The sequence below is a fragment of the Diadema antillarum genome, unplaced genomic scaffold (assembly GCF_040938485.1).
Source record: "Diadema antillarum isolate AM-2024a unplaced genomic scaffold, OU_Dant_1.0 scf00000208, whole genome shotgun sequence".
NCBI classification, from domain to species: domain Eukaryota; kingdom Metazoa; phylum Echinodermata; class Echinoidea; order Diadematoida; family Diadematidae; genus Diadema; species Diadema antillarum.
The window spans coordinates 234,465-306,553 of NW_027271097.1; the positions used below are offsets into that span (position 1 = coordinate 234,465).

The 72,089-nt window shown below is 37.5% G+C and overlaps 4 protein-coding genes and 1 pseudogene across 4 annotated transcripts; 3 read left to right on the forward strand and 2 right to left on the reverse strand.

The window, feature by feature from the left end:
• The window catches only part of LOC139724215 (plancitoxin-1-like), a 9,252-nt pseudogene extending 5,322 nt beyond the window's left edge, over positions 1-3,930 (forward strand).
• A 13,726-nt stretch (positions 3,931-17,656) lies between these two features.
• On the forward strand, positions 17,657-24,136 carry LOC139724193 (plancitoxin-1-like). Its single transcript, XM_071635338.1, has 7 exons — positions 17,657-17,868; positions 18,154-18,337; positions 19,809-19,881; positions 20,330-20,491; positions 21,104-21,301; positions 22,503-22,732; positions 23,838-24,136. The coding sequence occupies exons 1-7, from the start codon at positions 17,786-17,788 to the stop codon at positions 23,955-23,957; spliced, it is 1,050 nt and encodes a 349-aa protein (XP_071491439.1). The 5' UTR covers positions 17,657-17,785; the 3' UTR covers positions 23,958-24,136.
• A 2,804-nt stretch (positions 24,137-26,940) lies between these two features.
• Positions 26,941-36,679, forward strand: LOC139724216 (plancitoxin-1-like). Its single transcript, XM_071635360.1, has 7 exons — positions 26,941-27,063; positions 29,616-29,799; positions 31,126-31,198; positions 32,222-32,383; positions 33,991-34,188; positions 35,956-36,185; positions 36,572-36,679. Exons 1-7 carry the CDS (start codon positions 26,948-26,950, stop codon positions 36,677-36,679), a joined length of 1,071 nt encoding a protein of 356 aa, XP_071491461.1. The 5' UTR covers positions 26,941-26,947.
• A 5,384-nt stretch (positions 36,680-42,063) lies between these two features.
• Positions 42,064-47,325, reverse strand: LOC139724217 (surfeit locus protein 2-like). The gene is made up of 6 exons (XM_071635361.1): positions 47,242-47,325; positions 45,478-45,635; positions 44,815-44,918; positions 44,020-44,187; positions 43,137-43,285; positions 42,064-42,186 (listed from the first exon to the last, which is right to left on the reverse strand). The coding sequence occupies exons 1-6, from the start codon at positions 47,323-47,325 to the stop codon at positions 42,064-42,066; spliced, it is 786 nt and encodes a 261-aa protein (XP_071491462.1).
• Positions 47,326-51,941: 4,616 nt separating this feature from the next.
• LOC139724194 (uncharacterized) lies at positions 51,942-54,965 on the reverse strand (the record flags this gene model as incomplete). Its single annotated transcript, XM_071635339.1, has 3 exons — positions 51,942-52,174; positions 53,282-53,378; positions 54,762-54,965. Coding segments are annotated over 3 exons (534 nt in total), but the record flags the coding sequence as incomplete, so codon positions are not given.
• Positions 54,966-72,089: the final 17,124 nt, after the last annotated feature.

A 72,089-nucleotide genomic window follows, 5' to 3' on the forward strand; every position in this document is an offset into this window, starting at 1 on the left:
AAAAGAAATAGGGTTCGCTTTTCCGAAGGCTGGTTTATCCGAAAGTAAAATAGGGTTCGTTATTTCAAAGGTTCGTTAATTCGAAAATGAAATAGGGTCCGTTATTCCGAAGGTTCGTTAATCCGAAATGAAATAGGGTCCGAAACAAACCTTGGCGGAATAACGAGCTTTGTGTCATTTTCGGATTAACGAACCTTCAGAATAATGAACCTTATTTCATTTTCGGATTAATGACCCTTCGGAATAACGAACCTTCGGAATAACGAACCTTATTTCATTTTCGGATTAATGACCCTTCGGAATAACAAACCTTATTACATTTTCGGATTCTCGAACCTTCGGAATAACGAATCTTCGGACCGAAGAACCTTCGGAATAACGAACTGTAACCGACCCTAACAGTGTCAACACTGAGGAGGCTACCATAGATAATGAAGACCATGGTAATCATCATTGTTAATATTCTTCTTATTGTTATTATTATTATTATTATTATCATTATTACTACTACTACTACTACTACTATACTATCATGATTATTACTATCATCGTCATCATCATTATCGAAATCAATATCAATTCTATCAGTATAATATATCATATCAATCTCCCCTTATTCTGTATATGTTTCTTTTTACTCCTTATCACAGCATGTCGTATATTTATTGTACAACGACGCGTCTCCTAATGGATCAGAGTCTTTACACAAGGGTCACACGAAAGGTAAAGATTAGTTATGTCTTTACGTTTAAAATTATTATCATGCACTAACGTACCAATTTCTCACTCCTAGATCAATGATTGCTTAAATATTCAATGTTTAGAATAACCAGACTGATTGAACAAACTGGTATTTCACTATCAGGTTATTATTGGATTTGTTCACGAGCTTTATATCACGCAATTAACTTGAGACGCGTTTAAGTGTCCTCCTCAAATTACCATAGCACCATGCCCCTTTCCTTACTAATTGGTATATTTGACAATATTATTGTCAACTTATGAGTTCTTCTTCTTTTTCTTCCTCTTCTTCTTGTTCATTATCATCACGCAATATATCTTACAGGTGATGTTGCTTTCGATCAGAAATCGGGATTCTGGTTGATTCACAGTGTCCCGAAATTCCCGAACCGCTCCTATCAGAGTTACGTGTGGCCATCTAACGCCGAGATATATGGCCAGTCCATGCTATGTATCTCAATGAAGACTTCAGAGTTCGTCAAAGTTGGTAATATAGAAAGGTCTTACATTCATTTGACCACTTATCCTTTTGGTGTTCCGGCTGCTAATTTGTTATATACATGTATAGTGTAAGATATGCTACACAGTGACAGTCACCAACACTACAACACATCCTCCTCCTCAATTTCTCTCACTGAACTGAAGTAATTTTGCTTCTACAGCTGCTTTAACTACCATTACTACTTCTATGCTATCATATCTGGTACTTAGAACCAGGATTGTATATTTTAAACTATTATTGTCTAACTATTGTCACTTTTCCGGTACTGGAATGATTCATTACTCCCCTTTAAAAATACAATAATTAATATGAAAACTTCAAATATCGAAGTGCTATGAAATCAAATTTTAAGATTTTTTGTTTTCAATTGAACATCGTCCAATGGGGAGTGTGTTATTAGTTCATAATTCAGTGAGAACAAAATTATAAAATACAAAACATTGAAGTCAACAACAAACTTAAGGCAGGAAAGTTTCCTCCACGTTCAGTGAGTGGACAATTGAAGAAAACAACTTAAGTAATTCTCTTAGCAAAATGGCCTGATCATTTTTAATGTGGACAGTACGAAAACAACAAGGAAGAGGGAGAATACCAACGTCGTGTTTGAACCTAAACTTCAGAATCACCCACAATTATTACGTACAAAGAACGGAAACGTCAAAGTGCAGACTAAGACGAAATGACGGATTTCTGTATGTGAAGAACTATGACTGCTAACATCATTAACTCAAGAGATATAGAGGACAGATCGAGTTACCGAAACTCGGCCAAGTTGACATTCGTGAGACAAGACGAGCTGTTGCGAAACTCTTCAAATTTATTGGCTTTTTTTATTTTGGGGAAAACTCGATCGTCGACCTTAAAAAAAAAACAACTTCCAGTCTGAATTTAGTCTACAGACTAATTAACACCATTTTCATTTAATTCCATGATTATTTTTTTTCACAGCTAAACAGCTTTTGTACAACAACCCACGGGTGTACGACGCAAACATTCCGCAATTCTTCCTCCCGAAGTTTCACGACCTTGTCTCTGTCACCAAGGGACACCACGTTGAAAGCGCTCCTTGGAACAACTCGGTTGCCTTGACTTCTACGAGTGGACAAGATTTCACCAGTTATGCTAAATTCGTCAATTTTGGTGAAGGTAAAACAATTTTGCAATCGTAAAGAGTGATTTCATGTGAAAGTGATATAATGGTGAAACTAATTATTACGATGATGATGACTACGGTGATAAAGATATTGGTGTTGCCAGGAACCTTCTGAAGTCATTGATGATGAAAATCATTATATAAAAACGATGACGATGAAATGTTCTACCCCAGTACAGGCATAACTATATAAGATATGATAATTGTTTCATGGCAATGGACAAAGCTGACCGTGGTCAGTGATGATGATGACATGGTCGTCAACGAAGCACGACTCTGAGTAAGAGAACTGCTATTGCAGTCTCCGCTAGATTTACAAATTTACCCATTTAAAGAATTAGTGACGGAGCATGCAGTGTAAAAGAAATTGGAATTTTTTCGAAAGTTGAAGTTAAAAAAAGGTGATGAATGTTACAATGATAAGAATTGAAATGAATAGAACAGATATTGTCTGCAGTGATGGGTTTTCCTATAGGAATTTAAGACTCGGATAGAAGAAGTGGTTATGACATCGATGATGATATCGATGATGATAGTGATGATGATAGTGATGATGATATCGATGATGATAGTGATGATGGTGATAAAAGCGATTGTGACATATCTGCATCACAAAATCGCTTTAAAGCTTAAGCCAAGAAAGTTGATAGATTTAACTGTAAGGGTTGTAATCGTAAGATTACAAGAATGGAAATGATAGAGGCAGATGAATCAAAAGAATATGTCAACAGAGGACTGTTACATTGCAAAAAGGGGTTGGCACGACGACCTGAATTTGCAAAACGCCTCAATAACCTGTAACCTGATTTGCTATATCACGGAAAGAGATAAATTACCAGTTAACAACTTTATGAACTCCTTACAGATCTGTACTCTTACTGGGTGGCACCTGCTTTAGGCGACGATATGTATGCTGAGACGTGGAGGAACGCGGAGACCAAGCTTCCGTCTTTCTGTACCGGAGTGTACAAGGTGGAAAATGTTGAGCATATCACTTTTGATGGCGTGCTAAGCTTCAAGTATACCAAGGACCATTCTAAATGGGCAATCAGCGAGCATAAGAAGTGGACGTGCGTAGGCGACATAAACAGGACTGTAAGTAGAAGGTGCGTTTATGTGTTCAAGTTGTGTATACTACCATATACGACACTAAATGACGAGCTATTCTATAATACAGGTTTTTCTTGACGGTTTTTAATAGCGGGAGTTTAAAAAAAAATGATAGAGGACAGAGATCGGTGAAAGTATGTTCAATAAGGTTGGGAAGAGTTGGAGTTTTTTGCAACCTGAGAGATAGAGAGATGCGTGGATGGGTAGATAGAAGTAGGGTTTGTCTTCCGCTTCTAACTCTAGGGATTACCAACATTCTTGTAACGTGTTTCGCTGCCTACTTTGTGTCTTTGCTTTTAAACAGGAAAGCCAGTTTAAAAGACAAGGTGGGACTGTTTGCTTCAATATTCCCGCTGTCTGGACCGCCTTCAACACACTGATTGCCGACTTCTCCCGCTGTCCCGCTTCTCTCAACCATTCCTGACATACTCTGAAGTACGCTAAATAGGCAGTGACGTCATGGTGACGATTTGCAGCTTTTGGAAGGAGTGATACATTGTAAAATTATAATGAATAGGTATTAATGAACAATACTGGGTTTTTGCATAGCACCATTTCTTTCTAAAACATGACTTCAAAAACAAACCACACCTTTCTAAAACGTTATTCGTCGGGAACATTTTATAATCTTGTCGATGGATACCAGCAATTCACTTTTTTTTTTTTTAACTGTTCATCTCATAGAGTAAGAGTATAGTCTCTATAGATAATGTAGATTGTGAATGACTGAATCAGTGGACATGGGATTAAAACATCCACGCTGTGAAATTCGACTTAATTGCCTATTGTCTAATGTCCTTTGTAAATTTCCCTTCCCCCCCCCCCCCACACACAAATCTTCATTACATGAAAACAAAATTACAAGTAGAGTAAGATGCGATTTGAGATGTTTCGATGATATACGCAAATTACTTTTCACTATGTAGGCTCTACATTGTATAGCTGACCGATTGTGATAGATATTTTTCCCCCTGCTCTTCAAATAAACATGAGTATAATTATTTCAGTATATGACACCACTCTTTCGATCATGATTGATGATTAACCATTGCTTTGACAGTGTGAAGTGATAGATGATAAGTTTATAGAATACACACACGGTAATAAAAGTTCATTCAATCGTTGAATTGGTGTCAGATGATAAAAGGTGCAGTTGCTAGTGTTATATTCATAACGTTTAAAAAGAAGAGAAAAGAATACAAGTCTATTGTGTCATTTCGAAGTTTCATTCTTCTGTTTTACAATAAGAAATTTCTGTACAAGTGCTTTAGTACATGTTGTTCACATGAAGTGAAAGAATGATGAATGGTCTCTTGTAATGGAAACTCGTCTGATGTACTCAACTCGTACCTTTCGATTACCAAAAGACTCTCCACACGTAACACTCGCCTGTACAGATCCTGATATAGGAGTACGAGGAGAATAAAAACACACAGATTATATTCTGTATCAGTCTATCATATAAGACTAGATTACCAAGTTGAACAGGAAGAAACACATAAAAAAAAAAATAGGGAACGGTTAGGCCCACATTGATTCATTGAAGTCACAACATTCAGTTACTCCATAGGGAAGGGAACGATCATTATTGAATCTAGTAGAGTTGTCTTTTTATGTATATAGTCTAGCTAATGTGCCCGATAAGGAAATAGATAATGCAATAGATTTGTGATTTGAATCATTTCAATATGTGTCCCCATATTAAAGTAATTTTGTGTCTCTTATAATACACAGAGCGACAACAGTCCTTGCACATTCCCAAAAAAAAAAAAAAACAGTCGAAGCAAATTCGAGGAAGAAAATCATTTACCATAATGATGTACAATTGATTCCATCCAATTATAATGTATATATTAGATTATTTATGATTTAACATCACTCGTTGCCATATTTACTAGTATATCCCGGCAGCTAGAGATGCTGAATGATAATTATCTGATATAACTCTGAGTTGCATTAAACTGACCTTGAGCATTATATGTATATATATATATATATATATATATATATATATAATACATATGTCGTCATTGACTGTGTAGATCCTGAAGAAGGGCATTTCGCCCGAAAGCTTGAATAAAGGGGTGCAACCCAACGTCAGCTACGTCTATGTGCAAGTTTTGCTGCCAATTATATACACATAATATATATATATATATATATTTATATATATATATATATATGTATATTTATTTATTTATTTATTCATTTATCTATTCTTGGTACTCTATCTTTAGCTGGTTATTACTTCAGAAAATGTTCTTTCGGCATGATACGGCGCAGATGCATGAGAAAAAAAATAGGAAAGAGCTATAGGGAATTCATAAGGGCGGGTAACAGAAAAATAGCCTATATATTTATGATCAATGGATTTCAGCAAAGAGCATCATGTTGTGATGTGTAAGATGGAAAGAAAACTAATGTAGGGAACAGCTGTAATTGAGATTTTCAGTTGACATACAAACTTATGTGAAAAACTTATCTGTTCATTGAATAGTCTGATGCGTGAGCAGCTGGTAATTGTTATGTCTGAACATTCTGAAGCTTCATGTGCCTTTCTTTTTCTCTTATTTTTTTAATCAATGCTGAGAGATATCTTAATGTGATAGGCGCTTTATAGACGTTGTTAATTGTTATCATTATTATTATAATCATTGTCAATTTTTCATTTCTGAGATTGAAAAGAATACCTTTAAATTTTTAATCTGTATTGTCTATGAAATCAAAGTGGGTTGTGCACAAATTATGTCTATGGCGATTTCAGACTTCTACAGTGAACGAGTTAATCACGAGTTAACCACACGATTACCATAGGGGACACTTCTCTCAATGATCAAATAATTAGACTGAAACCAAGACAATATTAAAGGTTCATGACAGAGTCTTGTTTTGCTTTATAGCATAGTGACAAGAGTTTTCTTTATTTCTAGTGCTAACGGAATGTGTAATCAACACAGGTCATTGTCACTTTTCAACCGTGCCTGGGCTTTACTCCAGAACCTAAGTGATTGAAAGAATACCATGGCCTGAGCATGGCTTGAACCAAAACAGACTGTGTCCTATTTTAGGACGGTCACATATTCACACAATGACACCATGCAGGAGGAAAGATTGGGACAAAGAAATGGAGGGAGAGAGCGGGAGAGAGAGAGGGGGGGGGGGGGGGGGGAGTCCGGTTTGGACATGAAGTCATACTGAGCGACTGCAATGCTGTATTATATTGTAGGCAACTATTTCCGTGTCTCCCAGTCACAGAGGGAAGTCGCTTCAGGTAATGTCACCTGCAAGAGAGATCTAAAGCAGTTTGGAGCGTTCTTTCCATGCTACTGGGCATTCATAGTACAATTCTACCTTCTGAAAGATAAGTCTCGATACGTAATGACGAGGATTGCTGCTTGCTGCTGGGTGATGTTGGTTGTATTGGCCGCAGGGCTGCCGGGACGAGACGGCAAGATTACGTGCTTGGATCCCAGTGGTAGCCCTGTAGACTGGTGAGTCATTGAATGCCATAAACATATATCATTTAGGCTCTATCACTGTTTGTTTTGTTTGTTTGTTTGTTTGTTTGTTTGTTTGTTTGTTTGTTCATTTCCCATCTTGTTCTTCACAATGCAGTCGATCTTAACTTCGTCCTATCCACCGTATACGCTGTATGTGAAGTATATCCGGAGATAATGCCATATAAAATTTCTTAATTGGGGTCAATATAATGCCGCTTTACGTATGAGCTCACTGATAATCCTTTTAGTGCAATGTGAAGACCAGTTTGAAGACCACACCCAAATCTCGTTTTATCACACACCAGCTGATTGATTACGTGTATTCAGTATGCTGGGAAGTCATGGACCACTTCCGTCTCTGGGGGTATTCCCCACGCGGTATGCACCTTCACTTTATTGCACGCCATCGCCTGTTATAATTTACGATGTGCATGTACCAAATCAGGGCTCCATACGAACTCTTTTCTCTGTTTCGAGCCATTAAGATATCTAAATTTGACATTTGGTAGGCCGAAAAAGAAATATTATAGTGGCCTGAAATAAAGAAGTGAGTTTTCTTTCTTTATTTTGTATATGGCCTATATCGAAACTAAATTGTAATATTACTAATGTAATCTATATCTGTTTTGTCTCTTGGTCTTTCATTTCGTATCACGATAATTATATTGAAGTGTCTGTCTGTAGCGAACTTCAACAAGTTCCTGTTGATCAGAATTCTTTGGCACAATATTACATTACCATACCACTTTCATGATTGTTTTGAGGATTAATGTATTGGTTGATATTCTCTTTTGATATCAAATATTTCATAAGACGTGTATCATAGAGGCGGGGAAGAAGAGAAGTAAAGTAAATGTAACCTCCTTAATTGTTATCAGCACTCAGCAGATAATTCATACTGCAACCGTGACTAAAATTCCAGAATGTTAACAAACTCCCTTACGCTACAATAGCAGTTCAACACATAGGAAACCTTGATCTGCACTTAGAGTCTAAATTCAGATTGTTTTCACCTCTAAATACGCTTGTAATTGCTGAGAGCATTATTCATGACAAGTTCGATGATTCGGTTAAAAGAAAAATCTTACCCAGTTTCGAAACTAACTTATAAATTTCTTTGCAACTTCCAACTTTAAAGCACCTGAACATGAAACCATTACTACTCCTAGCCCAGGGGCGATTCAGTGCCTCATTCGTGATTTCAACTACTTCAAACGTTTTCTCCATGTGTTAACTTCATGATGAAAAGTCGGAACAATAACGTGTGCCTTATACAATATTTCTCACATCCCTTTGTTTAAAGCTGTGCCATATTATAATCGATCTTTTATGGACATAATCATTTTTCAGTCTGATTGAAGTCTGTCTTAGCGTTTTTAGCAGAGATGAGAAATATGTTCACATTTTCCTTGTGATTAAAAAAAAAGAACTCATGGGGTATAGCGCTCTATCAATACGTTCCCGACAGTTGCCCGACTTTCGAATATTCGACAATGAGACTCGAATTAATATTATCGATAAGTTGCTTATTACTTTAGTAAAATGATTTTAAGGTCTCCAAAGGCATTGTTACCTGTGATTTGTTTATTGAAGTGTCTATTAGTTAATCGTAGGAATTTTTGTGACCCGACATCAAACTTTAGTGGCTCGGACCACAGGACCATCCTTACAACGTCGAGCTACACTCCGGAACTCGTTTTCTGTCAAACTTCAGGTTTATTGTCTACAAGCTACCTCGTGACTCAAAGAGCAGTGACCCGCTCATCAAAGAGGGCGTTGCTCACATATACATGGATGTGAACAGCCTGTTTTTCTCGCGGTCCACGGTCTCTCTCAACCAGGCTGAGGCCCGAACTCTGCAGCAAATTTACAAGAATCACAAAAGTCAGGTGTTCTTTCCCCTCTCCTTGTTTAAATTCAAGAATCATACATCACAGCCAAACGAAGGGTGAATTTCAGGGTAAGGCAGTGTAGATAATTCTATGTATACATATAAAGGCGGCTGTCCGAGGTTAAAACGAAGTTCTTGGAACTTGCAGTTACAAAGGTACAGCAAAGTAGGTAAAGATATAAAATATTTGGACTATAGACTATACGCCGTAGTATAAACGAGAATTTTGTTATATCTATGGGAGTGCACTTTATTTGTCTCTACTAAAGCCAAGACAGTTGACAAAATGAACTGCAAGGGTTGTAGAGGACACAATCATGTTGATGGAAATGAGCAGATCGTAAAATATAGCTGATTACAAGAATGGAAAATTATAGAGTCAGATGGATTAAAAGAATATGCCAACAACGGACTGTTACATTGCAAAAAGGGGGTGACACGACGACGTGACTTTGCAAAACTCCTCAGTAACCTGTAACCTGCTATCGCGAAAAGAGATAAATTACCAGTTAACAACTTTATGGACTCCTTATAGATCTGTACTCTTACTGGGTGGCACCTGCTTTAGGCGACGATATGTATGCTGAGACGTGGAGGGGGTCGACCAAGCTACCGTCTTTCTGTACCGGCGTGTACAAGGTGCATGGAAAATGTTGAGTATATCACTTGTGATTGCGTTCTCACCTTCAAGTCGACCAAGGACCATTCTAAATGGGCAATCAGCGAGCACAAGAAGTGGACGTGCATAGGCGTCATAAACAGGACTGTAAGTAGAAGCCAAGGTAATGTACGTTTATGTCTTCAAGTTGTGTATACGAACCATATACGACACTAAATGACGAGCTATATCTATAATACAGGCTTTTGCTGACTTTTTTTTTACAGCGGGAGTTAAAAAAAATGATAGAAGACAGAAACTACATTTACGATCGGTGAAAGTATGTTCTATACGAGGATGGGAAGAGTTGGAGTTTTGTGCATCCTGAGAGACAGACAGATGCATGGATGGGTAGATAGAAGTAGGGTTTGTCTTCCGCTTCTAACTCTAGCACGTCTTTGCTTTTAAACAGGAAAGCCAGTTTAAAAGAGGAGGTGGGACTGTATGCTTCAAAATTCCCGCTGTCTGGACCGCCTTCAACACACCGATTGGAAACTGTTCAAGCTGTCCCGCTTCTCTCAGCCATTCCTAACTTTTCCTTAAGTACGCTTAACAGGCAGTGACGTCATAATTACAATTTGCATTCTTGGAAAGATTTATACATTGTAGAAATAAATGACCCATGGTGGGTTTGCACATAAGACCTACAACTGAGATATCATACAATATTAAAACGTCAGTCTTCGGAAACATTTGTAATCTGGTCGTTGAACATCAGCAATTCCTTTTTGTTTTGTCTTTTTCTAACTGTAGATTCTATAAAGAAAGAGTATCTACAGGTTATGAATGGCTACGACATAGATCAACAGTTACACTGGGGAAAAGGGTCTCCATATGCCTATAGTATTCTTAATAAATCTTACCGAAGGTCGTCATTGTACGAAAACGAAATCACAAATTCAAACTTTAGTACGTATTGTTCCACAAATGTGAGGCAATTTGAGATGTCTCAATGTCATCCACACAAGTTTTCTGTTATTATGTATTTCACGGATTGTATAGATGCTGCTTTGTTTCCATGATCTAGAAACATAATTTGCGTTCATGATAATTATTATGTTGGCATTTGACACCACTTTCATATCCAATTAATGATTGAGAAATGCAATTACAGTGTGATGGGATATTTCTTATCGCTGTAGTAATGCGAAGTACGATGGTGTCTTGAGAAATTATACTAGCGCATAGTTGAACGCGGCGATTAGGTTATTTCATCGTTGCAGTACTGTGAAATGATAAATTGTGTATATAGGAAAATACAAGTTGGTGGGGGCGCTATGGCATAGTGGGTAAGACTCCCGATTCCCGATTGGAGGACCCACGAGTTCGAATCCCGCCCAGTGCTTAGGTCCTTGGACAAGATGTTTTTACCCACCATGTCCCTCTCGACCCAGGTGAATAAACGGGTACCTGGCAACGCTAGGGTAATATTAATGGCAGGGCCATCTGGTAGAGCAATGGCAACACTGAAGAGGCTACCCTGGGCAAATAAGATATCATTATTATTATCATTGAGTATAGTTGTGTACGGCGATAAGGTTATGGCATATTACAGTTGTAGTGTGGTATGTTGTTATGGTGCAATATCTACAATGTATTTGCTTACACAAAGAGAGAATTGATAAAACACATCGCACGTGTCTCGATGTCCGTCCTAAAGACAACCAAGAAATGAATGCGGCGATCATAATGCTGTGCTGTATTTCAAAGGTTCGATGTCAGGCAACAGTTAAATCCTTTTTGTTTGCATGAATTTTCCTACATTGGTTGTGGTGTAATCTCTGATTTATTTGCAAACACTTTGTAAATTTGAGTGATTGTAATGAAAGTGGGTAGGTCTACACAAAATCTGATCTCTTTAACATAATGTTTAGATATCTTTAAATAAAGTGAAAAGCATTATGACGTTCGAATGAAATGATAACGATCTAATGTCTTATCTTTTATCTTTTCCTCTCTGTATAACATACTGTATGGTATATGCTCATTCATTCATTTCATTCATTTATTTTATTTTGTCAAGGTACCGGGCTCAGCCGGAGGCTGTTTTTCAGCCAGTCCGTGAATTAAAAATACACGATACACAATGAATTGTACAATACAATAGTTACATAACTGAAAATGAGTAAAAACAAAACAAAACAAAACAAAACAAAACAAAACAACATAACAAAAGTACAAAACTTAAGACCTACAAATATGTACAGAATATAATTATCAGAAATTATACAAAATTTAAGATAATTGTCATAGTAAGGTACACAAATGAAATCAGCTAATTGTAGACTGATCCCCCGTCCCCCCCCCCCCCCCCCCACTTATCTATACTAATCTCCGGTGTTTACTAAACTCAAATATTTAACGTTATGAAATTATTCACCTGTCTCCTGAAGTCGTTCCAACCAAGCCCTTTTATCTCATTCGTTAAACTATTCCAAAGTCTTACCCCACTAAACGACAAACTTCTTTTTTTTTAAATTCAGTGAGTATGCGAACTTTTGGTAATTGAAAATTGTTCATTTGGTGTCTAAGATTATACTCATTATTCTTAAATGGAAAAAGTTTACAAATAACATAAGGTAACATTTCATGTGCGATCTTATACATTATATAAAGAGTTCGCTTTTTCCTCCGAATCTCAAGTTTATCAATTTTCAGTTCATGATATAGAGATTCAGAGGGAAATTCCCAGTTTACGCCCATAACTGTTCGAAGGGCACGAAGAAGAAGTCTGTTCTTTAGTCCTATCCACAATATCACAATAATCAAATTTAGACTGAATTACGGACTTATAAAACACCATTGCAAGCTTTTGATTTATGAAAGCCTTAATTCTCCTAAGTAAATAAATGTCCTTATTCACCTTTTTGATAACAGATTCTGTTTGACAGCTGTTTGAGCAGTCCAGTCCAGGTGTTCGTCTAACATGACCCCTAGGTATTTACATTTTCGTACTCGCTGAATTTGTTTTTGTCCAACATAAACGCTTGGAACGGAAGCTAGGTTGATTCGTTTCCTCGAACCTATCATCAGAAATTCACATTTCTTCGCATTCAGTACTAATTTGTTATCTTTAAGCCATACATCCACTACTTAAAGTTCCCTATTCAATGTATCGACAGCACTATTTGCATTCTTGCCTTGAGCATAAATCAACGTGTCGTCGGCGTACAAAGAGATGTTACAATCCTTCAAACAGGTTGACATATCGTTAACGTATATAACAAAGAGCAGTGGGCCAAGGTTGCTACCCTGTGGAATACCACACTCGATCGGTTGCATTGTAGACGATTACCATTAACTACAGTACATTGTGCCCAGTTCGTTAAGTAATTGTGGAACCATTTTAGTGATATTTCTCTAATCCCCAGACGTTTGAGTTTGGAAAGCAACATATCGTGATCAACAGTGTCGAATGCCTTTTGAAAATCGAGGGTAAGTATTCCAACTACGTCCCCTTTATCGAGACAATCAGCCCAATTTTGTGTTACATTTATAAGTTTCGTCTCCGTGCAGTGTTTTGTTCTAAGTCCAAATTGATTTTCACATAATAATGAGTGTTGTTTAAGGTATCCATATAATTGTCCGAAAACGATTTTTTTTTTCAAAATTTTTTGTAAACACGTTCAGAACTGATATTGGCCAATAGTTTCCCAGATCTAATTTGTCTCCTACCCTTAATGATTATGATATGTTGTATTTTGTATGTTTAATTATATTGTTTTGTTAAAATTATGTAAGTTGTAGTTTATGGTATTCTACTCAATTATGTAAAGCGCATAGAGATTCCAGGAATATTATGCGCTATATAAGCAGCTATTATCATTATTATTATAAAATATTGGAGTTACTCTAGATAACTTGCATGGCACATGTACCGTTCCTTGAGTGAGAGACAAATTAATGATATGAACTAATGGTTTAACAATATAAGATGCTGTCTGCTGCACTATTGATACAGGTATGTTATCTAGTCCACATGCTTTTTTTTACTTGTAAAGTTTTAATAATATCTGAAACTTCGCTTTCACAAATTTCACTGAAATGGAATAAGTTTGTATTTGCATTTGGAGTGGTTTGCTTATCATTACAATCTTTATCTGAATTGATTTTAATGTTACCTTGAATCTTTTTGCCAATACTTAGAAAATGTGAATTTAATAACTCAGCTATTTCTTTCTTATCACTCACATCGTTACCTTTATGTTTAATCTGAGTGATTGCACACAATTTATTTTTCTTGGGAAGTACGTATTGTAATGATTTCCACACGTCTCCTGATTGCCCCTTGCATGATTCTATTGAATTTGAAATGTAATGTCTCTTTGCAACTCGTATGCTGGTGTGTTTAACGTAGTCTTTTGTCATCTAATTTAACGTAGTCCTTTGTCATCTTATAAGATGAAAGTACAAGCTATGGTATAATGTAAAATGAACATAATTGGATTGGACGTGCTGAAAAGATATCTGACGAATATAAAGTATAAACGATGGCGGCGGGCAGTTAAGTATAGAGATCTTTTCAGAAACATATTAACAATAGTGGAAGAATTGCGTAATGGCGAGAAGAAATTAATAAACATATTTTATAGTCTTTTTGGTAGACGCGTGTGTTGCTTTGGTTATTTTGTGGATGTCTGTGTATGTACATGTATTATGTATATGTATAGTATATGTATACCTTATGTATATATGTATATATATGTATAAATGAGTCTGCACGCACAAATATGGAAATAAAGAAAAATGGACATAAGGGACAGGAGAAGAAACAAGGTGAGATGAAAACTAATAAAACTCTCCAACCCATTAACCAATGAAAGCATCGTACTGCTATGAGATAAACAAAACTAATCTTGTTTATTCAAGCCGACCCAGATCATCAAGTTTTACAGCATAACCCAAAATACCCCCCAAAGAACTCTAGCATAATCATGTATATGTATATGTATGTATGTATAATATATATACATATACATACATACATACATATATATACATATACATAATTATGGTTACCTGTCTTCATAATGTGTGTGGAGATTTGAAAGTGTATATGTGCGTACATATTTGTATCTATATGTGTGTGCGCAATACGTGTTTGTACGTGTTCATAATTATGTATGCTTGTTTGTGATCGTAGGTATATATATGTTATATCATATAAGATTGACGCATATATACACTCCTATTAGTTTTGTTATTTTCTGCTGTCTCTGCCTCTATCATTGTCGTTATCATTTTCACTATTGTCTTGATCATCATTATTTTTTGTATATATCATGTTCTGTATTTTGTTCGATTTCTTTAATCCTCAGTCTTGATAAAGGGCAGGGCCCGAAAGCCCGAGAAGTAAAATAATATTGTGAGGATTCAAAAGCTACGTCAACTGCCTCTTCCTTACTCTCACCTACACACTACTAAGATGCGACGGCCCAGGGGTTTAGCAACTGAAAACACACCTTTCACACACACACACACACACACACACACACACAGACACACACACACACTATATATATATATATATATATATATATATATATATATATATATATATAGTGTGTGATATTATATAATATATAATATAATATGATATTATATTATATCATATTATGTTACATTATATTATATTATATTAGATATTTGCACAAATATAGAAATAAAGGAAATGGAAAGGGGAGAGAAGAAGAGAAAGATGAGATGAAAACTGATAAAATTTTAACTTTCAGACTTGCAGAGTAAGCCTAACTCATTAACTAATGGGATCATTGCACGTGGGATAAACAAAACTCAGCTTGTTTATCCAGTCCTTCATTCAATCACGGAGACTTTTTAGAAGGGTCCTGAAGGGATATCATGTATAGCAGCCATTCGAACGAAGCAAAGGAAAAGAGAAATATTAACACACTGAAAATTTTGTCATATTCACGCAAACCCAGATTACCAAGTTTTACAACACAGAATGCAACACACTGAATGGTATCTGATACAATGACTTTGAATGAATTGAAATGACTTTGGAATTTTACCATAGATGTGTTTATCAGGGTGCGTGTGAGAAAGAACAAAATAATAATTATCAGGGGGAGGAGGGAAGAGAGAGAGAGAGAGGGGGGGGGGGGTCCAACGAATGAGCAAAACAAAAGAATCATGTTGTGAATGATACAAGAGGTAAAAGAATACGAGGGCAACTTAGTTTGTTATATAATAGGATCAGTCACAATAAGTTTTTTAAATCTTTGAATACTATATTGTATAAGTTCATTTGGAATGGGGGCAATGATAGGATTAAAAGGCAGTATTTATGTAATGATTACTCCCAGGGTGGTTTACGAATGATCGACCCCTCGATTTTTGCTCTTTCTCAGAAATTGAATTGGGTTAAAATGTTATATGATGAAAATTTTGACAGTTTCTGGAAACGTATGGAGCTTTCAGTTCTAGAGAATTTCTCCCCGGTAACGGATATTTTGTGGAAAACCAATGCTCCAGAATCTATATCAAAGAGATTGCCATTTGTTCAGTTAGCCGATTCTTTAAGGTCCTGGTATTCATTCAGAGAAAAATTGGTTAAAATTGAATTTGGATCTGCTTATTCTGAAATAGGTGCATGTCAGTCTTTATGGTTCAATAAGAATATTCGATCCAGATCAAAACAATTCTTTGTATATGACAATTGGTTACAGAAGGGTTTGATTTATATTAATGAATTATTGGATCCTGTTCACCCTGGGAGTAAATTATTTGAAGAGCTGGTGCTTGATTATGATATAGATAAATCAGATAGGAGGAAATATAATTTTTTAATGAAGAATATTCCACAAGAATGGCTCACACATTCAGAAATGAATCAAGATTTTATTTTTGAAACGACTATAGGTAAACTTATGCAAACTCGTAAGGATTCCAAGTATGTATATGATGTAATGTTGGAAAAGGTCATCCCAGTTAATCATTTTTCTTTTTGGAATGACTTATTTAACCTAAATTCTCCCATATGGGAAAAAATCCTTATGAGAAATTTGACAAGCACTATTGATACTCGATTACGATCCTTTTTTGTAAAACTGTTTTATAGGGCAATAGCCTTAAATGATTTTCTATTTAAAATCAAGAGAAAAGATTCACCATTATGTTTCTTTTGTAATAAATCGCCTGAAACTTTTTTACATTTGTCTATTTTATGCCCCCATATACTACCTTTATGGCAAAAGATAATAGACATTATAAATCACAAGGAAAAGAAAAAATTACATATTTTCTAATTTTGAGAAGATGTTCGGTCTCTATGGAGACTCTTATATATCATATATTTTTTTAATCTGTAAAGTTTTTCATATATGTCTGTAAATTCCAGAATAAAACCTCTACTTTGGAATCTTTCCAGGCTTACTTAAATAATAATAAAGAAATAGAATATAGAATTTCTAAAAAGAAAGGCAAACTTGGTAGTCATTTTCAAAAATGGAGGTTTGATATTTAATTTGAACTGTATACTTTTTCTTCAAGGTATTTTTGTCATATTTGATATGAGATATTTTTAAGTATCCACTTTGTTTTGCTGCACTTTTTTATTATGTGATTCTGTAATTCGATTGATTATTTTCCTTTTTATTCTTTGCGGTAAATGGCATTTGTTTTACCAATAAATACTGAATGAAAAAAAAAAAAAAGGATCAGTCACAATACCATGACGTCTATGGCACGGTTGAGCTTCGTGAACGTAGATTCATCCAAGATGCTATCCTTGTCATACCCTCCTTCTACACGACTGAAAACAGAACATAATAGTTACAGAGATGTCATCCCATAATTCTTACCTCATTAAGGTTGAATATATGGCTGTGACATTGGAAAACATCAAAAGCTTTATGGATTGAGATATTTCCTTTTGTTGTTTATAAGAGAGAAGGAGAAAGGAAAGTTTGGTCAAGAAGTATGCGCAGAAAATACTTAGCGATAACGAAACATGCTTTTAAAACTCGATACCTTATCACGTGAGTTGCAGTGCTTGAATATTGTTATAAACTTCCGCCATGTTCCCAGTCGTCTAAAGAGCTTTGACCGTGACCGTGTTGTCTGCAAGAGTGTCCTGATACAGTAGGTTGGGGGCACGTTTGTCCGAAGAGCTCAATTCCTTCATTCCCATTCCATGCTGGGGAACATTTGATGTGCTGGAAAGAAATCCCATATTCACATGATGATAGGGAAAACTTCGATTTGTGTGATGTTGGTTGTCTTGGCAACCGGGCTGCCGGGACGAGACGGCAAGATTACGTGCATGGATCCCAGTGGTAACCCTGTAGACTGGTGAGTTCAGATACTTTCGTTTTGTGTGACATTCTAGTATTTCATCTTAGATTTGCTGACAGTTTTATCTAAGCTTATCCTATGTACATTAAACACACAGCTTTGACAGCTGTTTATGTGACTTCGCCCATCCTCTTGACCATTGGATATCTAACAATGATATAGATTGATAGTAATTTACAAGGATTTTTGGTGTACTGAAAGAGAAAGATTGGGAAGGACATGGAGGAAGTACGAGATGGAGAGAACAGTCTATTCTCAAACTACTCCTCTTTGAAACTTCAGGTTTATTGTCTACAAGCTACCTCGAGATTCAAAGAGCAGTGACCCGCTCATCAAAGAGGGCGTTGCTCACATGTACATGGATGTGAACAACCAGTTTTTCTCGCGGTCCACGGTCTCCCTCAAAGACACCAACCAGGCTGTGGCCCGAACTCTGCAGCAAATTTACAAGAATCACCAAAGTCAGGTAAAACTTTTCTCTCATAAATACAGATTCTCCCTCGTCAAATTCAAGATATATTCAGCTCAAGCCAACAAAATTAATGTTACTTTGTTCATATGCAAATGTCATATTGTAGGCCTATACTTTCGTCGGATATGAAATAAAATAAAATAACTGAATGTATGTTGTATTCGGTAGCGTATGTGACAATTACGAATAACTAAGCAATTAAAAAACCTGAATTATAGACCTTTCAGAAATGTTCACTAATAAACAAACAAACAAACAAACAAACAAGTAGACAAGCACTCATAATTTTGTCTTGATCTTTAAACACGGACAACAATAATCCTAAGCGATGCTCTAGTGATGGTTAAAGCCCAAGTTTTGTGAAATGATCGAGAATTTGGAAATGCATACGCAATCTCCGTTTTCACTTTCGCAGGAGACTTCTTGTATCTCAATGGATTAGACCACAGATTACCAGTCACGAGGTCCATGGTTCGAAAATTATAGCAAGTCACTTTGTCCTCATTTGCCTATGTTTATAGTCCTTTGGAGGGAACTTAAAGGGGAAGGCTAGTAACTGATCAGTGGGAATCAGTGGAAATGCTGGGAGATGATTGTTCCAATCCTTATGGGATTCATTCAAGAGTTCATTGTATATCTATTGTTGTGTGAAAATGATTTGCTTCAGAACGGTCTCATATTCAAGTAATGTGCAGATTAATGCTCCGTCACTGACCAGGGACGCTAACCTGGAAGCATTAAACTGCACATTACTTGAATATGAGACCATTCTGAAGCAAATCATTTTCACACAACAATAGATATACAATGAACTCTTGAATGAATCCCATAAGAATTGGAACAATCATCTCCCAGCATTTCCACTGATTCCCACTGATCAGTTACTAGCCTTCCCCTTTAAAGCTGCAGGTCCTGTCCTGGTTACTTATAAGCATTAAATGATTCCTTAGCGGTCACATAAAACACAATCAATTCTAATCAATCAAAATAAGAAATCAATGTAAAGTCTAGGTAAAAATATTGTTTATGCTTTACTCTGAGGCATGTCATGTCTGTACTGCCATCATTATTTCAGATCTTGAATCGCATTCAAATGTAATTGAGAGGTGGGGCATGGCCAGGAATAACCAAACACATTTCCTTTTCCTGTCGACTCAATATGAAGAGGAAACTTTCTGAAATACATACGTGCTAATGTACTTTAAACAATCTCGATCCATCTCTGTCCTAAAAACGCAGTAATGGCCCATACTCATATCAATCTTGATATTTGATTCCGAAATGGACTTCGCCATATTTTAATCACTTTTTGTCACCTGAAACACATTAAAGTTCATAAAAACTACATTTAATATAACATAGCTTTTCCATGCCGTTTGATGTGCATAATCTTGGCAGCAGTGTCTGAAAGTGATCTACTTGTCTATTCCCGCTTTCCTTCATCCTATATGTTTCTATTTCACAGGATGTTGTGTATGTAATGTACAACGACGCGTTTCCAAATGGAAAGACCTACTCACGTGGGGGACAGACGAAAGGTAGGGACCAGTTTCATCTTGACATTTTCTTTCAATGTCATTCTCCGAATGAACCAGCATTTTGGAATCTCACCTTGGAATCAATACAGGCTGAAACATTCAATGCGTGAAATATTAGAATGATTATACAAAAACTGATACTTAAAGGTCATAATTGGATTTGTTCAAGTGCTTGTTGACCAGTAACAATACCTTATGAATAGAAAGAATCCAACAAAACTTTCATTACTAATTCAGTTAGTTTGCTATCTAAATGTCAACTCCAAGCATTGCACGTTATCAACTTAACAAGCTATCGGGTGTCCATCTTAAATTATATTTGGTATATGATACGACTTAGCGACCACGCCCCTCTGCTAGACTTATTTTGTAGATTTGGCAAGGATGTTGTCATCTTTTAAGGTGTGCTATTTTCTTTGATAGCTTCAGCAAGCAATTCTTCTTACAGGTGACCTTGCTTTCGATCAGAAATCGGGATTCTGGTTGATTCACAGCGTCCCGAAATTCCCGGATAACTCTGATCAGAGTTACGTGTGGCCATCTAACGCCGAGACATATGGCCAGTCCATGCTGTGTATCTCCATGAAGACTTCAGAGTTCGTCAAAGTTGGTAATGTGAAAGGCTTTACATACACTCACTTGACTACTTGTGCTGGTGCTGCTAATTTGGTATTTGTGAGGACTATGTACCACATATCCGCAGTTACCACTACTGTATCTCCTCCTCTTTTTTCCCTTACAATATGAACTTCACTTGTGGGAAATTGAATACAACAATGCATTGAAGTCATCCTGATAGCAAACTTCTATGGTCACTTTAATGTTGAGAATGAGAGGGACGTTACGTTATCTTGAACACTATAGTGGCAACTTATCAATGCTTAATGCATCGATTATTCTCAACCAATGTTTTGATGTGAGCAATTAGAAGATAGAGAAGAAGGAAAATACTGCTACCAATGTAGTATCTGAACGGTAACTTCACAGAGCAGACGAGGCATCGGAATGTTGGATATCTGCAAGTGAAGAAGACGACTTGATAAGATTAGAACTAAATTTGTTAAGGACAAGAAATCAAGAAGACGACTGCTGTTACAGAAATCTGCAAATCGATTTGTTTGAGTAAAAGTCACCTTTTGATATCAAAAAAAGTGTCTTCCCGTCAGTACTCTTCAGATTACTTAATATCATTCTTCTATCATTCGACAAACTTCTCCCACAGCTCACCAGCTTTTGTACAACAACCCATTGGTGTACGACGCAAACATCCCGCAGGCCTTCCGCCTGAAATTTCACGACCTCCTCTCGGTCACCGAGGGGCGCCACGTCGAAAGCGCTCCTTGGAACAGCTCGGTTGTCTTGACTTCTGCAGGTGGACAAGCCTTCATCAGTTATGCTAAGTTCGTCAAGTTCGATGAAGGTGAAACTATTTTGCGACCGTGAAGAATGATTACAATGAAAGTAACAAACATAATGACAACTGTGACGACAATGACAAAACTAATGATGATGATAACTGATGGATAAGAAATTGGTGAGTGGATTACCAGGTCAAAGAAGACATTTTTAGGTGGATAGATCTATCATGACTAGCGTCGTAACTAATTTAATGACGATTGATTAAGATTTATCCACACAAACAATCGATAGCCCAAAGGATAAAAATTCGTTGCAAATGATAATTGTTACCACGGAAGAGCAGACGAACAGAAGGAGTGGTAATGATATCAATGTTGATAGTGATGATGGTGATAATAGCGATTGTGACATGCATAAATCTTAAACCTCGTTACTAGCTTTACCAAGAAAGTCGACAAATTAAATCGCATCGGTTGTATATAAAGAATACAATCAGTTCAGTTCAGTTTATTTTGTTTTATTTTAGCACGAAACCTGCTTCAGCCATTGGCTGTTCTTATAGATACATCATCACACATTATACAATAACAAACATATCAAACAAGAAAAACAAAAATACAATACATTGATTAAAATAACCCCCCCAAAAATACACAAATACAAGAAAGTACAAACAAAAAACACCAAACGTTTACCATCTCCCTTCCCCCGTCCACTGATAACATAATACTAAATATCATCATCATATATATCTTTATCCATCAAATATGTTTCATAAATTAACTCCATTTCTGTCTTATACCTAAACGCTTAACTTAAATCCAGCAAATGACTTATCTTTTATATGTACAGGAAGTTGATTCCACCGTGTGATTCCCCTATTGATAAACTCCATTTCTTAAAATTTGTACGTGGTCTTTGTAATTTTAAATTCGTACATATATTTCTCAAATCATAATAAAATTCTTTGAATACAAAATATTTCATAAACTCACTAGGCAATGATTTTGAGGAAATGATCAGATCTAAAATAGTACTGATAACAATCATGGAAATGATGACAAAGGCATTGATGATTAAGTTGTCGAACCAGACGGATCAAACGAAGATGCTAATAGAAGGCTGTTACATTGCCGATGGCGTTGGTGCGACGATGCATAATTCCCAACCCTCCCCCCCCCTAAAAAAAAAAAAACATAACCTGATTTGTCATCACAAATGAGATAAATTACCAATAAACGATTATGATATGGTCGCCACAGATCTGTACTCGTACTGGGTGGCACCTGATTTGGGAGACGATATGTATGCCGAGACGTGGAGAAACGCGAGGAGCAAGCTGCCGTCTTTCTGCACCGGCGAGTACAAGGTGGAAAATGTCGACCACGTCACCTTTAATGGCATGCTGAGTTTCAATTCGACCAAGGACAGCTCTAAATGGGCAATCAGCGAGCACAAGCAGTGGACATGCATCGGCGACATTAACAGAACTGTAAGTAATCAAATTAAATGCGCGTATATTCAAGCTGTGTATACGAAAAATGATAAACAGTGATGAGTTGTTACTACAACTCATGCTTTTGTTAATATGCGGTCACAGCGGGAGTTAAAAAGACAGGGGACAAAAAAATGATGGTAGAAATTCTAAGGATTAGAGTTTTGTGCAAAGAGATAAACGAATAATACATGGATTGGTAGATACAAGTACAGTGTCTTCTGCTTCTGTTTTGTATTACTCAATTCAATTCAATACAGGTTTTTATTAAAATCATATCTAGCAGCCAAAGGCTGAATTGCACATGGTTACAAATCATCATTCATACAAGTAGATATTACAGTAATCTAAAACAATAATTTCAAGCTATGAAAAAAACCCAAATAAGTCTACCTTCTTGGCAAAGATAGAAGGTAAACTAAAAGGTACCTGTAAAAATGATATAAAGTAAATATGAGATAACATACAGTAAAGCAAATATAAGAATATGATATCTATCTAAAATTCATGGAAAATGTAAATATAAATGGGTTTTGTTAAGATTGCGTAGAGAAAAAAAAATAGATTGGCTGCAAAATGAAACAAAAATTGAGTTATACCATGAAACTTAATCTTACTTGGTTAAAAAAAAAAATCAATAAATGTGTTAACCCGTTGAAGTCTAGTCCCGAGTATGCTCAGGCAGGTGTCTTTGGGAAATGCCTGTTGTAGCAAAATCTGCCCGTTTAAAATAAATGATAGAGTGTATTCAAATATGAGTACATGTGTGATACATGTATATTCATAAATTTTTGTGACACCGAAACCCGTATTTTAAGCTTTATAAAGCGTAAATACTTACATATTCAAATATGAGTACATGTATCATACATACATATTAATAAATTTTATGACACCAAAACCCTTATTTTAAGCTTAAAAAAGTAAATACTTACATAGCACAAATAATGTCATTATAGAACAAATGCGACTCAAAAGAGGCTAACAATTGGAACTTCTTCAGTACAATAAAACATGAATTAGATATCAGTTAATACCAGCATTCCTGTCGCCTGTTTCGTTGCCTGCTTTGCAAGTAATTTGTGTCTTTGTGTTTAAACAGAAAAGCCAGTATGACAGGGGAGGTGGTACCGTATGCTTCAATATTCCCGCTGTCTGGTTCGCCTTCAACACACTGATTGCCGACTTCTCCCGCTGTCCCGCTTCTCTAAATCATTCCTGACCTGCTATGAAGAGTACGCTAAATAGGCAGTGACGTCATAATGACGATTTGCACCATTCGGAAGGAGTGATACATTGTAGAAATTATAAGGAATTAATGGCCCATGGTGAGTTTTCACATAGCACCTATACACCTGCGATCCCATTCTGAAACGTCATTTTTCGGGAACATTAATAATAATCTGGTCGTTGAACATCAGCAGTTCACTTTTTTTTAAACTGTTATCTATAAGCTCTATATAGATCATGTAGATTGTGAATGGCTACAACCAGTGGCCATGGGATTAAAACATCCACGCTGTGGAATGTGACTTCATGCTTAAAGTCCTTTGTAAATCTACCCTTTGTAAATCTGCCCCCCCCCCCCGCAAAAAAAAAGAAAATCTTCAAAATTATAAGTAAAAACTATATGTACGATGCACATTTTAAGATGCGATGGAGATGTTTCGATGTCACGCAATGAAATTACTTTTCACTCTGTAGGCTCTACATTGTATTTGACCGATTGTGATAGATAATGTTTTTTTTTTTTGCTCTTCAAATAAACATGAGTATAATTATTTCAGTATAATACTGACACCGCCCTATCCTGATTGATGATTAACCATTGCTTTGACAGTGTGAAGTGATATATGATAAGTGTATAGAATACACACGCGGTAATAAAAGTTTATTTCATCGTTGAATTGGAGTCAGATGATAATAGGTGCAGTTGTTAGTGTTGTATTTATCACGTTTATAAAGTAGAGAAAAGAATAGTGTCATTTCGGAGTTTCATACTTCTGTTGTGCAATATGAAATCTCTGTACAAATGCTTTATGTCGTTCTCATGAGTGTAATACAATGAAGGGAAAGAATGATGAATAGTGTCTTGTAATGGAAACTCGTCTGATGTACTCATGTCGTACCTTTCGACTACGGAAAGACTTTCCAAACGTAACATTCGCCTGTACAGATCCTGATATGGGAGTACGAGGAGAATAAAAACACTAACAAACACATATTCTGTATCAGTGTATGATCAAGACTATACAGGAAGAAATACAAATAGGGGACGCTTATAGGCTCACACTGATTTGTCGAAGTCACAAAATTCAATTACTCCAGGAAGCGAACAATAATTATTGAATCTAGTAGTGTTGCCCTTTTTATCTATTAGTCTAGCTAATGTGCCCCGATAAAGAAGTAGATAATGCAATAGATTTGTGATTATTTTGAATGATTTAAATAATTATGTTTTCCCATATTAAAGTCATTCTGTGTCTCTTATAGTACGCATGGCGATAACAGTTGCTCTTACACATTCAGTAAAAAAAAAAAAAAAACAGCCGAAGCAAATTCGAGGAAGAAATCTTGTACCGTAATGATGTACAACTGATTCTATCTTATTCTAATAGTGCATATTAGATTATCTATGATTTAACATCACTCGATGCCATATATCCCAGCAGCTAGGAATGATATCTGATATGACTTAAAATTGCATTGAACTGACCTTGAGCATTTTTTTTTCCATTCTTGGCACTCTATCTTTGGCTCGTTTAGCATGTTTTGGGTGCAGGTGAGAAAAAATAGAAAAGAGGGAATTCACAAGAGTGGGTAACAGACAGCAGATGATCAATGCAGATTACAGAAGAGATCGAGTCATGTTGTGAAGTATAATTGAAAAGAAAAGCAAACAAATGTGACGGGAACTGAGCTCTAGTTCAATTGTTCAGTTGACTTATTTTTTTTTATCATTTTTGAAGGTGAAAGCCATGCCTTTCCATGTTTGGTCTGTATTGTGGAATCAAGGTGGTTTGTGTGCAATTTGTGTCTATATAATATATATCGATTTCAGACTTTCGCAGTGAACGAGTTAACCACGAGCTAACCATACAATTACCATAGGGAAAACTTCTCTCTATGATTATGATCAAATAAGTAGACTGAAACCAAGACAACATTAAAGGTTCAGAGTCTCGTCTCGCTATAGAGCATAGTGACAAGAGTTTTCTGTATTTTCAACGCTCGTGTATAAATGTGCAGCAACACAGGTCGATCATTGTCATCGTCTTACACCATTTCATTGCTTATTATCTGAATTATCATAACGTTTTCTTGGTCAATACTTCAGCAGCATTAATGATCGTAGCAACCATGTAGAATACTACGTTAATGTACAAGATAATGTCATCCTTCTCGAATTCATGTCCAAACTGGACATTCGGTGAAGTCAGTATATATACGAGTGAAAGGTGGAGACTCGATCGTTAGGCCATGACATCGTCAACTCCATGATCTCCGGTCGAAATCCATTTTTTTTAAAATTATTATTATGCTAAAAATACTAACGTTCCCATGGTTCCCTTTAGCAATTCTACTCGGTCTAGTAAAGGTAATTTGAGCACTTTAAAACTGTCATCATCCTTGTCATGCGCTCTGGTGACAATGAAATAAAATCAGTGGCAATGTGCCATTATCCACATCCGGGTATTTTCATTGTGACTTTGATTTATCTCCCCGAGATCAGGCGCCCTCGAAAGTGATGTTTGAGTTTTACAGGAAGCTAGCTCTTCGCAAATGCGGAAGTGATCATCGCTCCTATAAAGATTAACCGTGCCTGGGCTGTAGTCCTCGAAAGAAGTGATCAAACGAATAACATGGCCTGACTGAGCATGGCTTGAACTAAAACGGACTGTGTCCTATTTTAGGACGGTCACATGTTCACACAATGACACCAGCAGGAATGATTGGGACAAAGAAATAAAGAGAGAGAGCGGGAGAGAGAGAGAGAGAGAGGGAGTCGGGTTTTTACATGAAGTCACACTGTGGGTGCAATGCTGTATTATAATTATAGGCAACTATTTCCGTGTCTCCCAGTCACAGAGGGAAGTCGCTTGAGGTAATGTCGTCTGCAAGAGAGATCTAAAACAGTGTTGGGCGTTCTTTTCATGCTACTGAGCATTCATAGTGTAATTATCTACCAACTGAAAGCTTAAGTCTCAATACATGATGACGAGGATTGCTGCTTGCTGCTGGGTGATGTTGGTTGTCTTGGCCGCAGGGCTGCCGGGACGAGACGGCAAGATTACGTGCTTGGATCCCAGTGGTAACCCGGTGGACTGGTGAGTCATTGGTTTTTTCATACACATACACATATATTATTTAGGCTTTATCACCAATTTGTTCATTGCATTATGATCCAGTCGTATCCACCGTATACATTAAATGTGAAGTATAACCGAAGATATATGCCATTATACAATTTCTGTAATTACGGTATTCCACTTTTCGTATGGAGCTCATTGTAATCAAGGAGTCTCACCTCCCTGCTGTTGATAATCCTGTCCGCAATGTAAAGACCAGTGGCAGTGCGCGGCCGCACCCAAATCTCGTAATCACACACAAGCTGATTGAGTACATGTATTCAGTATGCTGGGAAGTCATGGACCACTTCCACATCTAGGGGTGTGTAAGAGTTCTGTGGGTATTCCCCGCGCGCGATATGCACCGTCGCTTTATTGCACGCCATCGCCTGTTATATTTTACAATGTGAATGTACCATATCAGGGCTCCACACGAACTCTTTTCTCTGGTTCGGGCCACTAAAATCTTTAAATTCGACATATTGGTGGGCCGGAAAAAAAATATAGTGGCCCGAAATAAAGAAGGCATACAAAGAAAGTCATTTTTCTTTCTTTATTTTGTATATGGCCTATATTGCAACTAAATTGTATACAAGTGTACTAGTACACTCAGCAAAAAAAAAAGAAAAAAAGAAAAAGTAAACGCTTTTTCAAATTCATATTTCTCATAGAATATTTGGCTGAAAGCTAATGCATTATATACCATATTAAAGTTAATTTAATTGGCTATCAACCTGGTAGGTCAACAAAAAGTAAACTTTACGCATGAGTGAACACCTTTGTATTTCTCTTCCAGGGCACAAAAGTGAAAATTGCAAAACTGAACAAGTTGTCATTCATGCGTATGTGCTCTCCCATGGGAACAATAAGAACAAACAACAAATTTCACACAAAACGAAACATGAATTAAGTTGCAAAATTTAACCTTTGATCTCCATGATATCTTTAAAGGCCAAATGATCATTGAAGGCTACAAATAATGGAGGAAAATAAAGAATCTTATGTCAAATCTAAATTCAAATGAAATAAGAGAAGTGATGATTAACAAAAATGGTAGAAATGTGAGGGTTTTTTCCAAATTAGGAAATTGTAAATAATGTTTGGTTCTTGAATTTGTCTCATAGATTCTTAAACCACTAGATTAAGAGAAATAGATAAGGAGATTGTGCTCATTTAATCATCTGTGTGCTTATTATTCCCTATGTGATTTGAAGTTTGACTTGACAGAACATTCTTATTTTCCCCCTTTAGTATCCCACTCTGCATTTCTTAGAGGTTATAAAGAGACAAACAGAACGAAAACTTGTTTCTGCTATTTCATTCATGTCTCTCATTGTGTTAAACTGGTCTTTTGTTGTCAATTTTATCGTGAAGAGCATTTGCAAATGAAAGAGAACATGTCATTTTTTGCAATTTTTAATTTTGTGCCTTGGAGTACAAAAATGAATGTGCTCACTCATTTAAATTAACCTGTGAACTTAATAGCCAATTAAATTACCTTTGATGTGGTATGTAATACATTGAATTTCATCGAAATCTTCTATGAGAAATATGACCTCGGAAAAGTGTTTACTTTCTTCTTCTTTTTTATTTTTATTTTTTGCTGCATGAGTGTATTGGTAATGTAATCTAAATCTGTTTCGTCTCTTCGTCTTTCATTCCGTATCACAATTTTAAAGTGCCTGACTGTGACAAACTTCAACAAATTCCTGTAAATCTTTAGTATAATATCTTATTACCACATCACTTTCATGATTGTTTTGAGGATTAATGTATTGGTCGATATTTCACTTTGATATTGATTTTTTTTTAATAAGCAGCCCATCATACAGACAGGGGAGAAGAGAATAGAATAAAGCTATATAACCTCCATAATTGTTATCAGCAGATAATTCATCTTGCAACCGTGACTAAAATTCTAGAATGTTAACAAACTTCCCTTACGCTACAGTAGTGGTTCGACAAGTAGATCTGCACTTTAGTGTAAACTCCGATTGTATTCACCCCTAAATATGCTTGAAATTGCTGAAAGTATTATTCATGACAAATCGTTGATATGATTCAGTTAGAGAAAAAATAAATAAACCTTTTCATGACTAGTTGCAAAATCGGAGTAAGACGTAAATACGTACAGCTGAACATGAAACCATTACTGCGAATTTCCGGACTCCTGGTATAGCCCAGGGGCGATTCAGTGCTTCACTAGACCCCTGCGACCGTGATTTCAACTGCTTCAAGTTTTCTCCATGTGTTGACTTCATAACGAAAAGTCGGGACAAGAATACGTGTTTTATACAATATTTCTAACATCCTTTTCTCTAAATTTGTGCAACATAGTCGATTTTATTTCAGAATATATTTGTAGGTCTGGTTAAAGTCTATCATAGTTTCTCAGCAGGGATGAGAAATACGTTTACTTTTTTTATGTGATTATAAAAACTCATGGAGTAAAGCGCTCTGTCAATACGTTCCCGACACTTGCCCGACTTTTGAATATTTAACAGTGAGACTCGTTTTCTCTCAAACGTCAGGTTTATTGTCTACAAGCTACCTCGTGACTCAAAGAGCAAGGACACGCTCATCAAAGAGGGCGTTGCTCACATGTACATGGATGTGAACAGCCAGTCTTTCTCGCAGTCCACGGTCTCTCTTAATGACACCAACCACGCTGTGGCCCGAACGCTGCAGCAAATTTACAAGAATCACAAAAGTCAGGTAACACTTTTCATTCCAGACTCTCATCGTTTAAATTCAAGAATTAAATCACAGCAAATTTGGAACTTCGGGGTATACATAGAGCAGTGAATGTAATTCTGTGTATACCGAGTCCTTGGGACCGAAGTCCTTGGGACCGGCAGTTTTCTTTCGTTATATCGAAATGGCGTCAGAGCCGAAGACCAAAGTATGTAAAGAAATATAGATAATTATTTTCGGACCAGATTTTTTACTTCGCAACTATATAGCATAAACGAGAATTTCTTTAAGTCTTTAGTCTTTAGTTTGTCTTTAGTTTATTATATTATGCCATTTTACATGCTTGTAGGCCTACTTTTATAGTTAGTATGTGCTAATTTCGTATAATTTCGAAATAGGAAAATCATGAAAATTAAATGAAAAGAAACGCTAATTAATAACCACAAAAAAAATAATAATAACTTATGGTACACTATCCGGAAGCACAAATATTCAAGAGAAAGTTATAGAAAGAGAAGAAATAAATCATATTGAAGACTCTTTTTTATTTGTTAACCTCATAATCTAAAGTGCATGCAAGTGAAGCCTATTTTTGATTATTGACAATTAGCGTGGCAGGGTTTTTTCCCCCACTGCTGTGAATGATTTACACGTGTAGTTGTAAATCGTTGCATCTAAGCTTCAATTCCTGTTTCTTCGCCAAAATATTTCAGGGTCGGAAAATTGGCCAACTATATAGATCTTTTTCCCCTCAAACCCAAATGAAAGAGGAAATTATTCATAAATGTGTGCTAATAAGATACAAACAAGCTCTTGCCAAAATGAAAGGGAAACAGAAACATTAATGCAAACAATTGAATGTCGTTTCACAAGCCACGGATCCATGCATAAAAACGAAACAAACAAACCTGTAACAGGTGCCGAGGAAACTATAAAAATCAGTGAAACAATGACGTATCAATGACCCAACCAGCGGACCATGCCCATGTGTGGTAACAATGATTATATGCGAACTCAAGAGATCCCCAAAACGAGGGGGTCACAGGGATATGATTGATATAGATTGTGACCAAGTTAAAAGAAAATCAAGACCATTGTGTAGATCTGGGCCCCATTTCATAAAAGATGTTAGGATGGCAACTCTTGCTAGAATGGCAACTTCCAATAGCAACAGCCAATCAGGAAGCTGGATTCTTGTCGTTGTCATGACAATTGACATTCTAGCAAGAGTTGCTGTCAGATCAACTTTTTATGAAACGGGGCCCAGATACTTGTTTATCTTCGTCTTTATTTCCTTACTCATCTGCGCTTTCTCTCCATTTTCTTCTCTCTCTTTCTTTTCCATAGGAAGTCGTGTACGTAATGTACAACGACGAGTTTCCTAATGGAACGAAGTCTTTTGATGGAGGTCACACCAAAGGTAAAAACAAAACAACAACAAAAAAAGCACTGGACAGTCGTATTTTGTGCCTGAGATTCACTTTAGATATATTATAGTGTGGAAGTGAACCAGGCAATTAAGAATCTCTCGCTCTGGAATCAAGCGTGCAGAAAATTTCCCATTGTGAAATAGTTGCAATGATTTAGTTTTGTACATTATTGAATGTCACCTGGATGAATCAGAACTTACATCAATTGGTTGTAAAATAGTCACTGGTCAAAAATGATAAGGGATAGTACGCAACACATAGTGAATTTTCAGGAGAATTTGTAAGGTCAGGGCAAATGTCCTTTCCATCCATTGGGCAGAAACTCATTGTTGCTCCAGTTTGTTTGAATAATTAAAGGGATCATAATTTTGGTAGAGATCTTACTTCAGGTTTCTAACATTTTTGGGTGAGATAACGAGAAACCTCTTTTGAAATAATAATATGAAAGAGTAGTAATTCCAAGGGGAATTCAACGCTTATTTGATGGAAAATTGGTTATGAAATGGTATGAGATACCCCAAAACGAGCAATCCTAATAAAAGGTGGGACCCACCTTAATTACGATTGCTTTGTTTTACTTTGTTTTTGGATGTCTCAGCCATTCCAAAACCGATTTTCATCAAATAAACTTTGAATTCCTCTTTGGAATGGTATGTTCTGTACTATTTCATAAGTGGTTTCTTGGTATCTTGCAAAAAGTTGAAAGGCCAGTCCTCAGCTCCACCAATACTATACCATCCCTTTCAACTGTAGTTACGGGAAAAAAAGATTGTGAAAATCCTTCACAGGTCAGTGCAAACTATCCTTTCCGTCCTTCCCGAACTCATTATTGCTTCAGTTTGTTAAATACAATCACGAGAAAAATTTAGAAAATCACTTCTTCCTCGAATCATACCACGTAAGAAACCATCCAGTCATGTTAATCTGCTAAACTTTACGTGTAGATTTGATAATAGACACACTTTTGTATGGTATTGCAATATTTCGTCTGTTGTCTTTGAACAATTTTACAGGTGATGTTGCTTTCGATCAGGAATCGGGATTCTGGTTGATTCACAGCGTCCCGAAATTCCCAAATAGCTCTGATCAGAGTTACGAATGGCCATCTAACGCCGAGACGTATGGCCAGTCCATGCTGTGTATCTCTATGAAGACTGCAGAGTTCGTCAAAGTTGGTAATCTGAAACTTTCTAATCATATTTCATTATCGCTGCTACACTGTACATCTTTTGATAAATGAAGCATGGGATCTTTTACGTGCATGAGTTGTGACTCTCTCACTCACGGAACCTCCATTTTATGTCCTATCCGAATGACAGACTGTTTTGACTATTACAATGTAGAGGGGACGGTATGATTACACACAACATCGCTCAGTCCAGACCCGGGTTCGAATCTGGGCCCTTAGGACTGAGATAACTCAACGCCCTTACTGCTATATACCTGAACATGAACAACTTTTTTCAATCGTGCCTCCTCCTCATTCTCCCACTAGCATTATTACGATTACAACATACTATTGTACGGTATACAAGTACTAACTTCTTTGTAACTTGGGTGACTATAACTCAATAATCATGTATTTACTTTGAAATATTGAATTATTAAAGTTCTCCAAGGTCGAAGTGCTGTGGCATGAATAGAATAATCGCTAATTATTTTTCCCACTAAAGTATAGCCCAAGGAGAAGTGGTAATGTGTTATCAAGGAGAGTAACATTGACAATTTGCCAAAGCCAGAGAATACGTTCGACAAACTAGTCATTAAAGGCATAATCTACCATTTGCAGATGAAACAAAAAGCCAACATTAGTGCTTCAAATAGTTCTAAAATGTGAGTTGGGGATAGAAACAACCAATGTAAAAATTTGAACTAGTATAATCGATGTTAAGTATCTTTAAATATACAAAATGTGAACAATAGTTATGATAAAAATGTTTCCAGACTAAACCGTTTACAGTTATGGTTTAATGAGAAAAATAGTGATATCTCCTTATATTGTAGGCTTTATTGCAAACAATCTATAACCAAGGTTGGATGTTTTGTGACACACAACTGACCTACACATATGCATCAACAGTGATATCTTGAATTTTTTCTTAAATCACTGCTCCCAAAGGTAAATCGGACCTTTAACATCACATGTGTATGTTAATTCATTACATGTGTCATGCAAGAAACATGTCATATTCTGAGTGCATGACCAAGGCAAGCCTTTAATCAAAATTAATCTGCCTTTAACATAAAGAATTACACAAATAAAAAAGAAGCAAACAGTGCAAAATGGTACAGTTCCATTTCTCCTAATGCTTCGAACTTTAAGAGCATTTAACATTTTAGCGGCACTCGATGTAAGTCGTCCAGATGGATAAGATGGGTGGGTGAAGGAGTCCAAAACTCGGTAAATCGACGGTTGCAAGACAAGAAAATAAGTCGCATCGAGTAGGATGGGAGTAAGAGACGGGTTGGTAAGATCGCAATGTCGACATGGTACGAACTGGAAGGCGAGATACCTCATTGTGAGAACCTGTCAAGTCGACATGATAGAACTATAACAGACTGTGTGAGGAAAATTTCGACCCAGGGATATGTTGACCTGTAGACATAACTAGGACGATAAGATTAGGAGATAGGAACTCCACTATTTGTTTGTGACGAAAAGACAAAAAAAAAATCTTTACAAAATAACCTAGCCGATTTCCACCAGCTCCTCTGCACTCTGTACAGTATAGCCAAAGTTAATCATTTACCATCTCTCTTTTACTCTTTGTTTTACTGACAGGTCGCCAGCTTTGGTACAACAACCCATGGGTGTACGACGCCAACATTCCGCAATCTTTCCGCGCTCAATTTGACGACCTTGTATCGGTCATGGAGGGGCAGCACGTGGAAAGCGCTCCTTGGAACAATTCGGTGGATTTGACCTCTGTCAATGGACGAGGATTCACCAGCTATGCCAAGTTCATCAAGTTCAATGAAGGTGAAACAATGATTTCCATGGTGGTAATATAATTACAAAAAAGATGACTATAATGACGCTGGCAATGATGCAGTGATAATTGTACTGACTGGCGCCACCCTGCATGCTCATCCTGCTCGTCCTGCTCCTGCTCCTGCTCCTCCTCCTCTTCTTCTTCTTCTTCTTCTTCTTCTTCTTCTTCTTCTTCTTCTTCATCTTCTTCTTCTTCCTGTACTGTGCAGATTACTGCAGAACGTCCTGAGGGTATACTCGCACACTTGGTGGGCTCTCACACAATGACAGACATGAGACTCGAAGCGTAAAAGTGCACAAAAAGTATATACATATTTCTAAAAAAATTGTACAAGTTACAAACATTCTGTTCTGCCCTGGGTGGCTAGTTGAAGGTTTCATCTTTGATCTTTGATTTGAATATGTCAAGTGATGTCGAATTCACTACGTCTTGAGGCAGGTGGTTCCACGGGAAGATGGTGTCTGGGAAAATGTCCCTCTCAGTAGTGATCACTGTGCGGGTTCTGAGGATGACAAACCTCTTGTTGTGTCCTCTACTTTGTTTAAACAAGACATCCCAAGAAGATTGCCCCAGTAAGGTGAACAAGAAATTGATAGATATAGAATCTGATAAAGAGTTCTCTAGACACATCCAAAAGTTGTAGGCCTATTTACCTGTAACAGTTTCGACGACGGGCTGTCATCTTTCTCAAACGATGGCTAATCGGCAACTGATGATTTGGCGCCAATCAGCAAATCACTCAGGTGAGACATCCGAGTGATAGCACCATCGTAAATAAAACTTTTGGATGTTTCTAGAGAACTTCATCTGTGTCTATCAACCATCATTATTGAACTTATTTTCGCCAAGAAATTGATAGGTTAATCATATTAATAGATAGAATGATTAACTCAATGGCTACTGAAAATGATTTTAAAAATATATCTTTTCAATAATACAGCAGTGAAAAGAAAATAGGCTCTTAGCCCACTTGATGCAAGTAACAATAGATGGGGGAGGGAAGGAGAGTTCACGAGCAAGTCGTTGATGATGAAAACCAACGTAATGATGATGTGATGACGGCAAAATATGTTGTACACGTCTTCTGTTCAAGTATTTCTAAGCAGTGATGAAAAATTGCTTAATTCATAGAATAAGCTGGAAAAGTGAAAGAGTAAAGAGATAGGATTAAGGGCTGCAATTGTGGTAATGGACAAAACTAAAGAGAAACGGGTGGAGAAGTGGTAATGGTGACAGTGATGGTACAAATATTGGAAGTGATGGTAATGAGTGGTCATGATGATAAACATATTACATTTGTGATACGCGAACCAAAAATGTTAGATTTAATTTTTGGGATAGCAGAAGTTGACAGCTATTTGGACGAAAATGATAAAATTGACAACAGATATGGCTGTGATAGCAATAGTGATAATCATTATCATTAATGACGACACGATGATTAAAAATTTGACGATGTCAACAAATCAAATGAAAAGTGACCAGAGTTATTTCATTTTTCCACTAATACATAAATGTTAACATACTGATAGGCATGGATGATCGGTAGGCCAATCTCACACACTCATTTCTCCAGCCTCGGTTCACCAGCTTTTGCAGGTTTCTGTTTTCAGCATAGGACCAACTCTGTTGCACAGTGTGTGTGTGTGTGTGTGTGTGTGTGTGTGTGTTTGTGTGTTTAAAAAAATAACCAAATACCTGACATGTATTTTTCTGGAATCAAATACTAGTAAAAAGTTATATGTTTGCCATAGATCTGTACTCGCACTGGGTGGCACCTGCTTTAGGCGACGATATGTATGCCGAGACGTGGTTGAACGCGGCGAGCAAGCTGCCGTCTTTCTGCAGCGGTGTGTACAAGGTGGAAAATGTCGAGAATATCAATTTTGATGGCGTTCTCACCTTCAAGTCGACCAAGGACCATTCTAAATGGGCAATCAGCGAGCACAAGAAGTGGACTTGCATTGGTGACATTAACAGAACTGTAAGTAATCACATGATCCCATGTTTGTGTGTTTTGGAGTGTGTTTGGTTAGAAGGTGAAAAGGAGACAAACAATTAAGTGTGCATAAATCAAAAGTGTGAGTGACAACAAATAAAGAGCTGAAAAAAGCTGAAATCACAAAAGCTCCTATATTTTTGTAGAGAGGAAGTGCACAAAAAGCTGAAAATCAATTACACAGTAGATGAAAATCAAAATACATTAAAAACAACTTAAATCAGCTTTAACGCTGAATTCTCACACCCCTGATAAAAAGGAAGAGTCAAACAGCATGTGTCTTCCTTACCGTCTAGCTTTATACATGTATCAACATTATTTGCAGTTAACCGTTTCGTTTCTCACCGCGTTTACTTCTTTGTTTTAAACAGAAAAGCCAGTATGAAAGGGGAGGTGGAACCGTGTGCTTAAACATTCCTGCTGTCTGGACTGCATTCCACACACTGATCGCCAAATTCTCACAGTGTCCCGCTCCATAATACAGTGTACCTGAAATACTCTACGACCTCCTGTGAAGGACAATGAAGCACACGACGAAACTCCGTGATGATATATTTTATCATTCCCAATGGGAGAAATGAAATACACTGTACACGTGTTCATATAAATCATATAAAAATCTGAGCAAAACTGGATGAATAACAAGAAAGTTCAGCTCAGTGCGCTTAGAATATAGCTTGTAAGTAAATTTCTAGGAACTCGTCACATCCGGAAGACACAGATAATGCTCATAGAGCTTACTTAAAAATGTCAACATCCATAAACACAACATCTCCTGGTTTCATATGCAATTATACCCCATTTTCAAGTTCCGATTTAGAATGTAAATTCAACAAGGACGAAATAAGATTCAGCAACATTGGATGTGAAATAAGAAAAGTCACCTGGTTGCATGTCTTTATGAAACAATATTAGTCCCAACCAAATACATGTACGTGTGTGTAAATTAGACAAATTGATGTCACTAACTGCAAGCATCCAACTGATATGCACACAAATTGTCAAAGAAATATTTCTGATTTTGAAATTGAATAAAAGAGAAAAACATCATTTGCATCGACTGTTATCATAACAGTGCATATATGTGTCATAATATGCAATTATGAATGTTATATCAAAAAATCACAAAGTTGTATTTCAATCCTATACATGTAGTGCATTACTGGGCAAACAAGTGTACATTATCAAATGTTGTGTTCTTGAATTTTCCTTCATTGGTAGCTGAAGTGTGTGTCACAGATCTATTGAGTTGCTGCAATAAAAGTGCACACAGTGAAATATAGTGTGACTGCATAGAACATTGTCATAGGAAGAAATGATGTGATTATTGCTGTTTCACATGTATCTGCTGTTATCATACTTCTCAAGTTTTGTGTTTCGCACGGAAATGAGAGGCAGACAGACACACCAACAAACACACAGAAACAGACACACAAACACTCAAATTTACATACGGTGCACTCCCATTGTAACGAACACAGTTATAACAAAATTCCAGTTACGGTGAAGAATTCAGGCTCAAAAATTAAAATCAGCTATGTATCTTTGTGCACTTTATTTTTATTTTTTCATTATAACAACACTATGATAAGACGAAAGAAAACTGCCGATCCGAGGACTTAATTATAGCAGGAGTCAACTGTACATAAGAACTGAGGGACTCAAAACAGAAGGTAAATGTGTGTATGAGACTAATGGTGCATGAGTCTGTAGTGAGTACAAGAATGTAAAAAAATAAAAAAAGAAAGACTCGACTGAAAAGTTGTCCTTCAAGTGACAGAAAAGAAAAAAGGTGTTCAATAAATGGCGACTAGAAAGACTGAGCACGACAAGAGAAATTGTGCAACTTGACATTAAAATCTTTTGTCACCAATATTTCATTGAATATTTCCTACAAGACATTTTTCAGAGTAAGTCATCATTCTCTTCACACATGGCCAGTATTACCACTAACAAGCAGAATGAGGAAGGGTGGAAGTCTGGGGTCATGTACCATACTCTACACCCCCCCCCCCCCCCTTCCCGGAAAAGTAATAAACAGAAGAAAAAATGAAATAATAATACACTTTATATTTCTACAGCCATCCAGTTACTCTTGTTTGCCATGTTTGCAAGAATGACAGAAAGTCCTAAAACACACAGCTGTATTTGTTGTCTATGTGAATTGGATGTGCCATGTGTTAAATCTATAAAAATTCCCATCTTTTAAAGATAACATCCTTATTACACTGAAGTATACATCAATGATGCCACAAATTTTCAACATCAGTGCATGTGCAAATGCACTTTGAACCAAGTCTAATGCTGTACCTTCATTGTCAAGAAACATACATGTATTTGAGTCATTAAAAAAACAGAGATAAAGAACGTAAAAGAATACAGATAAAGCACAGGAATCATTCGAGAAGCATTTGGACACTAACAAAGAATAAAGCCTATGGAGTTGATACCCTGTATCTCCGCCCTTGGCAAAGTGTCTCTTGAGGGCATTTAAGCACAGGACTCCTGCCTTCTTAAAGGGATAGTACAGTTTTGGTGGAGATGAGAATTAGGTTTTTAACTTTTTGCGAGATACCAAGAAAACACTTATGATATAGTACAAAACATACCATTTTAAGAGGAATTCAAAGTTTATTTGATGAAAATCGGGTTTGGAATGACTGAAATATCAAAAAACAAAGTAAAACAAAGCGATCCTAATAAAGTGTGGGTCCCACACTTTATTAGAATCATAATTCTTTTTTGATATCTCAGCCATTTCAAAACCAATTTTCATCAAATAAATGTTGAATTCCTCATAGAATTACATGCTATTTCACATTTTATAAGAGGTTTCTCATTATATCACCAAAAAAATGTTAGAAACCTGAAATTAGGTCTCAACCATAACTGTACAATCCCTTTAAAAGCTGAATCAGTGTGATAGTGACACAAACTAATCAGTACATTTGTAGTTCAGAATATATTGCACACTTTTTTTCTTCTCACTTCCCTTAGGTACCAAGGGATGTTTGTTGCTGTGTTAGGTGATGGTACACACATGCCAAGCTTCAATCATCCACAGAATCTCAAAGTGAAGGCACACTCACTGGGCCCTTCTGTATAGTGCACTCAAATTATAACGAACAAGGTTAAAACAAAAGTAAAGTAAAAATTCAGGTCACAAAATGATTGCCTGAATATCTTTATATATTTCATCGTTTGGCAATAACGAAAAAAACTGCTAGTACCCGAGAATGTTGGTATAACGGACGTTGCCATTATATAGTGTATATTATTCTCAGAGCAACCAATCTTATTTAGGCCATTTTCAAAGAAAATATTGTTGTACTTTTTGTGTAATCTTACTATTTTTGGATGGAAATTCTCTACAGGGGAAGACAGTGCACTATGAAGAGTAAAATGTTCTGCAGTGAGTGAAAAATGGTTAACAATAGCTAATTTATAGCATACAGTCATGTTCATAGATTATTACATCTGCAGTCCTTAACCCTTTGGCAATTAAAGACTGTACATAATGGCTAATAGTTCCCAGGGAGGTAGGAGAGTAGAACGTATCACCGGACGCTTTTTTTTCGTGGCTTTGAATTCGGTACTCAGAGGATGAAATTTTGGCTAAAAATAATACCACTTATTCACAGACTCCTGGAAATTACGAATTCAGCTAACTTATGTCAATTGTTTGCTCCAGTTTTTAGAAAATATGTTTCAAACATACCCCTCTAAAAAGAGTTGTCTTTTTGCGCGGTGCAAAATCGCATTGTATTACCGGACACGATTTTCGCAATGAAATAATCGACGTCTTTTGCACCTAGTCCTTGCACCAGAATCACAATTCATCCCACAAATCACCGAACACATTCTCACCGAGCAGATGACAAAGAAAAAATCGGCAAATGAGGCTCAAATTTCGTATTTTACGGTAAAATGTCTGTCTTGAACATTTCGAACAGTTCACGCAATAAAACCTTGTGAGAAATCGACAACTTCTATTTTACGTGCTTTGTCTATGGGAGCTGCATGCGCGGGTGACGAGTTGCGGGCCCCTTCCTTAGCGCGCACAACTATTCCGCATCGTTACGTTCCCATTTGAGGACGATAGCTACAAATTTTCAATATCGATCAGTGAACTTTTGGTTCTATTGGAATCTTCAGCATTTTTCCTGTATGTGAGTGGGATTTCATAGAATTTCAGTCACGAAATGTGATTCAAACATGCATAAATATCAACTGTGACGAGGTGCGGGTCACTCAACTATAAATTTGAGGTAAAATGTGAATTTCTTCGTGTTTTTACATTTTTATGTCACGTTTTTTGCGATTTCGGTCAACACAAAGTTCTGTGAGGCTAATCTACGAAGTCTCGCGCGTACAGAATGTCATTAGTACGCAAAAATGTGCGTGTCCGGTAATACCATACCTGTATATACAGCAATACTGCTGTCATTTCAACAACTTTCTAAATGATGTAAAAAAGCTCACAGCATGTTTATTTTTGTCTATGTTTATTTGAAAGCCTTATCAAGACTCTACCAAGACACTTGTGTGTCACAGAAATAATTCTGACATACTTTGTTGACCTTTGACATCTCTCAAATTACATAATATATATTCTATAAGACAAAAAAATAATGGTAAAACATAAAACTATCAAAAAAACATCAACAGAAAACCGACAGGCGGTTTCGGCTGTTTGAGGGAGTATAACTAGAATTATCACTGAAGGTGATTAATACCCCCGCCCCTAGTGTTGCTTTATAGTATGTGATGCCATGAGGACAATGACGTTAATACCAAGTTTATGCACTTGTCAAATTGGAAACAGAATAATTTTAGTTTACTGTACAATTACAGAGTTGACACTAAGTTCCACAAGGTTTGGGTAAAAAGTGTGGTTACCATGGCAATGCATAGTCTGACACAAACACAAGGGACTATGGAAGTTATTCAATCCACAAGGTTTTGGTAAAATTATGGTTACTATGGCAACGCATTGTCCGACAAACACAAAAGACATGTCTTGCACATCTATACCTCAATATCATCATTTACCCCAAGTTTCATTTAAATTGCTTCAAGACTGTAGGAGTTCGCGACGCAAGATTTTGCAACAGACCAACAGACCGACCGACCGACTGACCGCCCGACCAACATAGCGGTGATTCCTATATACCCCCTTCACACTATGTGTTGCGGGGGTATAATTACAGGGGTGGATCCAGGAATTCCGTACAGGGGAGCACAAAAATATTTTTGGTGACACATCCTGGTTCAATCGACTGACAAGGAAAAAAAAAAAAAAAGGCTTCAGCGCAAGTTTCTGGTACCAGTACAATCGGCTAACAGAGATGGTTTCTTAAAAAGATAAAATAAAATAAAGAGGGCACATGCCCCTTTCATTTTTTCCCCCTTTTTATTTCTTCTATCAAAAAAACAAAACAAATTAAAATTAAAGGGGGGCATGCGCAATGAGCACTGCCCCTGGATCTGCCACTGAATAAGACAAGCGGTTCTGGGTGCTTCACTTGCTACTGATGGATTGATTGGTATTTCCACTTCGAATATATCCTTTATGGACGTATTTCTTCTTCATCGTTAGAGCATATATAAATGTCAACACAATCGTGCCCAAAGCACAAGTCAACATGTTTTTTTCCATGTTCAATTTAAAATAAATCATGAAAATTACATTCTCTTTTGCTTGATCCGAATCTGCTGCCAATTTGGAAAGCAGGAATGAGTTAAGGCAAGAGCACATTCTAGTAAACAAAAAGTATCCTGAAAATACCAGCAATAGTGACACTGGTCACAGTAAAGTGAGTTCATAGTTTGCTGTTCCGTCTTGTCATTGACATCTGATCTGTTATCTGTTCTCTTTCCTTGGCTGTTTAAGTCTTCTCTTGTTGGCAAACGCCTTCTGGATTGGAATCCTCGGTCTGTGGTGCATCTTCAACGCCTTCTTCATCGTTCCTTTCTGGAGGCTCTTCTGCAAATAAAACCAGGAAGGGAAAAAACATTGACCACTATTCATGGATTCAGGACCACCTGATATTGTTACAACATTCATTTTCCATTGACACCTGCCCTAGTATACTCAAGACTAGTCTTGAACAGGTTAAAGGAGAATGATGGTCCAGATAAAAGTTAGTCTGAAAAGAAAGCATAAAATACATCTGTATTACATGCATGACGGTTAAAATTTTGTCAAAATTGGACTAAACAATTACAGAAGTTATAAAATTTCAAAGATTCAGTAATTTTTAGTGAAACAGTTCTCAAACAGCTGATATGTACATGAGTGAGTTTATCATGTCAGCACCCTATAATTTTCCACTGATCTTGTACACAAAAGTCAAAAATTCAATTTTTATGCAATAAATGAATAAAATAATGATGATGATAATCAGTCAGCACCCTATAATTTTCCATCGATCTTGTACACAAAAGTCAAAAATTCAATTTTTACGCAATAAATGAATAAAATAATGATGATGATCAATCAGCTATATCACGATTTGAAACTAGGACATACTTGTAATTATGTTTGAACAAAAAACTTTCAAGGTTTTATGTACAAACTGTATGGCAAGTTGTGAGTCATATCGACTGTTCAAGAACTGTTTTGTGAAAATTTGCAAAACTTCACAATTTCATACCTTCCTTATTTTAATATGATTTTCATCAAATTTTCACTGTTTTGCTAAGAAACTGGTACTCTTTCTTTTCAGAACAATTTTCACTAGTCCAGAGTACTTCTTAAATAATCTTTATCTGCAAAAAAAAAAAAAACTTTGTTGAAAAGGTGACGTATCAAGATCTGCAGTGTATGGGAGGACAATGCGGAGGCAGGCTAACACCTTGCAATGTCCATCCATGACACAAAATAAATGCCTTTTTCGGATGTTTTTTTCTGACATGCACTTGTACGCAACTTACCTTTCTCTTGATTCCACCTTGGGAAGTACTGCTGGCTGAGGCCCCATTCACATCCTGTACATCACACTCCATGTTCTCAATGTCAAAGTTGGAATCATCACTGTCCTCCTCTCCCATCTCATCTTCCTCCAGTCTCTCAAACTCCTCTCCTGATAGAGAAAGATAGTGAAGCAGATAGACAACAATTAGATAGACAGATAAACCAGAAGACAGGTGTCTTGATTGATTGACAATACTTGTGAAAGTGCAGACAGGTAGGCAGACATTAAATGACAACCAGATGCAGAATTGAAAGATGCATATCTAAACAAATACATCATACATATTACATCATTTATATGCACTCAAATAGACACAGGAATATAATCATACAACTGATATGAAGCATTCATTCAGATGACAACGGAAAGATACATGTAGATAACCAAACATGTAGACAGATCTACTAGATAGACAAGTGCGAAGGAGTGCCATGCACAGAGTTAGTATATTTGTTAAAATGGGTAAAGAACACACCTAAAACATCAACTAATCCATTTTCAAACTATATGAAAACAGGCCTAAAATTTTCTGAAGGTGAGTGAATTAGTTGGAAGCTCTGCAGACAGATGGCTATCTTTCTTTTCTTTTTTTGTAGATAGAAAAAGAAGCATTCTTTCAGCCACATAAAATGAAGATTGTAATGGTAAGCTAACTTTCAGTGAATCACTTTCCTGTTATAGCTAAAAAGAAAGAAAATAACTGACCCATTATGCACTACAGTTGTGCTGTGGGCAATCAAAGGGTTGAAAGTGAGAGTCAAAATGTACTTTAGTCATTATTTAATGACCTTCTTCGGAAAGTGAGAGTCATATTTTCTAAGATTAATGACAGGATGGCCTACTTGGGTAGAGATCACTGAGGCTGTCCTCAGACTCCGCCTCCGATTCACTGCTTTCACTGTCAGCTGTCTTGCTGTACTTTCTCTTCCCTTCCTCATCCGAGTCTCCCTCCTGCTGCTTCCTCCTCGTCAGAGGTTTGAACTTTATCCCTAACCTCTGACACTCTTCATCTGTGGAATGGAAGAATAGGGGAATTCCCTCCTCGTGATTACAATAAATAAAATGGGGCTCTCTCTTGTGGAAAGCTTTTTGGGAACTAATGAATGACTGACTAACAGTCAAAATATCGGTATGTTTGTTTTTTCCTTTTATTGATAACCAAATCTTTCCACATTTACGTGCATCACAAAAACAACAACAACATCACTTACGAAAACAAAAGGGGGCTTTTTGACAAATGTTTCAACTTTCGAAAGTTTGGAGAATTTGTGCAACAATTGACAATCATCATGGTCAGGCATAACCATATTCTGATTGTCTGTACGATCTGAACAAAAAAGGCTTGAAAATAAACATAGACAAAGCGATAGGGAAAGAGTTCCTTTAGAGAAGATGTAAAATATTGATTTTATTTGCAGAGTCAGTTTGGAGTAAGGCTTTTTTAGACTATCCATAGCACTCGATTAAGTTGACTTTATAATCATATTAAAGTGACCATCATATCTTTGATATCTGTAGGACTCCACTCAAATTTCATATTCCTATTGCTTCAGTTGAATTGCTCACATTTAATATGACTCATACTAGGATCAGTCCTTCCTCAACCATGGTATGCACTATGTGTACAACATACTTACACTTTAAAAGAGCCTTCTGGTATCTTCTTCCATTCACATTGCGTTCTATGTGCTCTGCTGTTCGGTTTATGTGACGCAATGTGAGAGTGCAGAAAAGCTGATGCCTGGGAAATTTGAGAATGAGAAACAGTTTCATATGGAAATTACTTGAGGAACAAAATGTAATGACAGACATAACTACTGAATGCAGGCTGAATAGCATCACCTCTCTCTACCATAATGACAATAGCAGTGGCATCTTCAAAACAATTGTATGCAGATGTTCTGAATCACTTGCCTTGAGATGCAACTTTTCATGTCCAGCTTGTTATGCATTTCATGCCATTGTGCTTATAAGGCTTTGACTGGATGAGTCATTGACACATTCAGGTATGCATTCACAACATTCAACCCTTTGAAGACAGACTGATTTTGCTACAACACAAATTTTCCATGGACCCCTGCCCTGAGTATACTCGGGACTCATTCTCAACTGGTTAAGAATAAGAGATTCATGGTTATTTTCACATTTCATGGTTCATTCAAGTGTACACTCAAGCTTCAAAAGCACAACAATCTCAACAAAATAATTTCGCATTTAAGGAACAGGAAAACAGAATTAAAACGAGCAAACAACAAACACAGCATGAAAACAATAACCAAGCCAAACAAATAGGCCATTACCCTCTTCCCTTCTTGTTGCTGGGAATGATGTGTGGCTTGTACTTCTCAAAATGGTCTTCACTCCTTTCCTGTGCATGTCTGTATTTCTTGCCACCAGTGTACCTTCTTACATCATCTATTCTGCATGGCATCTCATGGCCAGTTAGGCTGCAGTGTACCTGGTGACAGATGGCAAAAATAATGTAATGTAATGAATTACGATGCATCAAAGCAAAAAAAAAAAACAACAACCAAAAAAAAAAAAAAAACAGCATGACAGTTATAATCATATCTTGTGAATAAACATATTTTAATGAAGGGGGAAAAAAACCCTTTGCAACGAAACTATGCTGATGAATGAATGGAGCAATTTGTTCCGTAATTCTTGCTATCATTAGAGGTCATATCTTCTCTAGCCAATGCTGTGTCTCTATCATTTGAATGTGGTTTATTAACCCATTCCTTACTGGAACCTGGTGGCCTGCGTATTCAGTATATGGGCATTTTAGAGATCAGTATGGAATGGGTTAATTTCCATCATTTTTGCCATTGAGGACAATGTAAAATTTCATGCAAACATCAAACAAATAGTCCTTTTCATTGATGACTGTGTGTTTGGCAATACAATTCTCATTTAATTGCCGATTGCTATTGTTCACAAGGGATGCCCTTTTGGATAAAGACATGAGAAAGAAGAGCCATATCATTTGCGAGAAAGTAGTATTTCCAGGAGGCTGCCATCTTTGATGTCAATGACAAAGACATGACATCATGAAGGCGGCAAGAATATTCTAACTTTTACAGCGCAAAAACAATGCCAACATATCCTTCCTTTTTTTACACAAATCCAAACATTAAAAGTAGAGAGTAGCCAAGTAAAGACAGAATAGAAGGGACACTAAATCATTTTTGCAGATGTCATGAGCATTCCCCATGGCAAAAAGCAGATGCAATGCAACATGCAACAGAGTTGTAGGATTTCTAAGGCGAAACCTTCATAGCTGTAACAATAGAATCAAAGATACGACATATAAGACTCTTGTAAGACCATTATTAGATTATTGTTCAACAGTCTGGGACCCCCACACTCAGACTCTGAAAGACAGGCTGGAAGCAGTGCAGAACAGAGCAGCATGTTTTGTTAGAGGTGACTACTCTAGACACAGTAGTGTAACAAACATGAAGCGTGAGCTGGGCTGGGAGCTGCTGAAACATCGACGCAGAATAGGCCGCATTACCACATTCCGCAAAGCGCTTGCGGGTCGCCTATCCATCCCAGTTCGAAAAGCCCTGCGTCCGGTCCGAAGGATTCTCCGGAAATCATCAACTACAAGCTTCATCCCAATCGCCAGGAACAAAAACTGCTATAAATACTCGTTTATCCCAAGAACAATCATAGACTGGAACTCACTCCCATCAACAGTTTCCAACATCACAAACTAGGACTCCCAAGTCCAAGCAGCAACCCTACAATACGTCCAGGAGCAACGCAACTAGACCCCACACTTCTCTCTCCACGCAATTTAACACCAGCGCACCCCCTGTCCGGTTGGCCCCTACTAAGGGGTGTTGGACAGTATATAGGAAGAAGAAGAAGAAGCAACAGATAGCATTTGAATTGGGCACTTCAAAATACACATAGGCAAATCCAGATAACACAAATTCTTATGAATGGGACTATTCCCACGTGGTGCTCATGCTCTGCCTCTGTAATGTTTCGCACATGATCGCAAAATCAGAGGGTGATTTCTGACCGCATGAGCCCTTCAGGGCAGTCAACATTACCTTTTTAATGTCACTTTTGATTGAAAGCGATGGAAAACGCGAAATGAAATCCAAAACATCTTTCGGAACCCTGCCGTCCTCCATTTTTATTTCGTTTGTCTGTGCTGTGTCTGCCGCCAGCTAGACAGATACTAGCGCATAGCGTGATCAAGTTGTTGCGCAACCGTGCGTGTTTGGGCCATTCATTGCGTATGCGCTCGACGTGCCGCCGCGGTATCTACGTGTATCAATCTATCTACCATAATCTCTATCATCTATCTATCTATCTATCTATCTATCTATCTATCTATCTATCTATCTATCTATCCATCCATCTATCTTTCTGTCTATCTATCTATCTATCCATCTATCTATCTATCTATCCATCCTTCCATCTATCCATTTATCTATCTATCAATGTATCTATCTACTAGTATCTCTACACTGTATCTAATACTATCTATCTTTCTATCTATAGTAGTATCTATCTATCTATCTATCTATCTATCTATCTATCTATCTATCTATCTATCTATCTATCTATCTATCTATTATCTATTTATCTATCTATACTTTATTGGGGTCCTACATCTTGGCAATTTACTCCACCAAAACCGTATTCTTCACTATAAATTATTCTTACAATTTCGTGATGTTAATGAAGATGGATGATTTGTTAGGTGAAATGGAAGATGTATAGTGGTATAATTATTTTAGGTTCGATTCATATATAAATTCTCTTTTCTACTTACTATCTATGTTTTTCATAGTATTATATAAGTGAAATCTTGTCTATACATATTTCTTGGGCAGTCATCAGAATATATTTATATGCCTGCATACACATGCACATTGTATACGCATGTGCATGCAGGCACATGGGTTCATAATTTCATTCTCATTTCCAATTATAAATATCTTTTATTGTATACTTTAATTCTGATTTTCCTTTATCTTTTGATATGTGATAGAGGGTGACATGAATAATGTGTTGCCTATGTTCCTTGGGCAATCATTCAAATAATTAATTTGTATTATGTGTAGGCTATGTCTATATATATCTATCTATATCTATATATATACATACATATATATATTATATATATATATATACATACATATATACATATATATAAAGATAGATAGACAGATATAATCTATAGTATACTGATGTCTACCTCTTCCTCTGTCACTCATCCCATTTTACAGATGGACATACTTATAAGTATGATAAGTATGATAGGTATTGTAAAGAAAAATCGCATAAAGATTGAGAAAAGGATAGCAACTGTGAAAAGGAGACTTGGACAACAGCAAAGGGAAAGAGTCCGAATGTGAAGGGAAGCTACATAGGCGAAGAGAAGTTGTTCGTCGACCAGTGATGATGAATGCGCAAACAGTCATTTAATTGCAGAAAATGTTTATCTGCAAACATATGACAGGTGCTTGTTTTATTCAACTGGATGATAGTCCCCTTAATTCAGCCCAACGTTAGGGACCATTTTTTATATGTACAGTGTATCAGTATTTACTAATCAAAAATAAATCAATGGAATTTACAGCAAAGAATAAGCATGAAGAAATAGAATATAGAATTTCCAAAGAGAAAGGGAAACATGCCACTAAATTTCAAAATTTAGGTTTGAAATTTGAATTGAAACTATATAATTAGCTTACAGGGTATTTTTGTCACATTTGATATGTAATGTTTTATGTATTCATTTTGTTATGCTGTATCTTTTTTTCCTTTAATACGTATGGGAACATTGTAGAGCAAAATTTCAATAATTATAATGAAAGAAACAGCAGGTCCCGAGGACTTTGTTATAATGGGAGTCATCTGTATGTGTACTTTTGATGCCATTACATCCCATACAGAAAAATACACACACACACACACACACACACACACACACACAGCTGCATTCTCAAAGTAGATAAGTAAATAATTCAATTCAAATCATGCATGTATCTGGAATGATAAACATCACTTTAACATTTAGAGATATCAATAAGAATTTATTGGATTGCATAATTTTTTTTTTGTTCACCATCAAAACTGGAATCACAATAGACCAGTGAATGAAAAGGCACCTACAGGCATATTTTGTGCCTTCATGAACGGAGATATAAGATAGTCAGTATGACATTCATGACATAGTCAATTTCTTTATTCCCAAATAAAGTATCACTAATTTCTCAGTATTTTTCTAAGGTCAGCTCAAAAACTATCATTTTTCTTTTAATTTTGGACAAAAGGTATAAAAATGACACAATTTGCAACAGTTACACCAAAGCTACAATATAGACAAATTTCAGCTTTTGTTTTAAATAACCATGCTCTCTTCAGAGGATTGCTTGTGAGTGTCAAAGCTGTCTTGGTTTACAGAGAATGTAAGCAAAAGAACAATTAAAATATTGCCTATAAAAAATTTTGCAACAGCTCATGAAGATCTGAATTGTTTTCAGATGGATATATAACACTTGTTTGCCTGCTGGTTATGTCCACATTGCATGAATAAAACAATGGCAACATCAAGGTCTTGTGAAAAATACACGTTGATAAATACATGATATATGTATATCAATACACAACTGTGCTTAATCTTTTTTCTTAATATAGCATAGAATGTTACTTCTGGGACAGTTAAAAATATATTCAATCTCTGCATCAAATATTTCAGCTCTGTACTGTGTAAGTATTGCAAGTCACTACAATGGCTGGTTACATGATTGTAGTGGAAGTGTGACTAAATTATCTTCTTTGGGTATCCTCACTTCTGAGCACCAGAATGATAGTAGAAACTGATCAACACATCTAGTCAGTTGAAAATCTCTCTAAAATTCTCAGTAAAATGCCTTTTCGCACATAACATGTCGTCGCTGGGGTGACAAGACCTTGTATCTGCAATTTTGGTGAAAATTACTTTTTTGCATTTATGGTCAAATAATTGGTTAAGTGATGTCCTGTCCAAATCCTAGATGTCTTACACCAAAAATGAAGCCACCATGGCACGTCAAAGGAATGGCTGTCCCATTCACTATGTACAGTGCTTTGGCTGCCATGTTTTTTGGCTCTCCTGAACATTTGACATTTTGTAGATACGAGGTCTTGTCACCCCAGCGACGATGTACTGTCGGTCACTTTTTGACTGGCTTATCCTTCAATCATCTAGAAAATCAAAAATCAAATCAAACTTCAGCCATCATAAACTGAGAAATATATGGGTTCTCCGAAATAAATATACAGTACCACTCAACTCATAGAAATTTTACTTTTACAATGTCATTACAAAAATAAATGGATTGCATAATCAAACATAATGAAATGACTCTTGTCTAACACACAGCAGTTACCTCAATAGTAGATAACAGTAAACAGTATGTGAAAGAATTACACACTGTTAACTGAGTATGATAACACAAGAGTTGTGTATCACTAAATTCGGGTTAGAGGTGAACTAAAAAAACTAAAATTCATTCAAAGGAATATCTACTCTCCTCTAATTGTTGGATCATATAAATGCTATTGTAATAGATGATGGCTTTCATCAATAAATTAAACAAATCATATACCTGAAATCATGAAAAATATATGCCAACTTGATTTATTTTCACTGGAATGTGGGAGAGGAGCAAATCATTTGTCAATCATTGGCAGGTAATTCCTCAAGAGATACCAAGGCATGACAACAGGTGTTTACATTATCATGTAGCTCCCAGACTTGACCATCCTGAGTTGAAACATACAGTGTACTGACTTCAGTCTCATTCAAGGTATTTTTTGCATAAATATCTAAATATGAGTTAAAATTACTTCTAAACTCAGCAACAACATGATGTTTGTCAGCTTTTAAGTTTTTGTTTTTTTTTTTTTTTTTAGTAGTGAATGTATCATAACCACGGGCAATGGAGACGATAATCTAATGGGACATTTCGCGGACAAAACTAGTAGGTTTCCTTTCTTATACAGTTTGAAGAGGTTGGATGGGCAAGGCTGAGGTACTCAGTCAATCTTTCTGATGTGAGATGCCATACATGATAAGATTGTGTTACATGTACTTGAAAAACAAGGGTTGAGTTACAAATCATGACTCACCACCAGTCCCTGGAGAGTTCATGAAAGAATTAACTCTTTATGTGCCATGGTATAAACCCCCTGTCTGCCACATTATTCTGAGACTGCAACATAGTTATGCTTTGGGAAATGGTTCTGTTTTTCAAATCTATGAAGCTTTCAAAGAATTTTGTTACCCTCGACATGTTAGGCGCAAAATTAGAGAGGAAATGTCACGTTTTGTTTTTTATGTAAATTGAACCACAAATCTGTGACTGCTTCTACCAGTAGCTACATTATTGTAATAGTACGATTTTTGCCCACAAAACAGTGATAGAAACTTAGAATTTACTTGCAAATCCAGTTGAGAACATCCATTGATAGTCAATCACCACATAAAATACAAACTACATGCTACAGGAATGGAATCGAAAAAACGAGTTCATTGTACTGCGACATTTGGCAATTTATCGATCGGTTTGGTTTGGGTTGGTTTGTGCGTTTGAGCAGAATATGCGAAGTTGGCATGCCATCGACTGAGTCAGACGTGCGAACGTGGCACATAAAGAGCTAAAAATGGTGTAGGGCAATGAAGGGACAGCATCCTAGCATGAGAGTACATTTACTTATCAATCAATGATTGTGCGTACGAGGCAGGACAGCATCAAAAGTCCACCTTCCAACCACACCCTGTACACAGCTTAACACATTCCTCATGGTTAGCCCTGTTGGGACAGTTCTTCTGCCTAGCTAGAACCACCTCAGGCAGGTTGGTGTGTGTGCCATCACAGAACGGGGGCGTCTTGGTGTACTTGCAGTTGCATATCTGGTAGACGCTGTCAGGATTCTCTGGAACCTCCCACTTCAGAGACCTGAATCCTGTCTTCTTGTGTGCACCTGCAGCATTTGTGAGAAAGTAGAAATTTATTTTAAAATTGTATCAAGGCTAGTCATAGAGAAAGTCAAGGGCATGTAATCTTATCAGAGTCGAGCTGATTTGAGTACCAGACTGTAGATTCTCTTTGATGGACCACAAGAAAACTTCCAGCAAGCAACTCAATTATTTTCTCTACCATGCAGTGAATTATAAATGTTTTTCAGCCACTGAAATACAGTTCTTGTATAATCATCACAATTTGTATTTTACAGGAGAGTGTCTTTGCAGATGTTTGTGATGAAAAAAAATCAAAGTTATGATGCAAGATTGATGCAAAGGTTCCAGAAGTTTTTCACTACTGGAGTGTCAAGTAGTCTTATAACACAGTCTTCTGAAGCAAGACAAAATAATCTTTCTTGAATACAAAGCTGACACTGATTGTGCAGGACTCCTCGCACATTTTGTAAATTGAATGAGCTGGATTACTAAATCCAACATTTTCTATACTGAAACACATGATTCTGCTCAAAATATTTCAGCAATGTTATGTAAATACATGTACAGTATGTCAGAGAAAGTGAAATGAGTCACAGAGATTGAGTAAAACTGGAATATCATCTTCCTTCTTTTTTTCTGTACACTGTAATGAGCAAAAATTGACAACAGATGTTACAATTCACAAGACAAACACAGTTTGCTCAGAAGACAGTAAGCTAAGTTGGAGGTATATAGCAAACATTTGATTGGACCTGATTTTCGTATCAATTGTGTCACTGTGCTCAACCTTTGTGACTGCCTTTCTCTTCATGTGCAACTTTCTCCTTGAAGAGGTCCATCATTCATATTTGAATGCATTAGTCCATTTGTGTGCAGAATAGTTGTTGAGATGTATTTAAATACATCTTCTATTGTACATAATTCTTCCTCTTCTTCCTTTTCTTCTCTGTCTTATTCATCTCCTTTTTTTCGTCCTCCTGAAATGTCTTTGTTTTGTACGACCTTGAATGAAAAATAATATTCGTTGCAGTGTACATTATTTTGCTGGTGGGTACCAGTACTATGGAAACTTTAAAAATTAAATCCATCTGTTCATCCATGTTTGATATATGAAATGAGTCAGTACTTACCATCACACCATGGCGCTTTTTTACTCAGTCCACATGTACACCATTTCTTCCTCTTACCAGGTTGCAAGTCACAACCTTTTATTGTGATTGGTCCATACTGTACAAGAGATACAAGCAAAAGATGGTGGATCAGTCACTTATGTTTCTGGCAACACTGTAATCAACACTGAGGCTTTTTGATAGCACCCTTAAAAACTTCAAAATAAAAAGGATATCATGTTATCTTAAAAGGAATTCAAGACAAGGCTATAACTTTAGTTATGGCTAACAAGAGAGACATTTTTCATGACAAAGAAACTGGATAATAATACCAATCAATTCCAAATCTCACACAAATCAATAACCATGAAGAAAAATAGGGATGTGTAAAAAGGTAGCTTCTACTTTTACACATTGTTATAGTAAAAAAAAAGCATGATACAAATACATGACAAAGAATTTGTACTCTCTTAGGAAATCAATTAGACCACAAGGTAACTTGTTGCTATTTATGAAAAACATATGGGATCCTATTGATAAATTATTTTGGTAACTTATTCATACCTTTGATATTTATATTGAAAACTGTTCATGAAGAAAACCCCTAACATTGTTTCTACACTGGAGAAGAGCAACAGCTGCTCATATCAAATGCAAGTTTGATTATTGTTTCTCTCGTAATCAAAAGAATACCCATGATGCACAGCACCATGGCAATGAAATTGCTGTGATGGAATCTCCATCAAAGTATACTTGAGGGTACCAGTAAATTTTATCTTTTCTTATCAAGAGTGTGATGCTATACGAGCTTTGGCCAAAAGTAAATCATGCATCAAACTAGATTGAGATATATACTCATTGGCACTTTATTATTTTTTGTATTCAATTCACACAGTAAAGAGTATTCAGATACATGTATATAAAACATTAGCAAGTAAAAATCAACTGTAGATGACTCTTTTATGAGGAAATGCTTACAAGGTTGTACATTAATGATTCTGCGTTCATTAATCTAATGACCACAGAGTCTACTACCAGGCCCCATCATGAAAGAAAACCATTTATCCCAACTCACATTGCTGCTTGAGTTCTATCACATTATATTCTATAACAGTAGGTACCAGTACCATCAGCTTGGAAATTTGTGTGTAAAAACCCTGGCACATTTCATTGCAATGCCATGTCACACTAGTACAGAAGCAGGAATGTGCTGGCACTTAGTCTACTACAATTTGTCCACAAGAATCCAGATATAATTGCATATAGCACAGAAAGACACTGAATATTTCATCCTACTTAGAATGCACTGAACTACTAAATCAGTATTGCCTTATTTTTGATCTACTTCATAAAGTCCTTAAGCCAGGTTGTACAACAATCCTGATCGGCATAGAAAGACACTTCTTCTTTATTGCAAAGAAGATATCTCCCTGTGCTTTGCAAATAGCATTGTACATTCCACACTAATTATAGCTGTATCACTGCTTCATGCTAAACTTACTGTGTCCACAGCTGGGTACTTAATCTCCTCCTGTTCAGAATCTCCTTTACGTCCTTCTGCCATTCTGTCAGTCTTTTTTTCTTGTTGGGTGGTTATCTGTTTTATATCTCCAACACTGGAAAACTGTGAGCGGAGTGACACAGAGCCAAGTCCAATGTGACCCTGACTGCCAACTCCTGGAAAGATGCTGTGCTTGGCAAGACAAGTACTGGAATTCTTACAGGGCCACTGAGAGCTAACACTTTGACAAAGTCTGGCTTTTGGCAAACTACCGGTAGCTGCTGGACGGTGGAGGTATCGGAGTGGAAGACTAGAAGACTGACGCCTTGAAGACTTGACAATGCTCAGGGATGTGAGAATAGGATGCTGCCAGTATGTTAGCACAGAAAGCCCTGACTGTGTTGGATGATGTAAAGTGGCTTGGACGTGACGCCTGAGAGACCTCCAGCAGATTGGAAAGTAGAGTGACATCTAGGCATTTGGTAGTTCAGCTGCAGAGTCACACAGAGACTAGCACGTTACCATAGAGACCCTGGACAGATTAGAGACAAGACATAAAGGGAGAAGGAGGGTTAAGATGACAACTCCTCAAATTTGCACACAGTTATGGTGGAATACAGGTGCCCTGGAATACAGTACATGTATTACATAGTGATTCACTATAATGAGGTCAGATTCAAGGTCATTGATGGTAAACATTGAACACAAGACAAACAAAATGAACCCAAATGCTGTTACCCTACTCAAAAGCCAATATATGATCTAAGACTGAATGTGAGATTTTTATCTCAATCTATACCTTTGTCAACAAGGAAAAGTAGAAATTACGCGGTGCGTAATATATGTCCCCGCCGGAAGTAGCATTTAGTAGCAAAATGTACAATATAGGTAAAAAGATGAAGGTCAAAGATCAAAGAAATCAAAGGTAAAAATTCTATGTAGAAGTTTTGAAGCCCTCACCTAGTGCCATCACATAAAGCAAACGGAATTGAAATCGGGTTACAAATGGCGAAGGAGTAGCATTTTGTAGCCAATGTACAATATAGGTAAAAAAATCAAGGCCAAAGGTCAAAGAAGTCAAAGGTCAAAATTCTGTGTAGAAGTTTTGAAGCCCTCACCTAGTGCCATCACATAAAGCAAACGGAATTGAAATCGGGTTACAAATGGCGAAGGAGTAGCATTTTGTAGGCAATGTACAATATAGGTCAAAAATCAAGGTCAAAGGTCAAAGAAGTCAAAGGTCAAAATTCTGTGTAGAAGTTTTGAAGCCCTCACCTAGTGCCATCATATAAAGCAAACGGAATCAAAATCGGGTTAGAAATGGCGAAGGAGTAGCATTTTGAAGCAAAATGTACAATATAGGTCAAAGGTCAAGGTCAAAGGTCACAACTGAAATTCTGTATAGAAGTTTCAAAGCTCCCATGTAGTGCTATCATATAAAGCAAACAGAATCAAAATCGGGTTAGAAATGGCGAAGGAGTAGCATTTTGAACATTTTGATCACACACGGACGCACACACGGACGGACGGACACACGGACGGACGGACACACAGACGGACACATGGACACACACACGTACGGAGCCCGTTTCATAGTCCCCTGCTCGAACTCGTTCGGCGGGGACAACAAAACTACTACGAGTGTAATTGTATACCAAACAATGATATACATGTATATGCATGTTTATCATCATTGTCTCATTTATAGACTTTACCCTCTTTTTAAGAGCATAAGAGATAAGAGCATACAGAATCTAAAGTTTTTGCTTTGTCAGGCAGGCAAGATTTCAGTGAGATTGATGGCCCTCACTGCTGCTCATGAGTACTGCTACCCAGTACATGTATCTGATTTTGAGGTGTATAAACACACTGTATTACCGTTTCATCTTGGGCTACATGGCTCTGAACACAATTCAAACTGATCAAGGATTGATGCAGGATTTTTTTAGGAATTACCAAAACTCAGCCACCAATAGCTGTCTGGTTTTGTAGAGTAAATTCTATTTTCTAACTTTTTTCAACTGGTTGTCTGTTTTCTTAATACATTGTATATCCTGAATTGCACATGTAACAGAAACAGCAGCAAACTTTGAAACTATAAGTCTTTAGAAATTTCTCCATAGATTGGTTCTACGGGAATTCCATAAATTCTAGAATCAGAAAGCTTTACTAGGCTGTCATGTGATGGCATTGGGGACTTTCCCTCATTGTTCAACCCAATGTAAGCAATGAAAGCAAATTTGAAAGCTGTGAGATTCAGGAAATTGAGGTTTCCTGTCTGCGTTCTGTGACATTACTTTCCATTCCTTCTACTTTACATGATCAATCAGGCAGCCATCAAGGACATTCAAATTTCTTAGTTCTATTTACTGTCTCTACTCAAACATATTAGCCTTTTGCACATTTAAAATCTTTGAAGCAAATTTATGTGGTTTTCCTAATTGAGACTGATGTATACAAAACAAACTGGTATCTATTTCATGCTACATCATGGACAAATATTTGTCAAGTATTTTTTACATGTAATACAAAACCTACAATCTTATATCTTACAAGAAAAAAAAAAGGCGAAACATATCAACATAAATATCAATACAGACACAATATGATATTTGAGGGGGAAAATAAATCCTTTACAGAATGCATGCTGGGGAAAACCAAGTCCCAGCAAATTTGCTGTGTACTTCATACTTGCCACTAGAAAGGTGGTTACAAGATTGATTCATCCTCAACCACAATCATGACCAAGTGAGTTTTTATGAGTAGTTGGGTGGGGTGGGGGGGGGGGGGGGTGACTACAACCTACATGTTGTGTGCCAGTATGCATGCTGCCTATACAATCTATAGTGAATCTTTCTTAACAGATCTGAGTTTGATGGCCTATTACACTTTTACACAAACTGCACACAGTTCCAACTTTGCCACATAGTCAAAACTACCAGGTACCTCACAAATCATGTGTCACTGTTAGTTTATTGAATACTAGTATTATGATTTTATCACTTACGTGTACTAGTCTATACGCATTTAAACTTACAGTTGTACTTCTCATTTCTTGTCTCAAACAAGGTGTGTAGCATGACTAAATTCTACAGCTTTTGAATAGCATGACTCTAAAAAAAAACAGTTGTTGAAAGCTAGCCTATGTCTTTGACCACGGAGCTACAATCCATGCTTTGACTTTGACTTTGTCTTACCAGAGAGATGGGGATTTCCACCTCCCTGACCCTGGTCTAACCTGAACAACCCCGTGCGCTCCTTTACACGGTTATAATACTGTGGGAGCCCGAACGCTGAACCATACTAAACCAAACTACTGTAGTACTGGATTTTGAGTTTGGCTAATAAGCTCCTCTTTTATCTGATAAACATGAATCTATAATTAGTGTTCCCTTTACGTGTAAATATAATACATCCATGATTTACAAACACAAGATATAAGTACGAACGTCACTCGAGCTGACCACGCGCATTGGAAGCAGTTCGCCATGCCATCGCAACTTCCCCTTTCCAGAATTCCCTCCCGGATCCCTCTCGCTCACCACCAGCACAGTTAGCACGGCATGGTGGATACTGTTTCGTTTTCCAGCGGTGGGATACGTTGGCTGAGCCACTGCGCGTGCACACATTGGACTTCACGCATCCTACACTTACTGTGGGATCCCGAAAGAATCTCTATATATGGAGAACGCATAAACTAATTGGCAAATGTCGTACTTACATTGCACAGCTTGGAGTGTGTTCACGCTGTCTGTACGTCTTTTCACACCTTCTCTGTCACCCACAACCAACCAAGAAGTGCTTCAAGTTGTACCTGCTATGGCAGTCAGACTGTACTATGACATGAGCAAGAGTGATTCATGAACGAAGAACATTCGCTTGCCTGGTATGTGTGTGGTCAGGTGGGTGGCCGACTGAATGAAGCACTTAAGCTACTGAAAAAATATCTCTGGTACAATATTGTACATGTACCCGCTACGGCGACACATTGGCTTATGAGACAATTTCTCGTTCCTGTCTTATTTTGTCCACGCGTTGCGATTGTGACTATAAGGGCTTGATGTGAGGATTAGTATTAGGGTTAGGGTTATGCTTGTGAGTAGAATGATTTTATAGGACCTAGTATGTCTGGCTTAGGGTGCACATATTTCATGGGAGCAATTGTCTTTACTTTATTATGGAACGTGATTAGTATTACCCCCCCCCCCGCATTCTAAATGTATTCACTATCCGCTATTCTACTTTATTCGTATAGTTATCCTACTACTACTCCTTTTTTCAATCTGCCTTTCTATTCTTGCAGAGTTGCAGCAATTCTCTACAAAGGTATTTATGTTTATCCAGTGCTCAAACCACCTCGTTTCCTGCATATTCAATGTCAGTTCTAAACTTTGATCCTGCTGTTGTTCATGTATTTGATATCAATTGTTAATGTATTCACTGCTTACTATAGCTGCTATAAACTACATTGTAGTGTTCAAAAATACAAATTTTAGATCTATTGGCCTGCGCTATTGTACTTTAAGCAATAAATCAGTGATGATCACGATGACATTGATATAGCAGTTACAAAATGTCGTTGATATAAATGCTGCAATATTCACGCATTTAAACGTTCTTTAAGACAGTGTATAATACATTATTTTCCAGTAACTTTGTTTGGTTTTTACAGGAGGTTTACAACGCGTCAGGAGATAAACATCGCTTTGGAGTACAAGGAATTTCATTATTATAATCTTAATGGTTATATTGAAGTCTAAAGAAATGCATCGCCATACCTTTGAAGAGCACTCAATAATGACGAATTTCAAGTCTAGGTCCCGCGAATTCCATACATACAAGCACGTACGATTTTTTTTTTCACGTTACTGTTAGCTTAATTACCATGAATTAATCGGTAATTCATTGTAAAAAAAAAGATTTAGCAAAAGTATATTCATGATCAAATATGACTGAATCACACCTTCGTATTACCTCGTCTTTCTTCGTGTTTTCTGGGACACTGTTTCGCGCACGAGTGTATCTTACACTTTATTAGTCACTTAGGCGTCTAACTTCAAACCTGTCTGGCAGCAGTGATAACGTGCTGTTACCCTCACACCACAGAGGTGCCTACCTACTCACACGTCGTGCCGACGTTGGTGAGTAAACCGCAGATAATCAACGTCACATGCACGTGAATGTGCTGGTACACAATCTACCAGTATCGCAATGGTACGGAACGTTTGTTCTAAGAACTCTTAAAAACGGCACCACCTTGTGTGTCACCTGACACGGTGACGAGTCCTTGCATTTAATCCAAGATTTATGCTAACCTCAACAACAATCGTATTTCTAGTGCTGTAACCTTTTTACACTTTTAGTTCATAGGCCTAGTAACCTTTTTACACTACGAATAGTTCATACAGTAGGCCTACATATTATGTGTAGCGCGTTATAGTCTGGCGATAAAGCCCACTTAGAAATGTCCTCCTGATCATGCAACATTCGGCCATCCCAAAGAAACAATAACAACCTGCTGATTCAAAGTAAACATTCGATAAAAGAGATATCTGCACGCCCATATAATATGCGCGGCTTATTCTGTTGTGATTTCATATGGTTGATTCATACATGTATTTATATCTTAGGTGGTCCTGGGCATCTAATATGGAAGTTGAATGAACGCAAAGACACTGGGACTTCGGTACAAGTTTGAGTATGGATCGAAGAACAGTTTAAAGAGTTATGGATTTTGTACTCGAGGTTATATATGCGATACTTTGTCAACGCAGGAAAAAACTAAGGCGTGAAACATTCGTCACCTTACACGTACTCCTTAACTAACACAAATAATGGTACGTTATATTGCAAAATTTAATGTAGACCAACAATGATATTGTCATCAGACGACAAGTTTATAATTTCCTTGCAAACATGCATGATAACATACAGGTACTTTTTTTTTTTTTTAACACATCTCCCCTGAAGTTTTTCGTCCTTCATAATAGGCTATTTGGCGTTCTCCTCTAATTGATTTTTTTTTTTTCTTCCGGCGAACTGAGATACTGAGAGTGAAAATTTCACTTTCTTGAACATATCATTATCAAGGCCGGTTATATGGAGAGCAGACTGACATACATTAACATAATATGCAGAGTTTGATCGCAAACGTGGTTAAGGTCATTTGTGAACATTCTGAAATAAGTCCATTATCAGACAGAGCAAAATAGAACCTTTCCAGTGTTACATGTGGCATAACAAGGAATATTCTTGAAGTTATAATTTTTTTATTAATTGTATTTATCAGCTGTATAATCACAAATATCTCAAATTAACAAAGATGGAGCTAACTTGTTTTACGATCAAAGTCTTTATATTGTGACGTCTTGCAAACTTTCTGGGTTCATTTGCTTCACTTCCTACTTTGTGAAAGCTTGCAAATCAGGATAATACTCGCAGCAAGTATGTAAATGAGCATGTATACCCCGAAGGACGTGCAAAGCCGAGTTCAGATTCAATGTTTGTTTATTTTTTGTTTTTTGTTTGTTTGTTGTTGTTGTTTTTTTTTTTGGGGGGGGGAGAGAATTTGTCAAAGTGAATTGATATCCATCAAACTGAATGGATTCAAACGGCGCGACACTAAAATATTAATGGTAAAAATGGTACATAGGGTGCAAACCGAATCATTTTAATCCAGTTAATGAGTGTTATACCTCCCGCCTAATATTGTCATGTTGAGTTTGAAAATTCTTTCATGACGTTATCGATGAAATCAGTTTATGACTTCCTTGAATTGATCAAGTTTTTTTGGCACTGACAATAATTTGGCATACTTATATCAACTGCACTGAAAAAAAGGAGTGTCACTGAAAAAAGAAAGAAATAAAAAGCCGATCATTATGGTTTCTTACAATATAAAGTAATCATCATCATCATCATCATCATCTGGTACAGGAAGAAGGCGTTGGCCTGTAATTCCCGATCACTGCTTCTTGTTTGGCCTATACTTAACTGAGTACGACAGAGTACGACATGCGCAGGAGTGGAGTCATGGGAGATCGAAATGATGCTCCCACCAATATTTGTCAATATAAAATGACCAAAGACAATTATGAAAGGAAATTCAGCAACCACTTTCCCCTCCGTCAAAAAACAAAAGTAACCAAGTAAATCATACACAATGGAGGAGAAGAAGAAATGAAAAAAAAAGGAGAAAAAAATACATCTGCAGTAGTGTCACACTTTCTGCAGCTGTCATAGGTGACGGCCACGCCACACACAACACTCCCCTATAGCTACAGGGGTAACCGCGCCCCCTACGCTGCTGGTATTATCGCTGGAAGTGGCACTTTTTAATAAGTACCTTCCAAGCTTGCCGTGACCACTGATCTCTAGAATTTCTTATAGAGATCAGTAGCCAATGTAGCCATGTCTCAATGGTCAAAACTATGGAGCAGTAGCATTTAGTCCACTACTAACAAACACATTGTGACGGACTCTGATTAGGAAAAGATGAAAATACACCTCTCAAGTCGTTAATAAATTCCTTTGCTTCCAATGATTCCTTTTTGATTTCGGTATAGGGCCTACTTGCCTTTTCAAACTTATTGTGTCCTATACATGCAATGTGTTTCTGTCTTATGCGTAACCATGACTTGAATTTACCTTAGTTGGGTGTTGACGTTTGAAAGGCTGGTCTAAAAAGTCCATGCAAATCTACCACTTTCCAAACATATATATATTTTTCTTTTTAATTATAACTGGTCTCTGTTTTGTACGTTTTCGTATGCATGTATCAAGGTATGCTTTGATGTACCTTTTGTATGTAAATGCTTTTGTCAGATTTGTGGAAACCAAAATTAAGAATATTTATTTATTTATTTCAGTTGAGCGAATTTGGCAAAGAAGCGAAAATGGTATCCCAAATGGCTGCCAATATATATGGTAGTCTGTACTAAGATACCACAATAATATATACATGTCTCATAGGATATCTTCGTATACGCTTATTGAAAAATGATATTAACCTTCTCTTTAAATAGAAAAGATGAAAGCCTGACACTTGCGAGCACTTGAATAAATGAAAATAGAATTACATTCTACTAATAATGTCTATATTCTTTTATTCGTAATGTGACTTTTGAGCGAAAATGATGAGCCAAAGAGTTCACGGGAGAATGCCCAGTGTTAGGAAAATGCGAATTCCGAGATGGTAGCCTTTTCTGGCGTTGACGTGACCTGACCTCCCGTGAGTTGATAGTGATTGTTTTTAACCCTTACCTTCGGGTGTAGGGTTTCAGGACATCTTGTGGGGTAGCTGGATTGGGCCAAGTCGGGTGGAGGGGCGATTTACATGTTTTTTATTTATTTATTTATTTATTCATTTCACATATTTTGAAAGGGTTGCTTGCTCAGCAAGGTCTGGTTTTCAGCAAGGCCCTTTTTTGAAAAACAACACATAAAATATCAATATCAGAGTTAATATTATATATATATATATATATATATATATATATATGCGCCTAGAGCACTCTGCAGAGTGGATTTGGCGCTATATAAATATCAATTATTATTATTATTATTATTATTATTATATTCTTTTTTGGGGGGTGGTGGTGTGTGAATGAATGAGGGTATGTGTGTGGGGTGTGAGTGTATGTGTGTTGGGATGAGGATGTTTGGGGTGTGTGTGTGGGGGGGGGGGGGGGGAGGTGTAGTTGGTGTGGAAGTTCAAGTTATGTTTGGGTAATGTGGATCTCCTCGGCCCCGGTTTTAGTGTTCCAGTCTCTGCAATGCACACACTTTTTTCAGTTGCAGGGGAGGATGAAACTGTTAATTGGTCACTCATTAGTTTGTTTGCTTGTTTGTTTTATTTTCCTTCCCCATCTCGGAACTTCGCCCTTGAACAAAATCTGATTCGTATCTTATAACTTAATGTTCTGCCTTTTTTTAAAAATAATTACTCTACATTGTTCAGTGATTGTGTCATTTTAATCATGTAAATTGTTGTAAATATTGTGATTTTGTATAATTTTACAATATAACATAAATCAAAATATAAATTTAAAAAAATTATCCCTCAAAGCGGATATTTAGGCATGAACAGTACAATTCTAATGATCAAGCGCATTAAATTGTTAACAGGTTTTTTTGTGGGTTTTTAGGTGTGTATTAGATCTCAAACTTCAAGTAAAGAATGTAAGAGAGGGACAATTTGAGTATTGTTTTGTATACAAGCATTTTTTTTTTTTATTCATGGATGGGGCGTGACACTTGTGTTCTTAAACATTTTGCTACGCCTGCCCTGACTTTAAATGCGGGGCGAATAGATACGGGCAGAAAACCTGAACACTAATCTTTGGAATTTACGTAATCCGCATAGAAAACCCGGATAATCCATTGTCCACTTCAGTCTTTTGAACTTCAATCCCCGACCATTTGACTAAAAGAATTTGGTGTCAAAGTTTCTTTTCAGCGACGGGTAACGTCTACTAACAGCTGCACACTATTTACAACCTGTTAATCACTGGATCTCTGAAATTGCGATTTCGAGGGGGGTTAATTCTTTATTTTGTGGTATTACGCAATCCGTATTTAAAACTTGGCTTGTATTATCCATTGTCCACTCCAGTCTTTTGAGCTTCAATCCTCGACCATACTGGAAGAATACGAATTAGTGTCAAAGTTCCTTTTCAAACAGGTGCTGCCACCACTATAATTCACAACCTATTGTATTAAGAATCACTGGACCTCTGGTTTCGAGGGGTTAATTCCTTTATTCTGTACCTACAGGGGACTTGATCCGGACAATAAAGGATTTGGTCTCCACGCGCAAGCCTTTTTCACATAACCATACATAATGTGGTTGTGCTGTTGTGGACAATGTCCTCTCTAGATTTTAGAGAAAGCGACTGGCGAGAAAAGACTAGGCTAATGGAATTATTCATGCAGAACATCCAGAAGTCAATAAAAGAGATGCACACCCCGGATGGTTGGGCGGAATTCTCCCGGGTGGCCGCAACGAGCGGACGTGTGGCACAAGCCCTGTATACACGCAACCATAGACACACCCATCACAAACACACCGACCACCACCATCATCACCACCACCCAACCAAAGCAACCATAGGCACATGCCCCCAAAGCAACCACAGACACACCCATCGCCACCACCATCACCACCACCATCCACGCCCAGCAACCACACACCACCCCCACCACAGCAGCCCTGATCCAGCGAAACTACGTGACGCACATAATCATGCTCCGTAGCCCCAACAAGCATGGACGTTTATATCTGAAATTTCCTTACATTGCTTTAAATGTTGAAAGAGATGAAGAAACTTATCAATAAAAACTGCGTGACGGACACATACCCAACAAACACAGCAGACGCGCAATATTTCACTTTTCTGAAAAATTATTGATAAAGGATGCTTTATCAAAATCTTTTTAAGAAATGAAAGTCTGATGTGAAGTAACCCTTCGAGGAAGTTGAATTGTGTGTGACATTTGCCCTTATCTTTCTATTTTTTTTTGAAAGTATTTTTGATGGATTTTGTTTCAAAAGGTAAATGTGCAGGTCTGATTGGTCTCCCCGTGCACTTCGGTCCATCTCCATTAGACTTAGATCAAAGTGAAGACGCACACGCAGATCGAGGGGTGACAGATACCACTATTTACCCACTCACATTATCCCTGAATATTAATTTGTCTAATATTTTTTATCTAAAAAATTTCACATTTTCCACCAAACGTGTGCACCAGAATGTTGAATTTCACTTTTACAAATGCAAAAGTTCCCTCATGTGGCAGGGAATACAACCGCCCACGCCCTCCCATCATTGGCGTGGCGTTTATACGAAAATATTAAGGGATTTTCGCTGCCATTTTGGCGGCTTTTTTGACTCTTTCAAAACCCTCAATGATGCAAGAGTTGCATCATCCAGATTCGGATTCAGCACCCTTGAAATAGGGTAGAATCATTGACAACATTGGGCTGACGGTATAACAAGATTTAGTTTCTGGCACACAGACTATGGATGAAGTACGTCTCCGCAGTATCGTCTAACAGTCAATGCGTTTGAAGGCATGGTTATAAAGGTCGCCCTCTTTTGGCAAACGCCTTACCGCTTCATCGTCAACACTTGGGTTCACGGCTGTCTAAATCGTTCGTTTTGTAATGGGTGAATGCGCTTCATCATTACGATTTTTGCATCGATATTCAGTGACGTAAGCGTAGCCAGCTTTTAAATTTGCCTGCTATTATATTCATATCACACGCATTCAGTCGTACACTAAATATCATTAACACAATCCATGTATGTTTCTATGTATTTAAGTGTCTGGGTATAATTTCGTATGTTTTTCCTACATTCATTATTTATTCATAATTACAACTTGTATGAAATATCATGATTGAACCAAAACTAACTTGACCCAGAGAATTCAAATTACATCTTACGTATGCTAGTATACGACAAATCCTAGATAATACTTCAAAACAATAAGACAAGCTAGAGATATGAAATCCAATATGTGATATCAAATGAAAACGATCTGAAAGGATTTCCATAACTGTCTTCCGTCAAGAGTAAGCCCTTTAATAGTGCTCGTTGTGCAAATTCGGAGAACTAAACTATCAAGCAAGCACTGTCATGTGCCTTTCCGCAAATTTGTGTAGAAATATTTGTCTTGAAATGTAAACACCGACTCCTCTTGTCGCGAGCATGATTTATGTATGCATGTGTCTAAAATGTCCGTTGATATTGCCACAATAAGTTAAAGGATGTTTCCAAATATTTTATTCCCCCTTAGTCTAGTCTCTTTTATTTATTTATTTTTTGTTTATATTTTAACGACGACTGCTATATTTGACACGATGATGCATGGAATATACCAATGGAACATAATAATATACGATCCAAATATTGTGATTAATATGACAAAGTTACAGAGAGATAAATATTTATTTAAAAAAACTTCATTATTACTTCATCTATAGTTCAAGGCAGCGATTGCAGACTCCCCCAAAAGAAATGAAGTCATAATCATACATTATTTGGTAATGTTTGGTTTTGTAATATTAGACTTGTTTACAGAAGTCATCTGTATGATGGGCCAGTTCCGTGGGGCCAGTACAGATCCCCGAGAAATTCCGTTACAGCACTTGTAAAAAGTGGTCACCTGTAACGTACGGCCAACGGCCAGCCACCTATATACAGTAATTTGTAACCTGGCAATAGCTTGTATAGGTAATGATTACAGCTACAGCTGAGGAAACAAAACTCACCTGAAGCCATTTTATCTGTGAATGACACTAATATCCGCTAATTTCTCCCCTTGACCGGTCGCTATATTCCTTGGTGTCTGACTATGCAAAAATGTGATTCTTGTCAGAATATGCCACAAGCTGAACCGACATTATGTGAAATTCATTTTTGCTATTATAGTCCAATGTTGTCAACTATCCTATACGTATACCATAGTCACAAAATGCATACGAGGCTATCGTGGAAAGCAGCTCCTTCATCCTGGTAAAACAAAACCACACATAGGCTAATTAGCAACAATTATTTTTGTCCTGCGTGCATATCTACTATAGTGCACTGAAGATCATTTAAAATCACAGGTAAGTATGTATGTGTGTGGGTGTGTGTGTGTGTGTGTGTGTGTGAGTAGGAAGTAATGAAATGAATTATAGTGCATTTTCCTACCACTTAAAGAAATAACCATTCTAATTGCCAATAAATAGCAACAGTTTAGGCCTATACAGTGTATTTGCCACAGCCTACTAAGAATATTTATTTTGCTTTCATTTTGCCATCATGCCGCTTGAGGTGTGCGATTTTGAGCTGGCTGGGGAGGAGAGAAGAGAATCGACTTTTCAAAAGGAATTGATATATTCAGCTTTTAAAGGCTTGCAGAGACTGGTCATGGTACAACAAGTAAAATGCGGACTGACATCGGCTGATCCGCCCAAACCATCTTTTCGCTGTCAGCGCGCCTCTTGTTCTATATTCGATCATCGTGACCAAGCGTATCCCATCGAACCCTATGACTCAGCGTACATTGCCGACTTGCCGAGCCCATTCTATGCCTTCAACTGTGCTAGGCGCAGTGTTGCTAGGGAAAAGGCGCGGAACGCCGGTTGTCAATTTTCCCTCTCCGCACGTTTCTCCACGCATTAGCTTCACGCTGTGCAAAGCAGACGATATTTGAGTGGGCCGCGAGGCATGCACTTTTAACGCGGAATCCATCGTGTGCGGAACTCGCATCTCATTTCGGATATAAATATCAAACACGGATGCCCGACTAAAGGGAAAGAGAAAGCAAGAGGCGAACGGGACATGCTGCTGTCTGAGGGAAGCAAATCATTTACAGCATACAGCGGCCAGAGACTTGAGCAAACACAACTCTGAAATCATCGCTTTTTGACATTCTGGATTCAAAGTGCAATAGACACGGCACCGCTATGCCACCAGTAGCGACCCGATAGCCACTGATTTTATCATCTGCCTCAAACGACGACGTGAATTTCACTTCCGTGCAAAGTACTGGATGGCATGAGTGAATACATCTCTGATCTACCAGTGAACTTTGCCGGAAATATTTGGATTATCATCGGTGGACATCTCGAACTTAGCAAGTGTAATAATTGCCCGTAAATGCACACACTCTCTTAGGCTCATCTCCCGTCATTATTAAGGGCATGTAAAGGGCAACTTCATTTCTTCGAGAACTGATCATGCACACGCCGTCTACAGACGACAGAGGTTGACCTGCCATCAAGGGAAGGCAACTCGTTTTTATCTCTGAAGTTACCATAGCTACAAGCAGCGTACGCAAAATCATATTCCTTTGAGATATTTGTTTATGCAAGACGATATTACACTACCGAAACCACCGTCGACGATAATTATGAGCTCTTGAAGCTTTCAAAACATATAGTTTCTGGAGGAGCGAGCGCTTAACAATAATAATCGGTCGGCGGCTTGGACAGCAACACTTTCGATCTGAATAGTCCCAGCCAGGTCATATCTGCTAAGAGATTTGTGAAACTCTCCACGAGTACGTGACCATCCCTATCAACGAAAACACGGAAGTGGGCAAAGTCTGTTTGTATCGTCCCGTACAGTAAGTGATACTGTGCCTATGTAGCAGTGCTTTGTCTCGATCAGAATTAATGTTTTCTTACTGAGACTGATTGCTAGTTTGTGCCGTTGCTATTTTTGCCGACGGGAAAACGCCTTGTCTGCAGTCGGATGTCGACGAAACCTATTATGCTGGGGCTCCACGTGCGTGGCAGTTGTCGGACTACCTTGTCATGACAGGTTAATCTCACTTCCTGTGCGCTAGCCACCGACGTTTATTCATCGCTGACTCCCCTCGACATCCACCACTAATGAGGAATTAATCAGAGAATATAACATTTGCAGCCGATCGGCGCCCGGTTTGAGCTGACGTGGAGGCTGTTCGCACCATCATATTTCCCCCCTCTATACCCCAGTGACGAAGAGGCGTACATGAGCACCGCTGAATGTATGAGGTGAGATATCAAACATGGGAGGACAGAACGGAAAACTTCGCAGGAACATAGGCCTCCGGCCGGAGAGCAACGCTTCTCTCTATGGTCTCTGTATGGGGCAACCCTCGCAGGTATTCTACAGCAAGAGTTTGGAAAACTGTAGTCTAAAACTATACCGCACGGAATCGTCTGGTAACAACGGCGGTAGCTCCCAGGATGAGGTCGTGGTGCTGCTTGATTGTGGTGGACGAGTGTATGCCAACGGCAAGCGGGTGTACCCATTTGACGGTTCGGCAGGAACTTTTGGCTGCTCGTCATCAGCTGTTGACATCCCAAATGAATTTCCGAGCGTTCGATGGTCTGGTGAAATAGCCCGCATCCCCGGAGATTCCTATAAGATAGTTGGTGGGGACGATAGGCATGTCCAACCTGGTGATTATGCAGGAGCATTGAACACCTTGCTGTCCTTGGTAGCAGAGACCTTTGAACAACTGCTCAAGGATGGCCTTAAGATGCAGGAAAACATTCGCGTGCTGGAGGAGGAAAATACGGCTCTCTCCCTGAAAGTCCTGGAATTGAAAAGAGAGCAGCTACATACACAAAAGCTGGAACTGGAAAAGAAGAAACTTGAACTGCGAGTTGAGGAGCTGGAGACGAAACAAAGTATTGCTGTTCCTGCATACCCGCAGAGACGAAAAGTGACTCCTCTGGTGCGGACTGGCTCCTTGGGTCACAATGAGGTCAGAGCCAGAACCTTGGAGCTAGAGGCAGTCGCCAGCAAAGCACGAGTGACGAATGGAGTGAATGGGGTCAATGGCGTAAACGGTCAGCACCATGAGAACGACTTGACGCGGATGCGTCCTCGAACTTCCGCCATGACTAGAATCAAACAGATCGAGAGCGAGAGGGATGAACTCAACAAGGAGAGTGCAGTTCTACAGTTCCAGCTCGACAGACTAGCTTCAGAGCACCAATCCGCAAAGACTACCATCCAGCACACCAGTTCGCCCCGGCGTAGCCCTCCTCTGACCCAGCAACTGTCCAACAGTAGCAGCAGCAACCATCTTGGAAGTTGCAATAGTAGCCAACTCGGCAGCAGCAGCTCCCTGAAACACAAGGCCGTGACCCAGTGTCAGGAAAACGGCACCCGAGCTCACAGCAGCATGGAACAACTTAACATATCTTTCGACGGAGGCAACAGCGATAAGTATGAGAAGCTCGACGGAACATGGGAACGCTATGATACCTTGAAAAGACGCTACGAGGACCTGAAGCAGCGACGACTGCTACGGATGAATAGGTACGCATCGCAAGATGACGTCGGAAATCAGTCACCTCGAAGTCCACGGCGAACACCTCTGCCAATGGCTCCTGGATCGTCTGCGACTATTAATGGCTATCTAGCTGCTTCCAACGGTCTCTCGGATAACAGGAGGGGTAGTTCTGACAACAGCAGTGAGAATGGCTACGCCAGTCCCTGAAGCTAGAATCCAAAATGTCTGGATTCTAATGGCCAAGTCCTGCAGCTATTAAAGGCAAGCCAGTTCTCACACTGCGTTCTAAGTAATGGATGTCAAACCATGGCGATAGAGCGAACTTAAACGGACGTCTGGATACAACTTTTGTGGCCTTTCTTTGATCCCAAACCCAGCCTCCTGTGGATCATGCTTTTACCAATAGACTCACAGTTCACGCTTTAAGGCTCAAGCGAAATGACAGTAGCTCCATATCTACAGTCAAAATACCAAAGATCACTAATTCTAAATTAATGTTATGCTAATCCACCATCCAAATCATGTGAACCTCATGTCAGATACTTACAGTGTTTGACGGTACTTTTTAATCATAAACATCAGTAATTTTCTCGTAAGCGAGCTCAAAGTTGAAAGTTTACTTATTTATTAATATCATTAGAACACCCATTTACTCTATTTATCCAATGCGTTAGATTCTATGAGATTTGCTTTTTTGTCGGGGATTTATTTAACATTTTACAAAAAGGATCACAAAATATTTGATTATGAATATGTACTTTCATAAGACGCTGTCATGATAGTAAGAATCAATTTGTAAAGAGTAATATTGTATTTGCTCAATCGGGCATAAGCTGAAAAAGGGATGAAAGTAAGAAACGATCCAACGTAAAGAAAATGTTATCTGTGTGAAGGTTGTTCCGAATCTGCTGAAATGTTTACGCCTTCTCTGGTGCCTACCAATTGAATTATAGTGTGTACATAATAAGGTTTCCCTTTGTCTTATCCGGGATATTAACGGAATGTAATGATGGATTCTGTCATGTACCTTTGTAACGAGCTAGTGAAGACTTTATCGTGCCCAGATCCTGACATTTGGTGCTGTCAGGGTATGAGAGTGTCGAAGGAGAGGAAATTAAATCATGTTTAGCTTATCAGCGGAATGATGCTCATCACCACCAGGCTCCCGAGGAGATAACGGAGATTTCAATTATGGCAAGGTGAAGCCATCTACCCCTGCTATATGCGGCCTGTTATCAACATGGTATGTGGTGGAACTCTTCCATATGCGGAGAATCGTGTGGAGGTGGAAGAATCACAATTGGATTCAGACAGCATGTGAAGTCTTGGTTATGTAAAGGCTGGCGTTGTCTTTCTTGAAAATGCAGTACTCTTCCAAAACACTGGCCGCTCCATAGTGTGATGGACAAGCTCTCCACGTGACTGAGTACTCTGTCTGTAATTGCCACTTAGCACTGTGTGTGTGGTACCGTTTGATTCTATAGCGACTCTGGGAACGCATATTCAATGAAGGGTACTCCATTTCGTCGCTCTGAGAAGAGGTTA

Coding starts and splice junctions, on each gene's coding strand:
- LOC139724193 (XM_071635338.1), top strand. CDS start 17,786: ATGTTGGTTGTCTTGGCAACCGGGCTGCCGGGACGAGACGGCAAGATT. Junction 18,338..19,808: donor ACAAGAATCACCAAAGTCAG/GTAAAACTTTTC, acceptor TCTATTTCACAG/GATGTTGTGTATGTAATGTA. Junction 20,492..21,103: donor TTCAGAGTTCGTCAAAGTTG/GTAATGTGAAAG, acceptor CTTCTCCCACAG/CTCACCAGCTTTTGTACAAC.
- LOC139724217 (XM_071635361.1), bottom strand. CDS start 47,325: ATGGAGGACGGCAGGGTTCCGAAAGATGTTTTGGATTTCATTTCGCGT. Junction 45,636..47,241: donor TCAAAAGTGACATTAAAAAG/GTAATGTTGACT, acceptor ATCTGTCACCAG/GTACACTGCAGCCTAACTGG. Junction 42,187..43,136: donor AAGGTGGAATCAAGAGAAAG/GTAAGTTGCGTA, acceptor TTTTATTTGCAG/AAGAGCCTCCAGAAAGGAAC.
- LOC139724216 (XM_071635360.1), top strand. CDS start 26,948: ATGATGACGAGGATTGCTGCTTGCTGCTGGGTGATGTTGGTTGTCTTG. Junction 27,064..29,615: donor AGTGGTAACCCGGTGGACTG/GTGAGTCATTGG, acceptor CTCAAACGTCAG/GTTTATTGTCTACAAGCTAC. Junction 29,800..31,125: donor ACAAGAATCACAAAAGTCAG/GTAACACTTTTC, acceptor TCTTTTCCATAG/GAAGTCGTGTACGTAATGTA.